Below are 72,089 nucleotides of genomic sequence, written 5' to 3'. Positions count from 1 at the left end.
AATGGTGTTCACACAGATGTATTGAATCAGATACTAAACAAAGAGAAACATAAAGAACAATTATCAGCCACCTTGCTTTCAGCTTACTGATTATGACATTACTGTGAAGACAAGGTCTATATGGCTTAAAAAAAGAAGGGGGTATAGGTCAAGAAAAAAGAATATATACAGATAAGTTGCCTTCTGTGTAGTTATGTGTTCTTTACAACATATTTTGAGAAGGTACTTTTACCCTGCTCCATAGCTAAATAAGAGGCCATTTTCACTTCTGCAGTTTACTGATAGGCATTCAAGTGTGATCTAATTAACTACTTTTATTATGCTACCGAGAAAATAGCACAATGGTAGAGATGAGCCAGTAATGCACATGGTTTTCTATATGTATAGTGGTTAAAAATTCTTCAAAAGGAAGGGCTTATTGTCTTTTATGTTTGCTTTGGCAGCCCCAAACATGGTGAATGAAGGCTCTTTAACATTCTGTGATGAAAAATTCACACTAATGGTCTATCAATGTGCATTAAATATAACAGTGATATGATAAAATAACAACAACAATAATAATAGTCCCCCAAAAGTCCAATCCATCAAATATGTCAATGGGGGAGGAATAAGTTGGGGAGAGTTTATGACAAAATTAGGGAATATCAGCCAGGATGATGTTGAGTGGGACTGGAATTCAGAGACTACTATAGTTATCTGTGAAGTCCTGGTAGTAACTCTGAAAATCTAGGTAACTGGGATCTGATTTGAGTAGATTAAAATCTTAGCCAGCATAATTTAAATGCACCTATGATTCTGAAAAATAAATGGGTCTTTATGGGATTACAAGCTGGCCCTAACTGTAACCATTGTAATGATTAGGTTGACATGGAGGACAGTGGAGTGAGTGGCACTCCTTTGTGTTCTACTGTGTTTCCCCGATAATAAGACCTATCCTGAAAATAAGCCCTCCCCTTACTGTGTAAGATTCCTCTAAAATAAGCCCTCCCCCGAAAATAAGCCCTATTAAGATTGCTACTGTAGTGAAGGTGATCCCCTGCGCTACACGCTACATTACGGTACCCTCTGTATGCACTGTCCCCCCCCCTCCCCAAAACGGACGCCGAGCTCCGAGCTGCATCCATTCAGAGCTGCAGCAGTGAGCGCGTCATCCTGTTCTTCCCCAGTGATTTGCTTGCTGGCGCCATTGAGAGCAGTGCCGCGGAGGAGAGCTGAGGCAGGACAACATAAGCCCTCCCCTGAAAATAAGCCCTCTGGTGTTTTCCTTTCCAAAAAAAAATTAATAAGATAGTGTCTTATTATCGGGGAAACACGGTACTTATACGAGAGAGCTGGATACATAGAATTCCTCTTCTCCTCTAAAGACACAGCTTAACTGCCACCTGTACATGATGTTTCTTCTCCTGATATTGGTAGTTTTCTATTTCACAAACTACAGTGTGCTAATTTTGTATTATTATTCAAATTCTTATATATGTAAATATTGTCTCCCCACATAGAATTTAATATCTTTTAAGAGTAGGGATTATTTTCTTTTCTTTTTCTTTGTATATCCAGTGCTTAGAAAAATGCAGGCATCTGATAAATGCTTTTTCATTGACTGATACATCAAATCAAGTCAGAAATATCAATGTCTCACCTGTTGGAAATGCTATAGGACAGATAGGGCTGACCACTAAGCTATGTAAACCACCAGTGCACATGAAATGGATTGATTATGTAAATGATTTATTATATCCTAGTGTTATATAATAGCAAAACTGAAAAATAGATCTTACCAGTTACATATAACAACTTCATACTACTTTTTGTCATTGATGTTCTCAAGTCCAGGTTACCTAGCAATATATTGCAGACAAATGCAAGGCCACTGGAAGAAATTGGTTCATTCTTAATTCCTGGCTTGATGAAGTAAGGGATAAAATTGGAGAATTACTTAAATATCCAGAGAGACGCTGGAAAATTTTAAGGTGTTAAAAATATTTTCTTAACATAAAGTTCAGAAGTACTACCTAATAAAGAAATAGAAACCAAAAAGCATGTCAATGTCTCCAATGACTGAAAAAGAGCTTAGTATACTTAGGATGGAATCTCAGAGGGCTCAATTTTGAAATTGAGGACTGGAATTCAACTAACAGACGAATTACACTGATAGAGTAATTCAAAACATTCCATTTGGTCAAACAACTACTCTATGAGGTACATATTATTATTGTCATTCTAAGATGAAAAAACTGAGAAATTCAGAGATTAAATGACTTGCCTAAAGTCAATATATGCCAAAAACTATATCAGAATTACTATCATGAGGTTAAATAAAGTTATTTTTTCCTACTATCCTCTGAATGTGCTAATTACAAAAAGAAAACCAATGGTGAAAAATCTTACATTTTAATTTAAATGATCACTATATACCCATCATTTTGAAATATAAGGAAAACCAGAATAAAACAAGCTTTGTTTAAAGGATATTGGTAACAAAAGCAATTACTTCTGTCTAATTACTTCAGGGAAGGCCTTCTAAAAGTCATGGGATTGACATGGGTTTTAATATATTGATAGGATTTGAATTAGTGAATTTTAAAAGGGATCAAGAATTCTAATTAGTAGAGAGAATGTAAGGAAAAGCATTGAGGCATTAAAAGATACTTTGAAGGGATAATTGGCAACCAAAGTACTTTGAAGGAGAAGAGTGGGAGGAAAGATTGGAATGATATGCTGGAATCATACCGTGGACAGCCCATGAATACAAATCTACTATAAAAGCTAGTGGCATGGTGGCACAATGAATAGAGCTGGCACTGGAGTCAGAAGGATATGAGTTCAAATTTGGCCTCAGACATTTTTTTTTCTTTTCCTTTTTAAAATTTACTTTTAGTTTACAATATTTAGTTCTACAGTCCCTTGAGTTTCAAATTTTCTCCACTTCCCTCTCTTCCCCCCATTCCCCTGCCATGGCGGCATACAATCAAATATAGGATCTACAAATACCTTCACATTAAACATTAGTCAGATTGAAAAGAAGGATTATAACCAATGGAGTGAACAACGAGAAAGATGAAACAAAACAGACAGAGAGAGAGAGAGAGAGAGAGAGAGAGAGAGAGAGAGAGAGAGAGAGCAAGTAGTTTGCTTCAATCTGCTTTTAGACTCTGTAGTTCTTATTCTAAGTATGGATATCTCTTTCCATCATGAGTCTTTTGGAGTTGTCTTATAACCTTGCATTGCTGAGAGGTGCCCAGTCTATCAAAGTTAGTTGTCACATATACAATGTGTTTGTAATTGTGTACAAAGTTCTCCTGGTTCTGCTCTCCTCACTCAGCATCAGTTTATGTAATACTCTCCAGGTTGTTATGAAGTCCGTCTGTTCCTCATTTCTTATAGCACAATAGTATTCCATTACATTCATATATCATAACTTGTTTAGCCATTCCCCAATTGATGGGCATCCCCTTGATTTCCAATTCTTCGCACCACAAAAAGAGCTGCTATAAATATTTTTGTACATACAGATCCTTTTCCCACTTCTCTGATCTCTTTGGAATACAGCCCTAGAAGTGGTATTGCTGGGTCAAAGGGTATGCATTTATTTATAGCTCTTTGGGCATAGTTCCAGATTGCTCTCCAGACTGACTGAATCAGTTCACAACTCTACCAACAATGCATTAGTGTTCCATTTTTTCCACGTTCTCTCCTGCATTTATGATTTTCCTCTTTTGTCATCTCAGCCAATCTGATCAGTGAGATATGATATCTCAGAGTTATTTTGATTTGCATTTCTCTAACCAATAGTGATTTAGAGCATTTTTTCATATGCTTATAGATATCTTTAATTTCTCCCTCTGAAAACTGCCTGTTCATATCCTTTGACCATTTATCAATTGAGGAATGACTTGTATTCTTATAGATTTGACTCAATTCTCTCTATATTTTAGAAATGATGGCCTCAGACACTTGATACACTTACTAGCTGTATGATCTTGGGCAAGTCACTTAACTCTGATTGCCTTGACTCCCCCCTCCAAAAAAACCCCAACAACCTAATGGCAGTCATACTATTATGCTCAATCATTGTTTAGAGTTCCTTCTTTCCATTTTTCCTCATGCCTTCTATTTTTTTTTTTCCTTTTTGGAGGGCAATTGGGGTTAAGTGACTTGCCCAAGGTCACACGGCTAGTTTTTTGTGTTAAGTGTCTGAGGCCGAATTTGAACTCAGGTCCTCCTGACTCCAGGGCTGGTGCTCTATTCACTGCAACACCTAGCTGTCCCTTATGCCTTTTATTAAGAGAAACATTTCTAACTTCTTTATACCAAAGGAGCAGTGATAGTGACAAATTAGATAGTCATGACAAGGCTTGTAACATACTTGATACATATATTCTGAGGACATATGAAATGAAATAAATTCTTAGAAAAATGTGGTATTTATATATACATAATACATACATACATACATTTACATGGGGAATGAGTCAGAACTTAGATTGAAGACAATGAGATCAGATAAATGCACATTGCAGTGGTCTACTTGTCTTTTTAAAAAATGATACAGGATCCAGTTGCTTCACGTACTCTAATTTGCCAATGTCCTTCAACAGATGTGGCACTCAGAATTGAATGATATATTTCAGAGGCAGTTTGAACAGATAAGAGTGCAGTGATACTGTTATCTCCTTTATTTCAGACATTACACTTCTACACATTACTCAGTTTAACATTCCAGGAAGATCCTAGCCATTGCAACAAAGAGTTCCTCTTCAACTTAGTTCTCCAATAGATATTAAGCTGATACATCCTTTGAAAGAAGATTTGTCCTAGTTTCAAAGACTGTGCAAAGGGTGTTGACCAGGGAAGACATCCAATGATTTCCCCCAGTAAACTTGATGAGATTATAGGGCACTGAATACTGTCAGAAGGGTACCTCCTATAAATATTAACTTTCAGCTCCAAAACTTTGTTTTAAATAAATAAGACCAGATTTAAGGCCCCGACTCCATGGCATAGAAAAACTAGTGGCTAAAAGGGTCGTGTGTGTGTGTGTGTGTGTGTGTGTGTGTGTGTGTGTGTGTGCGCATGTGTTTTTCTTTTTCACTATCTAGGACTCCCTCTTTCCATTTTTTCTTGTGCCTTCATTCAGGTATACCAAGGAAATGAAGAAGAGATTTTCCCCTTTCTCATACATAGGAATAACAATGTTGACAAATCAGAAGGATATTGAAGTGGTAGACATATACTAGCTCATGGCTTACCATTTAGGGAAGGTAGTATTTTTAAATTCGCAGGTAGTATGATCCTAGAATCTAGCCTTCTAACTAAGAAGGAAGATTTTCTGGGAATCTCTAGTTTTGGTTTGTGTTACTTCACGAATAATCACAAGTTCAAGAGTTGTAGAGTTTAAGCATTAAGACCACCAGCTTCCTAGAGGGAGGAGACTTCCTCAAACAGCATACTTCTTAGAGAAGTTAGAAGGTACTCAAAAAAGGATCAACATCTTATAAACTGAAGGACAAAAGTCATGTCATGATGGGACAAAAGAACTGGACTTTGTCAGTTTTGCTAGTGTGAATTAGTTGTTCAGATGCTGCACTTATGAGATGAACGGCTTATTTAACAGCTTTAACGGATTATTTAACAGCTCCCCAAAGTGTCTTTATTATCCATGGAGAGTCCAAAACAGTCTATTCAAGTGGTGCCTTATATTTCTATATTTATTCATAGTGTCCCATGTTTCTTTTTCATCTTGTGCATTTTATGTGATGGGCTAAATGTTGACTGGCCCATACCAAATAGCCTCACTGTATAGTGGATACCCACATTAAAATTGTAGCCCTTAAAACTCACATTTGTAGAAATCTAGACATGAACCCTACCTAAGCTTTATTAAGAGGTTTTCCTTTGAATATGTTTGGGGAGACAAAAGATTAAAAGGAGGAATTAATATCTCATTCTAATCATTTAAGATTGATCTTAGGCTGTGTGAGTCAATGGTTAAGGAAATAGGGGAGTAGCCATATAAAATACTATGAGTGAAAAAAATGGGAATATTTATTTTATTATTCTTAAATAAGTCCTTTCCTAAGTCTTGGTATGAAGCATAAGATTTTGCTTTCTGCTAAGTAAAGTAAAATCTTCAAATTTATATATATAAAGTTGGCTCTAGTATCCATCACAACATCCCACTGATGATCATTCTTATCAGTAGCTGACTTTCAAAATCTCTTAAATTTCTCAGCTCCAAAGACTACTTCTGCTCTACTTTGGCCACCTAACAGTACAGTCACATGTTTGACATGCTTTTCCTTTAACGTCTCAAAATCAAAGCTTCCCCTCTTAGATCACAATTGTTTTATCTTCCATCCCTTCATTCCTATTGAGTTTCATCATTATCATCATCATCATCATCATCATCATCATCATCGAGTTAGAGTAGAAGGGACCTGAGAGGTCACCTGGTCCTTCTAATTTTACAAATGGGAAAACAAACGTTTGATAGGTAATTTCTCAACAAATAGAATGTAACCTCCTCAAAGAGAACTTGCTTAATTTATATCTCTTTTTTTTATTCACAGTACCAAAGTATAGTAAGTTCTTCCCCCTGAAAACTGATTTAGCAACATCCCAGAAATTTTGGTATGTTTTCACCATTTTAGTTTTCTCTTCTTTTTTTGCTTTTTGGATGGGGAAGGTAGGGCAGTTGGGGTTAAGTGACTTGCCCAAGGTCACATGGCTAGTTTTGTGTTAAGTGTCTAAGGCTGATTTGAACTCAGGTCCTGCTGACTCCAGGGGCAGTGCTCTATTCACTGTGCCACCTAGATTCCTCCATTATCATTTTTTTACATAGTTATTGTTTCTATGATTTGTTCTTTAGCCCAGTCATTAAGATTTCATTGTTAAGTCTTTATTTGTGTCTGTGTCTTTCATTTGAAGTCCCCAAACCAATCTTTATTCTTATTACATTATGGTCTATAAAGGATGTGTTGACTATTTCTGCCTTTTTACACTTGCTTACAATATCTCTGTGCCCTAAAACTAGGTCAATTTTTGCAAAAGTTCCATATGATGCAGAGAAATATGTATATTCTTTGGCTTTCCTATTTAGAAGATGCCATCTAGAGAAATGCCAGTTTCTCTAGAAATTTGTTGAGTAATATATTTTCCTTTTTGTTTATCTTTCTGTTAGACTTATCCAAAATTGACAGAGGGAGCACTGTCTATGTCTTGAAGCTCAGATTATGTTTCCTTTGTGAATTTGGATGCTAAGGCATTTGGAGCATATAAGTTTATTACTGATATTGTTTTGTTGTCTATGGTTACTTCCAGCATAATATAGTCTCCTTTCTTTTACCCTTTTTCATGTTTTAAATCTATGTCTTCACTTTGTTGGAGAGCATTATAAAAAGTCCTGGTTTTTTATTCACTTGACACATGAGAGTTTTTTCTTCATATCTCCTTAGTTTTATCATTTTTGTTTATGTTTTTTTAAGTGTCTTTTTTGTAAGCAACAGATTCTCAGCCTTTGTTTTCTTTGCCAATCTAAGGGCTCACCTACATGGATTCCCCTTTTCCATTGTGCCTTATTCTCAGAACAATGACACATATTGCAAGTGTCAGAGGGGACACTGCTCCACTATAAACCCTTTCCCACCCTCTACTGATCTATACCCTTTCTTGTGGACTCCCTGCAACCTCTCTGATATTTGTTTGGAAATATTCTCCCTGAAGAATGCTTTTCTACTCCTCCAGGTACCACTACTTCCTCCCACCCCCAAGTACAAGTAGACTTTTCAGGCACAAAATCCCTAGGCCTCATCCAGTATAAAGTCCTCATCTCCCTTCACCTATAGAAGCATTCATTGATGGAATTCCCTTCCACCTCTATAGGAAGGCCTACTTTATCCTCTTATCTTTTCAATATTTCTTCCCCCCTCCTCATTTCTCTTCTGTAGGCTCTTATTTCCTGAAATAACAAAGATCACTTTATCCTCATTCCTTTCATTTATCTCCCATGCATCACTCACTCATCTTTATCTCCCTGTTTCATTTCACCCTTTTCATGTACCCTCCCTTATTAGAATGTGTCCCACAAAAGCAGCACTCACTTGTCGTCAGGATGTTGCCAGATTTTGCCCATAATGACCTTTCACCAATGACTCTTCCAAATTTCTACCTTCACTCCTGTCTTTTGATATCCATTTTGAAAGAAGTCTCTTACTGATCTTTGCATTTTGCTGTTGTTATCTGCATATTTTTTGTTCTTCTTGCATTTCTGTGATTTGATGTTTTTGAAATGCAAAAATTCTCTTCAGTTATACATACATATATATATATACACATACATACACACACAAACACACACATATATACATATGTATATATATACATGTGTATATATATATATATATATATATATATATATTTATATATATATATATATTTAAAGTATTTCAAACTGGGGTGGAGCCAAGATGGCAGTGTAGAAGCTGGAAAACTCCCTGTGCTCCCCCCATAACCACCTCAAATACCTATGAAATATGACTCCAAACAAACTTTAGAGCTACAGAACCTACAAAGTGACAGAGAGAAACAAATCTCCTGCTGAAGGCAGTCTGGAAGGCCAACAGGAAGGGTCCATCACAGCATACTTGGTGCAGAGCCCAGCCCCATGTGAGCTCATGGTTTTAGCCTCAGAGCAGCCCTGACCAACCCAGGTTGGAGGGACTTCAGAAGAGTAGATCACCAGCAGCTGTGGTGGTTTCCAGAATTATCAACCCATAAATACCAAAGGCAAAGTAAAATGTTAGTGAGGACTTTGGGAATAGGGGGACCAAGAGTACAGTCCGGCCTCTGCCCCAGAGGGAGAAGTGGTTGAGGCAGAGTTCAGAGCTCCTGGCCTGCAGATTGTAGGGGGACCAAGTGACCATTCTGAGGGGTAATCACTATTGCTTTAACCTGCTTAGATATGGATTCCTGTATTGGGGTGGTGTGTAGGGGAAAGAGGGGGAGAAAATTTATAATTCAAAATCTGGTGGAAATGAATGATGTAAACTAAAAATAAAAATAAAATTTAACTTAAAAAAGTCAAGAAAATGGCTACTGGTTTTAGGTTGTTCTTTAAATGAGAAATAAGCCAATAATATTAAGGTATTAAAATATTTGCAATCAACATAAATGATAAATCTGCTAATATTATTATATACAGAATTATATTAGTAAACAAATGTTAATGGTAAATGTAAAAACAAGTATTTCAAACTCTTCTTTATTATTGAATGTCTGGGCTTTTTTTTTTCCCTCTATGGTAGGCTCAGATTTGCAGGATAGGTCACCTAGGACTGCATCCTGAGCTTCAGTGCTCTTTGGATCACATTATTCCATTCACTCCTCCTTTTTCTAGTGTGTGCGGAATAGTCTTGCACTATTCCCGTGTCTTTTCCTTTGCAGTTGAAAGTCTTTCTCCAGATAGTTTGCAGAAGTTGTTTCTGGAATGAAATGTTAAATTTAACCATTATGTTAATGACTATGTGTCAGAGTTTTCAATCTTGAGGTGTTTTGTTTTGTTTTGTTTTTCCTGGAGATCTGTGACTAATTTCAATTGTGATTTCATTTTCTATGTTAAAAAGTTAATTGCAGTTCTCTGCTATTATTTTCTGCATTATAATGTTAATTTTTTTTTTTTTTGTCTTGTCTTGTTCTTCTGGGAGACCAAAGATCCTTAGGTTGACTCTACCCATCCTATCTTTGAAATCTGTATGCTTTGCGTGCATGGTGAGCATATTTTCTTTTAATATTTTTGGTTTTGGGGGGGCAGCTAGGGGGTGCAGTAAATAGAGCACTGGCTCTGGAGTCAGGAGGACCTGAGCTCAAATCTGGCCTCAGACACTTAACACTTACTAGCCCTGTGACGCTGGGCAAGTTGCTTAACCCCAAGTGCCCTATTAAAAAAAAAAAAAAGCAAAATATATATATTTGATTTTTGCTTCTCTTTTTCTAGTTGTCTTTAACTTCTATATATTTGCATTTCCAATCCATTGTTCTCCCTTTTATTTCTTTGGTGAAGCTTGTCGTTATAGTTTCCAGTTTTGCTCTCCAGTTTTTTCATGGATGCCTCAACTTGTTTACTAAATTTAGAGGCCATTTTTCCTTCTGTTGTTATTGTTTTGCTTGTTTTATCTGTTTATGTTCAAGGTTTTTGACGTTTCTTTTTCCTGGAATCTTCCTTTTCTTGGAATCCTGGTACTTTCACCCCCTCCATCCTCTGCCTTATTTTTTTTACTATTCGCTTCTGACTCCCGGACTCCATCACCTCTAATTGTTGTTTCCTTGGGTACTGGATCTCAAACCATTTCAGCCTCTTCTAAAACTTGTTGATTCCCAGTTCTCCAGCCTAGCTCTCTTCCTCAAGTGTCTTTGTGTGACAAGAACTGGTCCCACTTGGATGCTTTGTTCTTTTTGTTAGAGTACTACACCCCAGCCCCACTCCCCACAACTCCTCCCCGCCCCCACATGCATGATTTCCTGTCCCATTCCCTCTGTTTGTCAGGTTTTTGTTTTTGGCCAACACCAGCAATTCAGAACCTGCTGGCACTTGCCATTCAGAGAACATTTTCCTTGGCATTGGAAGTTCAAAGCTACCAGCAGCTCAAAGTTTTCCAGCATTGGTGCTTTCAGGTTGCAAACCCTGCAGGCTTTTGCTCCTAAAGGGCTATGATCAATCAGATTAGCTATGGAGCTGTGGTGTCTACAGCACTGGAAAGGAGAGCAGATCAAGATCAAGGAATGATCTTTGATGTAAACTTGTGTTATGTCTTTGGGTTTAATGTGGCCTTGCAATCATTAGCACTGGAGGTGGGGGAGGTATGCTGAGTGAGCTTAGAGTCGGTGAGCATCAGTTGCTGGGATTTTTTTTAACCTTGTTTTGGATTCTTGGTGCTCTAGATAATGAAAACAGTTGAAGTTTCTTTATCTTTGGCATGTAGTTTCTGTTTTGGTAAATTTTGAGAAGTAATGGGGAAAGAGAAAATGTCTAGTCTGCCATCTTATTGTTAACATGACCTAGAAGCCAAATGTTAAGTTCTTAATAGATGCTTTTTGACTGATTACTGTGTGGAAGGCACTGTGATGCTTCTAAAGTGATATGCATAGTTTAGATAAGTGCCTTGCATACAATGTATGCTAAGTTAATGTTTATTTATGTTTTGAATTTAGAGAAAATGAATTTTATTGATGCCTTACATCTTTATATTACTTTTATTTTTATATTACAATCATTATAATTCACCCCAATCCCAATACCAAGATGTAATTTAACCTCTTTGACAAAAATAAACAATAAATCAAAAATATTAATTGCATATCAGAAGTTTGATCAAATATAAAACAATGGCAATTACATACAGTAGCTAGTGTTTGATAAACCCAAAGACTACAATTATTAAGAGAAGAATTTACTATTTGATGAAAACTTCTGAGAATATTAGACAACCTTCTGGCAAACAGTTTTAGGTTAACACCAGATACCATATACAAAGATATGCTCCAAATAAATACATGACTTAGATGAGAAAAAAAGTTATATCATCAAAAAAAAATTAGAGGAACAAGAAAAAATACCTTTTAGATTGTGGATAAAGGAAAAATTTAAGTCTAAAAAAGTAACAGATAAGCTCACATATGATAATCAGCCCATCAGTCAATAAACATTTAAATGCCTACTCTGTGCTGGGCAGTATGATAAATGTTGGAGTCACAAAAAAGAGACAAAAATCAGCTCCTGCTTTCAAGGATACTACAATATAATGGGAAAGACAACAAGAAAACTAATATGCACAAACTATATAGAGGTTAAGTGGGAAATAATTAACATAGGAAAGGCACTAGAATTAAAAGGTATTGGGAAAGGTTTTCTGTAGAAGAAGGATATTAGTTGAGACTTAAAGAAAGCCAGGGAAGTGAGGAAGCAGAGTTAAAGAGGAAGAACATTTGTAAGGGGAATGTAAATTTGTAAGATCTTCCCTGCCCCTAGGCTAAAGTGCACCTGGAGCCTGGGGTGGGAGGCTTGTTTTTCAGTAGATACTTCTTGATTGGCCAGTGAGTCAATAAGGTTGTTACATTCTCTGAGCCAGGAGAAGGCTATATAAGCCCTGATGTGTAGCTTTGTTTTTGGGGCTCACTTTAAGAAGTGTTCTGTGATTTGATCTGGATTCTGGGAAGCCATTGTCCAGCGCCCCCGGCTTTGAAACCCAGATGTTGATTGGGTATGGATGTAATGGTTGGACAGTTGGAAATCTGTCTACTTGATCTGTTTCTGTCTTGATGATTCTGTCTGTATACTTTGAAGTTTGGGGTGCTGACCTCTTTCCCCTGAACTAGGTAAATGATACATCTATGACTGATTAAAATAAGCTTATTAACCCATTTTGAGTTGCTTTCCTTTATCAAAGCAGATCCAAGAACCTGTGTGAGCAGCCACCCTAGGGACGCTGGGGTGCTTGCTGCTACAGCATTCCAGGCATAGGAATAGAATAAACCATTTTTATTATAAGAAAAGTTTTATACAGACAAATCCAACATAGCTAAAATTAGTAATAAAATAGCAGGGAAAAAACAACTATTTGCAGGCAAATGTTTTGTATATTGGGGCGGCTAGGTGGCACAGTGAATAGAACACTGGCCCTGGAGTCAGGGGAACCTGAGTTCAAATTTTACTTCAGATACTTAATATTTATTAGCTGGGTGACCTTGGGCAAGTCACTTAACCCCAATTGCCCCTCCAAAAAAAAGCAAAAAAAATGTTTTGTATATTAGAGATAAAAGGAATTAATACAAATTTATACGTATGAGCCATCCTCAATAGATAAGTGGTCAAAAAATGGGAACAGCCAGTGTTCAAAGGAAGAAATCCAAGTTATTAACAACAATTTTTTAAATGCTCAAAATCACTAATAATCAGAGAAATGAAAATTAAAACAGGTTTGAGTTTCCATCTTGTGCCTATCAGAATGAAAAAGAAGAAAGTGACAAATGTTGGTGGAGCTATGGGAAAACAGATTCACAAGTGCACTATTAGTGGAGATCAAATTAGCTGAGTCATTTTGAAAAGTACTTTGGAATTATGCCCCAAATGTTACTAAATTGTGCATACCTTTTGACCTTGCTTTATCACTACTAGGTCTATATCTCAAAGATTTTTTTTAAAAAGCAAAAGAACCTCTATGTGCATTTTTTTTTAATCTCAGCTCATTTCTTCATAGCCAAAAATTCAGAAATTAAGGGGGTGTGCTTCTATTGGGGAATGACTAAATAAACTGTGCTATATGAATGTAATCGAATAGTATTGTGCCATAAGATATGACAAAATGCATAGTTTCAGAAGAGACTATAAGGATTACTACCTAGTAAGCAGAACTAAAAGAACAGCTTGCACAATGAAAACAACAACAGAGCAAAGACAACTTTGAAAAACTTCAGAAGCATGATTAAAGCAACAATATATCATGAGTCCAAAAGACTACAGATGGCACGTGACATTTACCTCTGGTCAGAGAAGCGATTAGCTTAAAAACATATATTTTTAAAATGGTCAATGTAGGAATTTATTTTGCAAAACTACATTTTGTATTGAAAACTCAAGCTTCTTAAAAAAAATACTCATTTGGGGAGAGGGACAGTAAGTGAAAGAGACAGATTAAGAAAGAAAAATGTAAAACATCTGCAATTTCCCAGAGCATAACAAAAATTTAAAACTCAGTTTTAGTCAGTCAATAAATATGTATTTATTAAGAACAATATGCCATGTATGGGGGATGCAAAGAAAGGGAAAAATAAAGTCCATGTTCTAAAGGAGAGCACAGTCTAATGAGAAAGAGAATGTGCAAAAAAATTATATATACAAAAATAGAGTGAAAAGAGAAGACAAACTCAAGAAAGAGTCATTCAGGTTTGGATAGGTGTAATGTAATATCAAGCAAAGGCAACTTCCCAGGTTCAAAATACCAGCATAGGTGCTCTCTATTTTATTCAGTAACAAACCCAGAACAGAGAAGATCAAAACATGACATCATTCAAAATACAGCATTTACTAAGTGTGATTAAATAATCTCCAAGGCCTACCCCACCCCAGGACTTTCCAATCATTCAATCAATTACAAAGTCTCTGTTCCAAATACTTCTCCACCCCTAGGCTATACCTTAATTAAGTCCACCACAAAGCCCCTCTTCTCAAATGGAGATTAGTTTCCAAACATAAGTAAAATACATTCATTTGCTCAACCATAGAACACAAAAAGGTCAAAAGTTCCCCACCCCTGGATCACAATTGAATCTACCCCAGAGTTACATCAAGTTTAAACACAGCACTCAATACCCAAATGGAGGTCTTTTCTTCATCTTGACACGAGGCAAGTTCTCAGCAATCTTAGTTCCTGGAGAGACAAGGCTTAGCAAGGCCATAAGATACATTGTCAGTCCCTTCATGAATTTATCCTCTGTCTGTAGAACAGCCCTAGAACCCCTGAACACATTAGCAAAGCCCTCTCCCAGGATTTCTGTAAACATACAACAAGAAAATCCTTCTTCAGGGCTTCTGAACCAACAGAAAGGCTCCCAGACCCCTGCAACAACAGTACTGTCCCTCACCAGTGGACAGTATTCATTCTGTCTGCCGGACAGTCTCCAGACCCCTGCAACAACAGCACTGTCCCTCACCAGTGGACAGCATTCACTCTCTGTCTGCAGGACAGTCTCAGGCCTTCTTAACCAAATGCCAGGTTCCAGGACTTCCTCAACAGGACAGTCTTTCACCAGTGGACAAATCTGGCAAAACAACATCAAAACAGACAGACAAAGTACCAGCAAAACAGCCATGTCTCCTCAGTCCTTGGCAGCTCAGGGGGCAGGTCTCAAAAGTCCAGGGCAATTCAAAGCGGCCACCAGCAATTCTCTTAGTCTCTCTCCACGAGGTGCTGCTTCCAAAAAAAGATCTTCCGCCTCTCTCTTGTGTCTCCAAATCTACGTCACCAGCTCCTCCCAGTTCAGGACTTTCTTTTCACATCAACAAGCCCATCCCACAGGTGGGATTAACAAACTCTGGGTTTTAATACAATCAATTTGAAAACCAAGCCAATACAGGGGAATCTTTAATTGCCATTACTATCACAATAGGGAGGAACAGGAAAAATCTCTTGAAGAGGCTAAGATTTGAAATGAGTCTTGAAGGAAGTCAGGAAGGCAGAGGTGAGGAGGGAAAACATTCAGGTATGGGAGAGAGCCAGAGAAAAGCCACAGATACTAGGAGAACAATGTATATATAGCAACAATATTAAGTGATGATCAACTATCAGCGACTCAACTATTCTTAGCAACACCATGATCCAAGACAATTCCAGAGGACTTTATTGTGAAAAGTGCCATCTACCTCCAGAGAAAATAACTGATGGAGCCTAAATGCTGATTGAAGCATAATTTTTTAAACTTTCTTTATTTTTCTTGTTTTTTTTTTGTCTGTGTTTTTCTTTGTAACATGGTTAATAAGGAAATATGTTTTGCATGACTACATATATAAAATCTATATTAAATTGCTCATCTTCTCAAGGAGGGGGGAGGAAATGAGAGAATATGGAATTCAACATTAAAAAATAATAAATTTTAATAAATTGTTTTTACCTGTAATTGAGAAAAAATTGAGGAAAAGTCATAGAATTGGGAGGTGAACTATAGTTTTGGAGAACAGTGAGAAGACCAATGTATTTGGACCATAGGGGAGTTAAGTATAAGAGGTGGGAAATGGCAAGGCCATTTATATTTGATTCTGGAGGTAACAGGGATACATCAGAGTTCTCTGAGTAGGTGGGGGCAGTGACACAATCAGACTTGTACTTTAGGAAAATCAGTTTCACTTAATTTTTGTTTCTCTATTTCTCTAATTTTTAAGATTTTTTCTTTCATATTTGTTTTAGGTTTGCTAATTTCCTACTCTTTTAAAATTGCGTGTTCAGTTTGCCAATCTCTTTTGCTATTTTGTTCTAAATTTTAAGATATAAATTTTAATCTTAGTTATGATTAAGCTATTTCATTTAAATATATATCAATAAATATCAATAGATATTTGTATATTTGCATATATACCTACTTATAATAAAGCTTCCTACAATGCATTTTCATCTGTGTGTATATTGTGTATATGTTATATACATATCTATATAACTACATACCCATATATCTATATAAAGATATAAATATAGATCTTATATTAGATAGATCTTAGCAGCCACACCTGGTTAGCCATTTTGGCAGATGGGTTAAACTGGGCTGAGGGTAACTGAGCGGTCTCAAACCCTTTTTTTTTGGTGAGTTAGAGGGCTGTCTACCCCAAGCATGTGAGGACCTCCCCTGGTGGAATAGGAGGATGAGAACAATTTGTTTCACCAGCTGTGGAAGCAGCTGAAGCAGATGCTGTGGAGCACATAGGGCTTGGTTAGACATAGAAGATGCCAAGGCCATCCACTATATCTTGAGCCATCACCAGTCATCTTGATTCTGTCCTGCCGCTGGACTATGATGACACTGGAGGAGAGAGTGAGGCCAACGACTTTGTGCAACTCTGCCTCATTTAAATCCAATTTATGCATGAATCAAAAGACATCACCCATATCAGCCACACCACTTAACTATCTGGTCTTGCTTTAATAGCCCCCATACACCCATACATGCTCTTCTCATCCCTGACTTTTATAATTCTTTTCTTCTGTTAGGGATAAGCTTTTGTGCCACATCTTCCATGAAGCTTTCCTTAATTTATTCAATTATTAGACTTTCTCATTCATTGCATTACTTTGTGTGATGTGAAACTAGCCAATAGAGCCCCAATTCTTCAAGTATGCTCTATTTTCTTCCTCCTTTTTTTTGTCTTCCCTCCTATTCCCCCACCCTGCCTTAGAGATGGTTAGCATGAGACATACATGTGTAAATATGTATATATATATATGTATATACACGCATATGTATGTATACATACATATACACCGGTAAAATCATTCTATCCATAATTCTATTTATCAGTTCTTTCTTTGGATGCAGATAGCATCTTCCTTCATGGGTCCTTTGTAGTTAATTTGGGTACTTATAATAGTCATAATTACTTTGTTCAAAGTTTTTCTTAAAATAATATTGCTGTTAATGTATACCAAAAAAAGAAAAATTACATGATAACTTTATTATATATTTAAAAGGAATAGCAAGTTGTATATAATAGATTTGCAGTCTCATATGTAATTATCTTTTTAATTCTACTGTTATTGGAATGTTTTTCATAAATTAAAAATAAAATAATTTTTTTTAAAGAAGTCAAGAAGTCCAGTGGCTGAACCATTTCTGAGAAGCAACCTGCCAGATATAGACCAGTAGCATATTGCAGACTGACCGAGTGACTGAGATGCTGTGTACTCACAGGTCTGTATATTTGTGGAAGGGTACCACTGAAGGTCAGAGAACCATCTTTGAACCTTACGACAACAGGAAGAAAAGAAAGACTAGTTTCTTTCTTGGAGTCTTTTGTATATACATTCAGTTCCAGCTCTGCATACAATCAAAAGAATTTTCATCATCACACAATAAGCAGACTGGAAACAGTCACAGAATACTTGTGCATTCTTTGAAATGGAGGGCAGGGACATACAATACACATGTCTGGAAGCAGGCTCACGAAGCATCCACATGGGTTGGTAGTAGACAGAGCAGATTGAGCATACACAGAGAGCCCCATTTTCTAGCCCACTCTTCTCCCATTATATTTGCAGTTATTTGCATTATTTGTTTACATATTCAATCACCCTCTCCTTCCCCTTCCCAGTAAGATGTAAATTCTAAAAATTCAGAGGACTGTTTCATTTCCTAGGTGCACATGTTCCCAGTACTTAGTAGAGTAGCTTGTACATAATAGATAATTAACATCTATTGAATTAAATTTAATGCAATGGTAGCGAACATTGTTATCTTCCTCCAATATAATATTAGTAGTCAGTCATAGCCTGCAAATATCATACCATCAATGGAGGCTTTGCCACATATCCTCAGGGTGGTTTCTATATAGCCTATTTTCTTTTGCACATTCCAATCAAATGAATATATGCTCTTATGCATGCAGTGGAATACATATCAAAGAATATAAACTCCTTCAGGGCAGAGACTATTTTCTTCTTATCCTTGTTTTCCCCAATGTCTTACCCAGTGTCTTGCACATAGTAAGTAAGTGCTTTAAAATGTTCGTTGAATGCACATAGTTGATCTATCTCAAGTTGTCTGGAATTACAGGGAATTAAACTATATGGATTTATTTTCTTCATATCAGCCATTATACATATTGGTTACAGAAGAGACACAGATAAATACTTCGAGAGGTTAGTCTTTCTGATTTTTCAAGTTGGAGTGAAAATGATAAATACAAGGTTACTTGAAAAGGGAGGTAGGTATATGAAATTTGAGGTCTACTTTTGACAATCTACATAGATGGAATATGTTGTACAATACTATTATAAGAATTTTAGGGAATCCAAACTTCCTCACTTTGTGAAGTTCAATAATGAATACCATATTAGTATATAGGTCATTATGTCTGCTGTCTATGGCCCTGGATAGAAGCTATTTTGGAAAAATGGGAAAAGCTTTTTAAAAGAGTAAATAAAACCTCAGAATAGGTTTTCTCTCCAAGATGTGTTTTTGTTTTTTATCACAATGACCTTTCTAAGAAAAAGATGAAGCCAGCCTCAGGTAAAAAGAAATGGCCACATTTCATCTACAGTTAGCCTTTATGACCCCCTGAACTCTGTTTTTCTATCTGAACCTCTTTTCATGCACCATTTCTTCTTGCCTCTGATAAGGGACATACCAGTGCCTCAGCAAGGCCACATTGGGACTTTGACTTTCATATCAGAACGAGTAAACAAATTCTGCCACCAGTTAATTGGCTATATCCTTTCTCTTTATTTTTTCCAACAACACGGAAGATTGATAAATTGTGTAGTACATATCAGTAAAAGAGTCCACTAAATCCTCTTGCATTTTTATATAATATATCATGGATATTACATACGTGTTTATATATCTATTATACACATACTCACACATCTACGAGTACACACATATATGATTATCGTATCATCTTTTTTCTTCTATCTCTAACACAAAAGTCAAGGGGTTTGAGAGCACATACAAAAAAAGAGATTTCTAAGGGAGCAGAAGATTGGGCCAGGGTCATTCGAAAGGGTAATTATTGTTAAATGTCAGGTTAACTCTGAAGGCCTCGGCTCATCCAACTGAGAGCAGATTAGCCCAGATGGAGACATTTTCAACACGGTTCTGTCTGGCCAATCAGAGACAGCTGGGATTAGCCAAATACCTTCTCTCATCTGCTTGCTCACAGAAAGGTCAGTTTCTGCTCATTGCTTCTCTTTTAAGATGTGCTTTTTTTTATTTATGGCAGCCGTGTGCAGGAAATCAGGTCCCTTTTATCAGTGAATTAAATATTCAACATCTAAAACCCACTTTTTGAGAGTCAACTTCATTCACTTTCAAGATCTCTTTTATCTTTTTTTTAGTGCTGAAGATATATTGTGTGCATGTACACAGTGCATATTTTACTTGCAGCCCTCCTGCTAAGTTATGTCTTTTTTCCCCCTATTTTGCGAATTTTTAAAGTCTATTTGTTTCAATTCATACATTCAATTCTTTAAGGGCCGTGGTTTATGTTCCCCATCATTTTCGTCATAAAAAAGGAGGGAGGAAGCAAACCAGCTCTCCAGTGCTTTAAAAAAATACCATATGTTTGTGTGTGTGTATAATACATACACACATACACTGTTATTTTCTCAAGCACCTAAAATAAGTTCATATATAAAATCTGATGATAAAAGGAGTAAGAAATCCCACAATGAACAATGATTCCATCATTTTCTGTATATTAATTTTGACATTTTAGAAACTGTATATGTGTGTAGGTATATACACATGTATACACACATATCCATGTAAATGTGCATGTGTACATATATATTATCTCCTGCCATTAAAATTTAAGCTTCTTGAGGGCAGGGATTTGTATCTCTAGCACTTAGTTAATGCTTGTTGATCAATTGCCTTGTTCATATATGCATTGTGCACATTCATATATGTATATATATAAGCACATGCACACTGCATTTATGCACATTGTATAGTGCTTTGTACCTGGGTGCATTTATTAACATGTTTGAGTGAATATGTGAATGAACACACACACACACAAATACACATATTATAGCTACAAGTGGCACCTTGGGTTCAGACTCATGATTACTTGGAGTTTTTAGATAGTAATTACTGGGATCATAGAGAATTTGAAGGGCTTTCTAAAGGATAGAGTCTTTGGGGTTAGCTTCTTTAGCACACTTTCTGAGGACTCACAGTTTTATTTAGGAGAGTGAAGTTTGTTTAACATGGCAGTGTTCTTGAAGGGAAGTCTCTCCACCATGTTTTGGGGCCTACCACAACACAAAGTAAAGAGGTAAGAGAGAGATGGAAGCAGAAGAGGGTGCTTCTTCAGAAGAATTAATTAAAGAGCTATATCAATGCTATTTGCTGTTGTTGCTGCCATTGCTGTCATTGTTATAACAGTTGGTGGCCAAGCAAAATCCCATCAGTCACATTTCTGTCTCCTATTTTCCTAGACCACAGAGGTGACTCTGGCTATAAGCCTCTTTACCTTTTTTAATTGTGTATCTAAAGTTCCTTATTACTTGATGCAACTAATAAATTACATGGCCATTAGCAGCAATTTTGTTCTAAGCTTATCATGTATGATGTGTGGTCTGAGATTGTGAGAGAGGAAACTGGTTTGTCGGAGAAGGGATTTTACTCTGCAGTGGAGGTGGGGGGTTGGACTAGAGAGAGAATTTGCTTTTATTTTTGTTTTGTTTTGTACTTTGGTAATTTCTGAGATAATTCTATAGAACACTCACTAGACTACCTTCGTACCTGGTGTCAATCTGAAGGGGGCAGGAGAGGAAAGATGATGTGGTGTTTGTCCCTGAGTGTATCTTGAGAGGCATTGTCAAAGTCAAGTATCATAATATCATATGGGGGGTGGGTGAATATGATGGGGGAAAAGGGTAGGGTGGGGTGTGGGAGGTTAAGGGTATAACACCTCCCTGCCTGCATCTAGAAAGTCCCTGTAAAATTTTTTGACTCTCCTTTCATACCAGAGAAGAAGTCTGAGTTATTATGGTATTAAAAGATAAAATATGTTGATGTTATACAGTTTTTTTGTGTGTATATCACATATATATACACATGTACACATACATAAAATACATTTCTGAGTTAGCTAAACTTTTTATGTGTTGTCTGATGGCCTTCACATATAATCTGTGACCTCCACAAAACTCCCCCCATATTCCCATTTAAATTCTTATGACAACCCGCCATATATCGAAACTGTGATGGAGAAAGTTGCGATGGGGAAGGAATAATTCCACAATTATACTAATGTGTGCACACTAGAGGGAGATATCCTTTTATATCATTTGCAGCAGCATTCTTAATTTGCATCTTAAAATGTAGTTATGTCCAAAATTTAGAGTTATAGAAAAATCATCTTTAAAAGAGTCCAAAAATAAGGTCAAATTATGAAATATGACGTTTACCATTTTCATGTTAAAAAAAAACAAACAACTTTTAAAACTTGTCTTCATTCTCTATCTCTGTATATACATATATGTATGTATATACATATATATAAAACACCATTTAAACATATTATTTGGTGGAAAGTGATTCTTTTTACTTTCCTAGCTTACAAACTACTACCTGTTCATATTTGCATGGAGTCATAGATGACGTTAAAGATAAGACAAGAAAGAGCAACTAATCAAGAGACTTCTGGGGGCAATTTCTCTATGATTTTTTAAAGGAAATAATTTAAAACAAATGCTATACTTTATTGTGCAGTTAGGCCTGGGTAGCTCAGGAAGTACTGCTACACTAGGGCAGGGGTGGGAAATCTGCTGCCTTGAGGCCACATGTGTCCTTCTATGTCCTTTTGACTGTCTTCATTTTACAGAACAAATCCTTTTATTAAGGGGATTTGTTCCTTGAAGTTTGGATTTAATCAAAGGGCCACACTTGAGGACCTAGAGGGCCACAAGTGACCTTCAGGCTACAGGTTCCACACCCCTGCCCTAGGGCAATGATTAATTTATTCCCAAAATGTGTTACCTGTCCCTACATTTAGTTCATATTAATGATATCGTCTATAAGTACAAACAAGTTTAAATAATAGCCACACAGATTTTAATACTTCTTATAAAGGACACTAAAATATTTTCGACTCTTGGAAGTCTCCAGATAGTCTTTCCATAAACTCAAAAGATCTTAGATTTCACTAAGATGCAACAGTATACTGGGGACTATAAAAGGAAAGTAGAGCTTGAATAATTGTCTTAGGGATTTTCAGCAATGTGATTCAAGATAATTAAGCCAAAAAAAAAAAAAAAACCAAACCCTTTTGAGAACCTGAAATGCTTATAACCTACCTAAATGTTTCCAATTCACCAAAATTAAAACAAGTATTTATCTTCACAAATTTAGCATTCTAACTGGTGCACATGCTTTCTCTTCTCACTTCTAAGTGAGCTTTCCAGTTGATGCTAAAGCCCAGGTCAAGACCTAGAGACTAACATGTATTTTCAATAATCACTCATTCCATAGAATATATAGAAAGGGTTTTATTTTTAAAATACTACATGTATTTAATATACATGTAGTAATTAGCTCTTGAATATAACTAATTAGTTCTTCACACTTTTACAAAAGAGGAATGGGAAAATTGATGCAATTATCCAGATAATTCAAATGAAAGACAAAACCCTTTTACCTTCATTATCAGTTATCTCAGACAAATGTTTGGAGTCTGAAACTATCTGGATAGTTACTGCAACTCATTTGTTTATTTTGCACATGGAGGCAGACCATTAGTGTCAAATTTTAATCAACCATTTATGATTTCATTAATAATTTTCAGACATCCCATTGTTTTGCATAATTATTTATTTACATGTTTTCAGATGAATGGACGTGTACTTTTCCAAATATGTTGAGAATGCTTTTGTTGAATGCAAGTAGAATCAGATTAAAATATATTTAAAAAGTATACTCACACACATATATATATATATATACTCATGTATACATACATATACAAATATATAATTTTTTCTCTATATATATTATGCATATACATAATATATATGAAAAATCTCCTTTGATGAAAGGTTTTGAAAGTCCTACTAGGTAATGTGGTGAAGTGAATTGAGCATCGACTTAGAGCTAGATTCTGTGGGTTTTGCAAATCACTTCAACTTTCTAAACCAATTTCTTCTCCTATAAACTAGAGATAATGTGTTTTGCTATCTTAGTCACAGAGTTGTTGAACTGAAAGGGCTTTATATATTACAAACTATTATATGGTGAAGAGAAGAAGGGCCCAGGACTTCCTTTACCATGATGCTCACACTCATTGATAGAATATTCCAGGACTCCATTTTCAATAGGATAAGTCTGAAATCTGGTGCGTTGGCAGGACAGGGGTAATTATGTCAGGAGGGTGACAGAGACAGCTGGGCTGAAGGAATAAGGGAGCTGCAATGAAAAAGCAACAGTGGCAGTACCTTGCTCATGAATAGGGGCAGTAATGGCATACCTTGTTTGCCAATTGCCTGGAATCAGTTGAGGCAAGCTGGTGGAAAAGTAAATTATGCTTTTCCTTTTGAGATGCTGGAAAGCAGAGAAAGCTATAATTGGAGATTTAAATACTGCAGGAGAGAATCTTCTCCCCTATGCTTAAGATTAGCTTCATAGATGGCACTTTGCCATATCATCTACTTATACCAGGGAATCAATCCCAACAATATTTATTTTCTTTTGGGTTTAGGAATAAAGGAAACTTCTATTCATTGAATTTTTCCTGTTATTTATTAGGCAACTTTGTCTTGATCTAATGCTTTTTTATTTGATTTATAGTATCTGAATTCTAGACCTAAGCTGATTTTAGAAATCAAATTTGTGTTTAGATGTTCCCACTCTTTTCAGGGATGAGAACTTGAGCCAAGTAAGATATACTTATCATCCATTATACCCACACTGAACTCAGTAGTACATTTAAAAACAAAGCTGAATAGAACGCAGAGTACAGCATTATTTATATCTATATCTATATGAGCTATTATTATAAATGTTATAATTTCTTGAATTTTCTGGCTTATGCACACACACACAAACACATATGTACATGCTCTCTCAGATAGAACTTAAGATCCTTGATAGTAGACTTTGCTTCATTCTTTGAATTTGTATGCCCAGCACCTAGAAAAATGTCTGGCACATAATAGATCCTTAATAAATATTTGTTGACTCATTGATTACTTAATAAATGTCTGCTAACTCATTATTTAATATTCCTCTCTGTTTCCAGTAAAGTATCTTTTAAGTGGTAAATTCTCAAGAAATATTTGTTGAATTAATGAAGAAAGTTAAGAAGGTGATTCATCCTCAAGATATTTCCTTGAGTGGTGTTCGAATATTTTTGGAAAAAAAATCTTTACTCTGAAAAAAATATATATCCCAGGAAAAGATTTTCTCATAGAACATTTGTCCTAATATTATATTTTGAGAGATATAGCTAGTTCATATTTCTTATACTTCATATCTCTTATACCTCATGATTTACTTTTTTTGAGTACATCTATCACCAACCCTGAACCCATCCATTTCATGTTGAAAAGTAAAAATGCTTTGCAATGCCTGTCCCACAAACTCTTTCCCCAATCCTTTAAAATAGTATAATCCAAATGCAATCCAGAAAATGTCTCATTTGGTTTAGTCATATTTCAATTGTTATTGCTTTCTCCATTAAATTCCTATTTTGATTCTCCAGCACAGGATAGAAGTAAAAGTGACCCTATGTTCTCAACTGCCAGCTCTGACAGGCTTTATTGGATTTTAAAGTCTTCCAGCATGGGTCAAATAGTGACCATGTATCCAAGGATCAGTTTGCATTTGAAGAAGTTCATACCATATTATCCACAGTTATGAATTTTGACCACAGAAATTCTAGAAGATTATCTACTAATAGGTTGCAATCTGAATTGGGAGAGGGAAGGAGAGTACTCATACTGATGAAATCATAGGTACTGAAATATTTACATAATTATTTTTATTTCCTTCAGAATTTGACTGTGGTAATATCTAATAAAGGAAAATATTTAACATTTTTATTTATGCATTCATATAAACTTTTACTTTTATGCATATTTCGAAGAATCGAATGAATGCCATTTGAGTCAATAATAATAATAAGTTAAAAATAAGTTTCTTCACTTGAAGTATATATTGACTCTGTATTTTGTAGGACAATGTCCAGTCTTTCACACAGCTCATATGTGCACCCATAACACACACACACACACACACACAGTGCTTATTTACATAGGAGATAGAAATGTAAAGATTCTATGAGGTTAAGAAAATAGAATTCTAAAGGAAGCAATTTGAACCCAGTTTTGTTTTTAAAACCTCCCAAGATGTAAAGTTGTTTAATAGAATTTATACTAATTTAGTTCATATTTAATTAAATAAATGAAAGTATTTCAGCAAGTGACCTTTTTGTTCAAATATAAATCACAGAGGGTTGAATTCATATTATACTGTGATTCATAAATTCACATAAAATGAGTTTCCTCAGAACTGTCCCAGGAACACATGCTATGATTCTTGGAATTAAGAAATGTATTACAAAATTACATTAAAAATGGATTACCTCTCCACTCTGCTCCTTCCCTCCTACCCCACCTCCATCAAATACACATACAACATGACAAATAAACAAGGGATTCCGACATAACTAGTCCGTTGTTTTGGTCTCCAACATATATTCGAGACCATTTTGGCATAACTATATGGTCTTATATGATAGTCTACTTTCCTGAGCTATTAATAGATATCATACTAATTTCATTTAAGTATCCATATGAAAACTCTAAGTGGTTGATGGATTAGTGAATAGATTATTTAATTTTTACCAGATTAAGGACTTTTTTGTGGATAAATGTTTATAATTGATACAACTAAAAACAAAATCCACTCAATTCTCCTACTGTTGTTTAACTCTGAAAAAATTATTTATTGATGATGCCTCAGCCTGCCTACCCAGAAAATGGACATTTCCTCACTAGGAGTTAGGGGAAAATGTAGCAATTAAAGACTTATAAAGTCCCATATAATTCTTGGATAAAAGTTGTTTTTAACATTCAAAATATTCATCAGACCATATCTTCTACCAATAAATTGAATGACTCGAAGGAGGGGTGCAAAGTAAATGACCAGCATACATTTTCATAGATATAGGGAAGTGAGAAGTGTGCTGAAGAGCTATTCAGAATGACCAGTGTATGCATGTTTTTTTTTTTTTTTATAGAACACTTTTCACAGAGTATTCACATAAAATGAGAATGACCTACTGTTGGACCACACATTCACCAAGGCATCTGGGTTTCTTCAACTAACTCATAATACCCTTCTATTCTCCAGCAAAAGGGTACATGAAGTAACTATGGTACCTTTCTAATGACTGACTCATTTTGCCCTGTACCCAAGAGAAGATAAGAGAATTTCATTGGGTGCTGGGAGGGAATCAAGAGTTATACCACACAAATTAAAATTAAAATGTGCCTCAGATACCTCTTGGTGATTCTGTTTCAGTCAATGGTTTCACAGTTGCCAGCAAAGCAAAACCCCCCTAGCATTAAACAGTTAATATTTATAGGTAACTTCGTAATCATTGCTATCAACAGACAAAAAGCCACAATAATCCGATTGCCATCACTTTAACCAAAGCCCGTGTCGTAAACCTTGTAATTTTCTGCTGTCATGCTCAGCCACTTTCAACACATTTAAATTAGAAAGGACTATGCTAATTTTGCTTCATAGCCAGGGTAATTGTTGTAAGACATAATTATCTTTTTTTTTTTTAAAGAATCGTTTTATTCTCTGGAGTTGTTTAAATTCAGTCTCAGTTACCCCATGTCCTTTCATCCCTGAGCTATTCTCTGGCCTCCAACCCACGTTGGAAATGTTACTTTCTTGTGGGATATCTAGAGACACTTTAGACCTCTTTTCCCAATGACCGCTGTATTCCTCTCTGACCTCCTTTAGGAATGTGGTCTGTGTCAAAGTCATTAAATTATCTCTATATTGATTTAAGAATGCTGCCTAGCATCTTTTATACCCTAATGTACTGAATAAGAATGTTTCCACAGTCCTTCCTCCTACATGATGAATTCCAAGGCTAGGGTGAATGAAGAACTGAGATATTCAATTGAAGGAGAATTGGAGAAGACTTATGGGGACTATGATATATGCCTTCAAATACAAACAAGGTTGTCTTATAAAAGAAGTAAACATTTTCATACATTTCATAGGAAACAGCTAAGGGTAGAAATTGAAAAATTAAAAGATTGATTCACCCTGTGTTTAACATATTAGAAAATATTAGGACAGGATTTAGATCTCACAGATTGAGCAAGCATGGTCAGAATATGATCAGCATCGTTAGAATGATTGCCCACATCAGTGAAATCACAATCCATCAGAGCGTTGATTATTAGAATACTGAAGTATTAGAGCAAAGCGAAACTTTCCAATAATCATCTCTGTACATTAATTAAATGGGCGCTACAACACATAGTAAGTTCTCCAGACCTAGAAGTGTTCCAGCAGAGTCTAGATGACCCTCTAATTGAGATATTGCAGAAAGAACTCATTCAATGAATAGGACTTTGAAATAGATTACCTCTAATGTCTCTTTTAAATTTTGAGAATCTTAAATTTTACCATATATTCTTTTCCCAATAGACTGCATTTTAGGATTAAAAGAACAGTTAATACTAAGTGCCTGGTGTTACCACTGTGGCCAAATTTGCCAAAGGAGAGGGGGTTAAGAAAATAATTAAGGGTGATGAAAGGAACTGAAAATTATACAATATCCCTACTAAATTATAATAGCTAGCATTTATATAGTGCTGTAAAGTTTGCAGAGCATGTTCTATATATTCACTCATTTTATCCTCGAAACAACCCTGTAAGGTTGTTTTAAGGATCAACATAATTTCAACTCTCTTGGCTTCAGTTTCCTCATCTAGAAACTGAAGGAATTGATTACATGACTTGTAAGTTCCTTTCTAGTTTTTTTCTTTTTAAAGCAATCGGGGTTAAGTAACTTGCTCAAGGTTACACGGCCAGTTATTTCTGGGTGTGGTGCTAAGTATCTGAGCCCAGATTTGAACCCCAGGTCATCCTGACACTGGAGCCAGTGCTCTTACTCGATGAGCCACCTGGCCACCTCTAAGCAATTGGGGTTAAGTAACTTGCTCAAGGTTACATGGCTAGGTGTTTCTGGGTGGGTGCTAAGTGTCTGAGCCCGGATTCGATCCACAAGTCATCCCGACAGTGGAGCCAGTGTTCTTACTCTCTGTGTTACCTGGCCGCCCCTCCTTTCTAGTTTTAAAACTGTCATTCCATATTGACATTTTCCAATTCCTCTCTTTCTCTCAGATGTTTCCATTTCACTAGATTCAGACAGACAGAAGTCCTATACCTGAAGTATTACCTAAAATGCAGAAATTCTAATAGAAACTTAGGAAAGAGGTGGAGTTTCCTAAAATTCTTGTAGGTTCTGGACCTGTAGGCTCATTATAACTTTCATGGTTGTCTGGGTTTCATAGATAACCAATTATATTACTGTTTCTGATGCATACTATGAATTGAGTCTAATCATTAGAAAGATAATTCTGATAGCTAAGGTTGTATAGCTTTAAATAAACACTGATTACAAGACACATAAAAGAGGAATAGTGCCAAACATTAGTCTATATGTCTCATTTTGCTAATGTCACTAATAAGTATATCTTGGTAGCAGTTGTGTTATTAGTGCACAACTTATGCACAGGGGCTGTGAGAAGAGTTACAGTTGAGAAGAATGGTATTAAAATTAAATACCTGTGATACATATGCAATGGATAGAGTGTTGGAAGTAGAGTAATGAAGACTCATCTTCCTGAGTTCAAATCTAGTCTCAGACACTTACTAGCTATGTGACCCTGGGCAAGTCACTTAACATTGTTCGCCTCAGTTTCCTTATCTGTAAAATGAGATGGAGAAGTAAATGGCAAACTCCTCCAGTATCTTTGCCAAGAAAAACCCAAATGGAGTCACCCATAGTGGGGCATGGATGACAATGACTGAACACAAAAAAATTATTGGGGTCTATCAACATAAACCAAAACAGGCAGAATATTATATAATGATATAAAATGAAAGACCTAAATACATTGAAAATCAACTTTTAGGTCTGGTGCCAACAGATTCCAGCAAGCATTTTCTTAGATGATCAGAAAGTCATAAGCATATTTAAAAAAATTTCACAACTTCTGTGAATCCAGTTCCTCAAAATTACATTGGCTCTTTTGTATTGTGGGACATAATATGTATATTGTCATAGTACAATGGATAAAGCACTAGAATTGTGGAGAGAAAGATCTGGGTTCAAAACCTTTCTTAAAAACTTGCTAGTTGTATGAACCTCAACAAATCACTTAACTTCTCTGATCCTCCATTTCCTTATCTATAAAATAAGGATAATAAAAGTTATCTAACTTATAGAGTTGTTACAAAGATGAAGCAATAATATATGAAAAGTGATTTGTGAATTTTGAAGTTTATAGAAATATATTTCTCTTCCTCCTCTTCCTTCTCTTATTCCTTTATTTTCTCGTCTTCCTCTTACTACCACTACCACCACACTGGGTGGAAGAAAACCGAAAGAGAATGATACCTAGTGTTAGCTGCCAACATTACCACCACCATGGCCACCACCACAACCACCACCACCACCACTACTAAAACTACTACTTCTACTACTACTACTACTACTACTACTACTACTACTACTACTACCAAGTCGATGATCTTTAATGAGTTGTTCCAATCGGAAATTTATATTCTAGGGTCTAGAAAATGTTCTGGTGATCAGACCCTGTGACCTTACCTAATTAGATCTTGAAATGACAGACATTTCATCATTGGGTACATACTTACATCTTTTCCCACTGTGGTATTATTTGCTTTCTTGTGTTTGAGCTCTCTTGTCACTGTCTTCAAGAATCTAGGTTACGATCACCTGCAAGCCAGAATTAGGACTTAGAATGGAACTTAAGTATATAGTAACTGTGAACTTCAAAAATATAACCAGTTTTGTACTTATCATGCATACTGTGCACTGAATTTAATCATCAGACAGATAATTCTGATAGCTTCTTACAACATTAAACGAAAACTATGTAGAAAACATAGATCAAAGAGTGATGATACTTCGTGTTAGTCGGTATGCCTTGTGCTGCTAATGTTAACAATAATGAATTCTATTGAAATTAACTAGAATCTGAGCCAACTACTTAGATTTTCTAAAAATGATTTGCATATGCATAAAAATACAAATATAAGATAAAATGTTATGAGGTTATGAAAACAGGACTACAGAAAATAGTTGGGTGCCATTCTATACCGTGATTTCAATAAAACAGACATCTCCTTCCCCAATATAACCTGCAAGTCCCTTATAATTTAGTAGAGTAGGAGGTTCTTAAAAGATTAACTATGGCTAAAATGTTCATCACCTAGTGATTAGTCTGGTGAAGACTTAGTTCTCCAAACTTAATTAGTCTGGTGCTGAGACAAAAGTCATATAATTAAAGGCCTTGTACCTCTATTTGTAAAAAGTTGGTAGGTAGTACCAGGATTTATATTTCACTGGCATATTCTTCAAGAAAACAGTCACTGGTACACCAAAATTAGGCATCAATCCAGGGACACATAGGTACAATTATATCTATGTGGTGGCCCAAAGACAAATGAGCACCACCTACCATGTTTCCCCGAAAATAAGACCTATCCCAAAAATAAGCCCTCCCCTTACTGTGTAAGATTCCTCTAAAATAAGCCCTCCCCCGAAAATAAGCCCTACGGAGATTGCTACTGTAGTGAAGGTGATCCCCTGTGCTACACGCTACATTACGGTACCCTCTGTATGCACCATCTCCCCCCCCCCGCCGGGGTGAAACGCAAGCCGCACTCCGAGCTGCATCCAATCAGAGCTGCAGCAGTGGGCGCATCATCCTGTTCTTCCCCAGTGATTTGCTTATTGAATAAAGGTACATTTTTTGGTTCACATTTACCTGTTTATTGAAATTGCTGTCAATGTTCATTAAAATAAGCCCTCCCCTGAAAATAAGCCCTCTGGTGTTTTTCTGTCCAAAAAAATAATAAGACAGTGTCTCATTATCAGGGAAACACGGTATTACTACAAAGACAAGCCATGGCTCTTTCCTGTCCACAACCCAATCCTTATTACCCCAATGCCAACTTCCCAAGAACTGAAGCATATCTCCTATCAGCTGGTTGGGGAAAAAAGATGTTCAGTTACATCTAGCTCTTCATGGATGATAGCAGATCAAGGCATTCTATCCTCTACTATCTTTCAAAGTTTGTCCAAATTTGTTTATTGTTTCCATGACACTTTCTATCCATCTCATCCTGTCATTCCCTTTTCCTTTTGCTTTCAATCTTTCCCAAAATCATGGTCTTTTACGAGTCCTGTCTTCATATTATGTGGCCAAAGTATTTCAGTTTCAGCTTCAGTATTTGACCTTCCAGGGAATAGTATGAATTAGTTGTTTCTTTAAGTATTGACTGATTTGATCTTGATGTCCAAATGATTCTTAAAAGTCTTCTCCAATACCACAATTTGAAAGGATCAGTTCTGTAGTGTTCACCTTTCCTTTTCTCAACTTTCAACTCTTGCAACCATATGTTTACTACTGGAAAAGCTATAACTCTGACTCTATGGACCTTTTTCAGCAAGGTAAACTCTGCTTTTTACTATGCTGTTCAGATTTGCCACAGCTTTCCTTCCAAGGAGCAAATGTCTTTTAATTTCATGGCTGCAATTGCCATCTGCAGTAATATTTGAGCCCAAGAATGTAAATCTTATACTGTTTCCATTTCTTCTCCTATTTGCCAGGAAATGATGGGAGTAGTTGCCAAGATCTCAGGTTTTATTTATATATTTATTTTTGGTGTTAACCTTCAAACCAGGTTTTACACTCTCCTCTTTCACCCTTTGACCCCCTAGCCTTATCTCTATTTGAGATATACAAGGGTCCTTCTCCTTTAACCTCTGGATTCACTATCATTTTGGCTGCAAAACATCTGTCCTTCCATTGTTGAAGGTCCTCAGGTCTTTGCCATCTGCCCAAATATAATGGTAATGTAATTTGAATTTGAAGACCCCTTTTTGTATTGGCAAGTAAGCAGGTACTTAGCACCTTGTTTCAAGTTAAGCAAAGGTAGCAGGTACTTAGCACTTCTTAATTGATCAAGCCTCTGTTGGGGAAACAGAAGGTATGAACTCCTGTCTCCTGTTCAGCAACAGAAAGGGGTTGGCTGAAACAGGAAGCTAATGCTGTGTGTATATAAGGAAAAGACCCAGGAAGGGACAGTCAGAATTTCTTGGGACCAGCATCTGGAGGCAGAGCAGCTACAGAAGTGAAATGAGAATCAAGAACTGAGTCAGAATTTCCTGAGAAATTGTGGTGGTGGAGCTTCTTCTGAAGAGGAGCCCAGGAGGCTGAGGAGGAGTTCAGGAGCCCCTTCTTCCCTCCCCGTCCAGGCTACATAAGGTGACTTTGATTTTTTGAACGAGTTGCAGAAGACTGAGGAAGCATGGCCAGGATGCTAACACTTTGTCAGTTTGTGGCTTGGTGGAGCCTTGAATTCCTGGGAACAGAAATTGTGAAGGATTTTAGATGGACTGGACCCTGTGAACTTCAGTGTGGAGCAGGACCTACCCAGGGAGCTGGACAAGGAACTGGGAGCTGTCTGCCTTGGAATCCAGGTGACTGGTGGATTCAGGTAGGTGTTGCCTACCCACAGAGAGGTCTTTTCATCCTGCTTTTTGTCCCATATTGATATACCCATCCTAATGCTCTATCCTGAGTACCAATCTCATATCACCAAAGGTCTATTGAATATTTCAAATTGGATAGCAGATGGGCATCTCAAACTCAACATTTCTAAAACAGAACTCATTATCATGCCTCGCAAATACATTTCTTTTCTGAAATTCCACATTATTATTATTGGCACCATCATGGGGCAAGAAAGTCAACCTAGCTAAAGCAGCAAATTACCCCGAGGGAGAGACAAGAAGAGGCATTGATAGACAAATCAACTATGACCATCTTATCCTTTCAGATCCCAATGGAGATAAGCTAGGAATGTGAATCCAAGAGCTTAGAGAATTGCAATGGCTCTCAGACTTCAGGACCAGCTTCCAATGACTGTTTTTCAGTCATGTCAGACTCTTTGTGACCCTATTTGGGTTTTCTTGCAAAGTTATTGGAGTGGTTTGCCATTTCTTACTCCAGCTCATTTTACAGATGAGGAAACTGAGGCAGAGTTAAGTGACTTGCCCAGGGTCACACAGTTCATAAGTGTGTGCGGTCATATTAGAACCCACAAAGATGAGTCTTTCTGACTCCAAGCCTAGCACTCTATCCACTGTGCCACATAGCTTCCCTGCTTCTAGATCAGCCCTCAAAGTCATTGCTAAGTAGAAAAGAGGCCCATCTTCCTTACCACCACCAATACAAACTGCTGACCAATGAGAATTGACAAGCAGATAAACCCAAGAGCCCTGGGAGTGGCACCACATACTAGAACACCACAACTGCTGCTTTCGACCCAACCTCTGTAGTCATCATTACAGAAATCAACTTCCATAGAGATGTGACTGGGTGGCTGCTTCTGTGGGAGTTACAGATACAGCTAATGATGACTCAGAAAACAAAGTCCTTGCCACCATAGTTCTTGGCACTATTAAATGATTCAAAGTCAGAAAGGGATATTATTTTAGCAATAGGAATGACATTAAAAAAAGATGAATTACCTTCTACTTTGCCACTGACCCTAAGGACCATGGTACTTTTGCATCGGACTTAGACCTGTTCTATAGGTGCCATTTCCTCCATTATAATATGATCTTCACGAGAACAGGAACTGTCTTACTTTTCTATTTATATACTTAGTACTAAGCATAGAGCTTTGCACACAATAAGCATTTCATGAATACTTTTTTATTCATTCACTAAATTATCCATTCATATATAATCTCAGTGTTATCCTTTATGTTCACTCCTACCTACCTAATATGGAAAATCAGTTACCAAATCTTAATTTATCTCTGTTACATCTTGCCTATATCTCCTTCTCTCCATGTATACAGCCTCACCTGAACTGATGTTCTTTTTTTGCCTATCCTTAAGCCACTACATATTTTAATCCATCCTCCAAGTAGCAACCAGAGTGATTTTCCTAAAGCAGAGATCTGACCATATTACCTATCTCTCTCACTAAATTCCAAAGACCCCATTATCTGTAGGATCAAATAGAAATCTTCTCTTTGACATTTAAAATTCCTTACAATCTGGACCCTTCTTAATAGTCTTTGTACATAGCACTCTCCTCCATCCATTCTTCTAACTAGACATACTGTACTCACTATGCTCCAGTCTATATCACTGTGCTGGTTGTTTCTGTTTCTAGAATATACTTTCTCCTCACCTTCTTACTTCTTGGACTCTCTCTTTTTTCAAGACTTAGTTCAAGTGTCACCTTCTACATGAAGCCTTTCCTAATTCCTCCCATTCTCAGTGTATTACCTTAAAAATATAATTATACATATAATACACATGCAAGTATATATGCAGACCTATGTGCATATGTACACATGCACATGTACGTATATACATGTTTTTCCTATTAGAATAAGCTCCTTGAAGGCTGGGATTGTTTCATTTTTGTCTTTGTATTCTTCATGCTTAACATAGTACCCATGACATAGGAAGGGCTTAATCAACGCTCGAGTGATTAAACATATATACTGGATATATGTGTACATATTTATGTATTTAACTAGGCATATATATATATGTATATATATACACCTATATAAACACAGAGATATAGGCAGATTCTCCTATCCATATTGTACATATACATACATGCACAGATGTTTAAATATGTACTTTCATCTTAAGAAAATCTTAGTACATGGGCAAATGTTTAGTTAATTTGTTTGAGGTTAGCATGCTGTATTAAATACAAAAACAGGTGGGCAAATAGTCTGGCAGCTGTGGAAATCGGCACCTTACAGCTGTGGTAATTAGTAATTGGCATATATGAACACTGATATGTATGAAACATAAACTGGTTAGGCAGAAGACCTATCTAGGATTAATGGAATATTGCTATAGCTATCTCCTGAGCTAATCTCCAAAACAGAAAAAAAAATATCACTTTCCTCTTACTCTTTTTCAGTTTCTTTATCTGTAAAATGGGGACAATAATATTGTTTTCTATCTCTCAGGGGTGTTTTGAAGATTTATGAGATTGGTTCTAAAAAGCATTGTGAACTTTTAGAGAAAAGGTACTATGAAAAATAAAGTATCATTATTCATTTTGTTCTAGGACAGAACCCTTGAGGGTCCCTGACGATGAACAAATGAAGTCATTTTCACTTGAGACAAGAGAAAAATGTTTTCATCTGAAATTTTAAATTCAGCAGAACACAAGGTTGCAGAATTATCTAGGCACAGTCTATATGAAAAATATGCTTTTCTTTCATGTCTTTCAGGTCCTCTTCATATCAACTATACTTAAATTCTAGACTGTCTGACAATTAAGTCATCATACAGTCATAGTGAGATAGAAAATGGAGATTGTTAGCAAACACTTTCAGAATAACTGATTCCTTTTCTCAGAGGCACTGTTGAGAATCTCTTTATATAAATACATCAGCAATCAAGTCTATTTTTTTTGCCTATGTGAAATTCACAAAAATTTAAATTCCTAAACATATTGCTTTCTGCCCTTCCTTCCCTCTTTTTCTCTATTTTGGTGTCTTTCTTGCTCACTCTACTACATCCACCCTTTCCCCCTAAACCTTTCACAACTCCAGGAAAAGCCCCATTTAATATCAGCCAATTTTTTATTGTTAAATACATTTCCATTCTTGGTAATGAACTACAATTGTGTAGAAACAAACATTTATTGTCTATTTAATTATAAGATGATTTTGGCACCAGTGAGTACTTTGTAGAGGAAATACTGCTTGGCAGAGGAATAACCTTGCCATTATTTTAACTCAAAGTGTTATTTCCCCACTCAGCACCTACCCCCACAGAAACTTCTAAGTGCTGATTGAGAAGATTTTCTGCATATTTTCTTTGTTCCTGAGATCTTCTGTGCATTGTAGATACATTTTTAAACTTCTATGTTCCTTTTACCTGCTTAATTCATAAGCCTCGATTTTAGCTCACTTTTGACCTGAAATGAAGGAAACATTAAATGTTCTCTTTATTTGACTTTACAAGTATTACATTGCCCTTTTGTAATTATCAAATGGTATCATATCAACATTTGATTTTCATTTTTAATTTAAAAGAACTTAACACTGGACAATTTAAAAGTCCTGGACTCTGGAGTCTTACATTTAGTTACAGGGAAGATGTTTTTTAGGCTAGGGGTGTATCCAGCTTCTCCTCTGGATAGAAACAACAGTAGACACTTTTATAGAGTACGAACACTAATTTGGTAGTTACGTGATATTGAAAGTCTTGCACACAATCCATCTTCCTTCTTTACCTGAAGCAGAAGAGCCAGGCTAAATAAACCATGGAAAGCTACCAAACACAAGGTTACTATTGAAACATTTTAACATTAAAAAAAGTTCCTTTTTCTGCCTTTTGTAAGTTCACATTCAGACATCACAGAATCTCAAATTTGGAAGGAACTTCAAAAACCATCTAGACCAGTCTATACCTGATTGAGAGCCTATTCTCCAACATTTTCAAAAAATAATCAACCAGCTTTAACTAGAAGACCTTTGTCGAAGGGAAACATCCTGAGGCTGCCCATTTCTTTTCTGGGGAGTTCTAATTTTTAGAAGTCTTTACCACTGAAAATTGTCTTTCTGCATTGCTTCTAATTCTGACTTCTGGGTCCAAGAGAAATTAATCTAATCCATCTTCTATGGAGCTGTCTTCAAATAGTTGAAGACAGCTATAATGACTCTTCTAAGTCTTCTCTTTTCCAAAATAAACATCCCCAGTTTATTCAACTAATCCTTATATGGCACAAATTAAAGGTTCTTCATCCTTCTGGTAGCCTTCCTTCTGAATGCTCTCCAGATTAGTAATATTTTTCCTAAAATGGAGTACATAGAGTTGAACACAATATTCACGATGTTGTCTCATTGGGTAAGAATATAACAGAGCATCATCTTCCTCATTCTGAACATCATGTGTTTATGGTTCTCTCTCTCTCCTCCCCCACCCCCCTTAAAGATACATTGATGCTATCTGGAAAGGGGAGAGGAAAATGCCTTCTTGGCACAAGGGTCACATTCCAAGAAGCCTTTTCCTTCTTAGATTTTACTATGTACAAGACTGCCAAGTTTAGCTTTTAAAAGCAACCAGGTTTGTGGCCAAAGTTAAGCCGGTCATTGGCAACTTTCCAGTTCCATCAGGGAAACTTCCTAAAGGGATAAGAGGGCAAAAAGTCTTTGCACTTCATCTAAAACATTAACACCTTATTACCTCTGTCATTTGCCCCTTACTTTCTATAATAAGATCAATTGGCCTTTGGTGGGGGGAGGGGCAACTCCTCTCCTTCAACTAAATATGAGTATGCTTGAACAGCATAGCAATTAAATTCTATAGAGAAATCTTAACTGATTACAAAATTACTATCAATATTATAAAAGGATCTAGAAAGAAAAATATTAATGGTGGAATATTTCTTTTTTTTTTAACCAATTGGGGTTAAGTAACTTGTCCAAGGTTACATGGCCAGTTATTCTCTGTGGGTGCCAAGTATCAGAGGCCAGAACTGATCCCAGGTGTCCCAACGCCAGGGCTGGTGCTCTTACTCACTGTGCCACCTTGCTGCCCCTGGTGGAATATTTCAACACTCCACTTTTAGAATACAAATCCAAAATTAATATAAATAAGATGTTACATAATTGAACAAAATGCTAGAAAATTATATGATAGGTATATAGAAAGCATCAAATGATTTTATTAGACAATTTGCTTTTTATTCAAATGTGTAAAAGACTTACAAAAATCAATTATAGTCTATGGCCCAAAGACTTTATATTCAGAAAAACAAAATTTTAAATTCTACTTTAACAGACCATAATGCAATTTGAATGGACTCAATAAAGGAAATAGGGTAAAAAAGATGCAGACCTAAGTGGAGACTAATAAATGATTCACTTAAGATTGAGTGGGTCAAAGTCCAAATTATAGAAACAATAAAAAATTATATTAATGATAATGGCAATAATAAAGGAACGTTTCAAAATTTATGGTATGCATGTAAACTGGATCTTAGAGGCAAATGCATTTCCTTGAATGCTTAGATTAGTAATGGTTGTTGTCTTTTGTGCTTGCAGAGGACCAAATTGACATCACTATGTCAGGGTCAAGGTACAATATGTATGACCATGACTGATTAGACCAATAGGAACTCAGAAGGCTCTACCATAGATCAGGCACCAATAGTCTGAGTGAACATTTGGACTGGAGATATCTCTAAATATGCACATCTCATGTTTCTTTTGAGCTACTGCAGTTCTGCTTTGCTAATAGTGCATAGTGCCTTCTTTGATGCAGACACACTATGCTGAGTGGTCCTATGTCAGTGTCTCCCATGTCTCGTAAATGATTCCAAAATTTTCCAGAGATCTCCAAGGGAGTTCTCTATAAAGTCTTTCAGGCAAACATATTTGGCATTAGAAAAATGTGGCCAGACCATTGGAGTCTCATTCTCTGCAGTAGAGTCTGCTCAGTTCAGCTCAAGAAAAGATCTCAGTGTCTAGTACCTTGTCTTGTCAGGTGATCTTCAGATTCTCCCTAGGAAAATTCAAATAGAAGAGATTCAGTTTCCTGGCATGATGCTGGTAGACTGTCCAGGTTTCATAAGCATACAACAATGAAGTCAGCACAATGGATCTATAACACTTTCAGTCTGGTAAGCAGCCTCTTTTCTCCCACACTTTCTTTCGGAGCCTCCCAAGCACTGAGCTAGCTCTGGCAATGTGTGCATCAACTTCATCATCTATGTATACATCCCTGGAAAGTACACTGCCAAGGTAAGTGAACATATCAACAACATTCAAAATCTCTCCATTTGCTATAACCGATGGTTCCACACCTGGAAGATATGGTGCTGACGGGTGGAGAACCTGTTTTCTTGGTGTTAAATGATAGGTCAAAATTAGCACAAGTAATGCCAAAAGTACTCTATTTCATCTAAGCCTCAGTTCACAATCACCTATGAACAAATAAGTTATGCACCAACTCTCTTTCCATTTTAGTCTTGGTTTGTAGCCTTTTCAAGTTAAATAATTTCTCATTAGTGTGGTACCTGACCTTGATGCCATTTTCATCCTTGTTGAAGACATTCAAAAGCATAATTGTAAATATCATGCTAAAAAGCATGGGGGCAAGCACATACCTCTGCTTTACTCCATTGGTGACTGGGAAAGTACAAATTTTGCCATGATCTTCCAAAGAAGATGTATTTCAAGAAAATGAATTTCCTGGAATGGTTATATTTACAATAGTGAAATAGAGAATATAAATGAGCTGTTTGTGGTAAAAAATATTAGAAAACAATAACTAAAATAAGAACAAAAGATGAGATCACTAAGTTCAAAGAAGAAATCAAGAGTACTAAAGTAAAAACAATGAATTAGTAAACAAAATGAAGAGAAATTTTTAAAAGATCAATACATTTATAAAACATTGGCAAAATTAACTTCAAAAAAAGAGAGAGAACCAAATTGTTCAAACCTAAAACAAGAGTAGAATCACCACGAATAGAAGAAAAATTAAAAAAAAAATGTTATTGCATTCTACTATACGACTGAAAGGCAGTACCTTACATTGCATAGACCTTGGTATTATGGAGAAATTTTTTTTCAAGTTCTGATTTGTACTGGTTTTATGATCTGGGGTAAATCATTTAATTTCTAAGTATTGTGGCCTTTTCTCTAAGAACAGAAAGTGTAGAAAAATGCAGGTCTACCATTATAGAAAGTATTTCCTCATAGAAAACTGCTTTCACTGGTGACATCATAGGTCCAGACAAAATACACTCCCCTATTATTATTATAAAATTATACTATTAAGTTATTATATGCCAACACACAAAATGTAAAAAAGTGAATATTAGAATTTAAAATAACTATTATAAGAAAAAGAGTATTAGATTTGGAGTCATTTGGCTTTGGATTTGAATTTCAACTCTGTAACTTGCTATCTATGTGATCTTTTTTTTCTTTTAAAGCAATTGGGGTTAAATAACTTGCTCAAGGTTACATGGCCAGTTATTTCTGGGTGTGGTGGTAAGTATCTGAGCCCGGATTCGATCCCAGGTCATCCCGACTCTGGAGCCAGTGCTCTTACTCACTAATCCACCTGGCCGCCCCTAAGCAATTGGGGTTAATAACTTGCTCAAGGTTATATGGCTAGGTAATTCTGGGTGGGTGCTAAGTGTCTGAGCCTGGATTCGATCCCAGGTCATCCCGACTCTGGGGCCAGTGTACTTACTCACTGTGCTGCTACCTGGCCACCCCACTACCTATGTGATCTTAGACAAAAGACAGCCTTTTTTGGCCCCAATTTTCTCATCTGTGTTAAAAATGGAAATTGATTAGATAATTTCTTTGGTTCCTTTCAGTTAAATGGATGATTTCAGTAAAGTAGTATCAGAAAAATAAATTGAGCTATCCACCAATGATCTTCCATGTTTTTGTTTTTTTAAAAAATATCTAGCCTTCAAGATTACTTGCATTTGTGGCTGAATCCTGGATTTAGAATGAAGAGCCCTGGGTTTGAATCCTAATTTGGTATATGCATGGCACTGAGTAAAATAACTTCACTTAACCCCAGTTTTCTCAACAGCACAATAAAAGAATTGAAGTAGATCAACTTTAAGTTGTCCTGTAGATCTAAATCTATGACCCTATAATATTTAAAGTTATTGATAATTTTAAAATGATATACACAGCACTCTACCAGCTTTTCCTATGAGGGGAAAAATGTTTTTTCTAAATCCAAACCAGTGAAGAAAAAGAAAAGAAAGACCTATTTAACAAAGTCTTTGGGGAATTATCCATATATTTATATAAGTCCATATATAAAATACAGATAAGTGAATAAAGAATTATAACAAAAATACTTATTATGATGAAAAGGCATTTATATCAGTATTATTAGCATAGTTAATAGATACAATCAAATTATGTAATAAAACATATTAATAGTAAAATTATGAGGATCTTTGATTGTATGATTAGAGAAAGAACTTTTAAGATAAATAAAATATATTTGTGATTTAAATATATATGGAACCATTTTTCCTTAATATAATGGAAGACCTATATTTAAAGCCAAGAAGTAATATTTTGTGTAATGGAGAAATCTTATAACTTTTCTCATATAGAATAAGAATTAAGAAAATGTCCCTGATTTCATGATTTGAAATAACAATGGAAATTTTATGCCAGTTTGAGGTGAGAAAATGTTTTCCCTTTATCATACATTTTATTACCATACCAGCTTTTGAAGTACTATAGGTATCTTTATCTTCAGAGGAAGAAATTGAGCATTAGAGCGGTTATACAATTTGCCTAATTTCATAGAGTTTGTGTCAGGGCAGGACTGAAACTTGAGTCTCTCTTTATTCCAAATCCAACATCTTTTCTATTATGACATGCTGTCTGACATGGCCCCATGGATACTGGCTATATCTATATGATAAGAAAAATGAAATATTTATAACGTTTTAAAAATTAAAAATAAAAGAGAGAACAAATAAAACATTGGTAAAAATTTTCATCTTTCATAATAATATGATGGTTTATTTAGAAAACTGAAGAAAATCAATAAAGATATTAGGTAAAAAAATAGAAAAGTTCAGAAAATTAGTGTATATAAGACACAATAAAAAAACTAACAGGTTTTCTATATATCACCCAAAAAATCAGGAAATATGAGAACATAAATATAGATATCATTTTAAAAGTGAAGAGGCTAGGAATCAATTTATCAGTATATGTATAAGGCTTACATAAAGTCAACTATACAGCAATTTTTACTGAAATAAAAAATAATTAAAATGTTATTGATATTTTTATATTATCTTCTTTTACAAATATATTTCATTCCCTTACCCAGTGAGCCATCTTGCAACAAAGTATAAAAAAGAAAAAAAAAAACAGCAGAAGTTCAGCAAAACTGTCCCCCAAAATCTAGTCCAATAGTATATGCTTTGTCCCATACCCATAGTGCTCTACATTTAGATCTCCTTGTCTTTTCTGGGTGTCATTCTTAAACATGAAAATTTCAAATTATTCAGTTTTTTTCTGTTATTATTCTTTTCATATACATTATTTTAGTAATTGTAGAATTTTCCTGGACAGAAATTCAAAATTTTGGAAAGGTTCACAGAAGAACAACTTCCCCTGTAAGAATGAGAAAAGAGTGCTAGGTACAGCAATGATTAGGCATTTCAAAGATAAGATATAGTACATTTTCTAGCTCATATCTATATAAAATGAGAGTCAGAACTTCATGGGCTCTTAGAGAACTGATCCCAGCAGAAAATAGAGGAGCCTTAGGAATTTAGTACAGTGAAGCCTCCTTGTAAGGCTGAGCAAGACATTCCTGGAGGTCACAGCTTTGTAACCCAGGTACAAGGGAGGGGTGTCAAATATAATCAAAAACCAAAACTGCAGTATATGGAAGCATTATCTCAAACTAGACATGAAGCAGGGAAATATAGTAATTGTAGTTGTGTTCCTCAGTCACAAGAGAAAGGGTCAAACCAAAAATGCTTGTCCTGAAAGGCTTGTATATGGAAGTATTGTAGTATGTAGACCAACATGAGCTAGCAAAACATGATTCTACAGCTTTATAACTCATTCCAGAATATGAACAGAAAAGTGAGGGTCATTTAGATTGTGCAGTTGTGATACTGTGACTCCAGAGTGAGATTAGGAATTTTCCAAATTCTGGCCAGGAGGGCAGTGGTAAAACCATACCCTAAATCAGAATAAGTTCTAAATTTGATCACACCCTGAGTTTCTGAAAGTCTGCTGCTCAATGGCTGGAGCTACTCAGAGGTCTTTGGAAAAACAAAACAAAACATAGTGCTCACTACTCAAGGGAAAGAGTGAAAGGACCATGCAGATGCAGGCCAAGTAAGGGCCCAGCTTTTCTTAATTTAAAAGTTCACAAAGCCTGGCACTGATGCAAAGTCCCAATCTGGGAAGTGAGGACAGATAAATGAGTAAACAAAAAAAAAACTGATGTTAAAGAAATACCTTGGATCTAAGGCCACCCAAGACAGAAATCCTAAAAGGAATAATTCCATAATATCTACAAAGAAAGATTCATACAAAAACATACACGACCATCAGAACTATAAAACTTCCTGGGAGAAATAATGCAAGAATTTAAAAAGAGATTAAAATTATGTATGAAATCAGAACTCTAGAAGAAAAGCAGTTTAATATGAGATATGCAATATTATCTAAGTGACAGTGAAAATTAGAACATACCAAATAGAAATTAATGATCCTATGAGACAACAAGGAAACCAAAAGACTGGAAAAGGAAAAAAGTAAATCATCTATAAAAAAAAAATTTGAACAGAAAAATCAAGTAAGAAAAGATAACTTAGAAATAATTGGAATACCTGAAAACCATGATTTAAAAGCTTAATTATTGTCAAAAAATTGTGGGTGAAATGTGTCTTTGCATATTAGAAGCGGAAGGCAAAATAAGAATACAAAGAATACAACAGTCATTTACACAAAGAAATCCCAAAGTAAAAATTCTTAGGTCCATATTAACTAAAATTCAGAGCTTCCAGATCAAAGAAAAAAATACTACAGACAACCAGAAATAAATAATTAAAATGCTCAGGAGACAGAGGTAGGCCCATAAGTCTTGGCAGCTACAATAAAAAAAGAGCTTGAAATTGGATATTCCTAAATATAAAACGTATAGGCTCACAATCAAAATAACCTACCTGGTAAAACCAAATCTAGTCCTTTGGTGAAAAAATGGAATTTTAATTAAATAGAGGAGTTCTAAGAATTCCTTATGGAAAGAAAAAAAAGAATTAGTAGAAACTTTGATAAACCAAGTGAGGTCTCTTAGTATTTTTGTTAAATATTTGTTCTCTTATGGTGATTTTCTTTTTTTTTTTGTTTTGTTTTGTAAGGGGGAGGGCAGGGCAATTGGGATTAAATGACTTGCCCAAGGTCACACAGCTAGTGTTAAGTGTGTGACTGGATTTGAACTTAGGTCCTTCTGACTCCAGGGCCAGTGTGGTATTCACTGAGCCACCTAGCTTCCCCCATCCTCAGTGTTTTTTGGGTCTCCTTTAGCAGGCTGTTGACTCAATTTTCATGATTTTCTTGCATCATTCTCATTTCTCTTCCCAATTTTTCTCCACTTCTCTTACTTGATTTTCAAAATGTTTCTCAAGCTCCTCCATGGCCTGTAACTAACTAGTTCATAATTTTCTTGGAAGCTTTTGATGCAGGAGTTTTGTCTTTGTTGACTTCTTTTGGTTCCATGTTTTGATCCTTTTTGTCCCCAACAAAAGATTCTATGGTCTGCTTGTTCATCTTGCCAGCCAACTTGACTTTTGAGCTCTTTGCCACAGTAGAACTCTGCTTCCAGAGTGGAGAGCTTTGTCCCAAATAGCTGGGGTTTTCACAAGTGCTGTCAGAGGTCTGTCTGAGAAGCTACTGAAAGTTCTGGCACACTGGCGTTTCTCACCCGAAGACCATTGCCAAGGACCACGATCCTGATCCAAGCAGATCAAAGCCAGAGTTATTTCCCTCTGAATGGTCACTTGGTCCCCCTATGATCTGCAGGCCAGGAACTATGGAGGCAGCCATGTGGCAGCAACTGCAGCTGCTATGCCTCTCCACCTCTCACCCCGGGGACAGGGGGCAGACCATGCTCTTCTGTCACCCAATTCCAACAGATTTCCTCACTGACCTTTTACTTTCTCTTGGGCGTTTATGGATTGAGAAGTCTGGAAACTGCCACAGCTCCTGGTGTTTCACTCTGCTGAAATCTGCTCCTGATGGTCTGGCCCACTGGTCAGGGCCACCCTGGGCTTGGCACAGCAAACATGGGACTGTGCTTGACTCCCAGCTTGGTGTGATAGACCCTTCATATCAGCCTGCCAGGCTGGCTGCAGTAGGAGATTTGTTTTTCTCTGTCACTTTGAGGGTTCTGCAGCTCTAAAAATATTTTATAGTCATATTTTACAGGTATTGGAAGTGGCTGTGGCTGGAGGTCACAAAACTCCCTGCTTCTACTACACCATCTTGGCTCTGCCCCTGACACAAAGAGGTTAAAGCACAAACTTGTTCAGGAAAAAGTGAACTAGCTATTGGGGAATCATGAATTGGTCCTTGAACCTTATACATTAATCTAGTAATCAGTAAATGTTTGGACCTACTAAGGATCTACTATGTGCCAGACATTATGCTAAGCACTGAGGATACAAAAAGAGGCAAAAGATCATTCCATGCCCTCAAGGATCTTACGATTGAATGAGGGGTGCAACATGTACACAAGTATACACAAAATGAGCTATATACAGAATAAAAAGGAAATAATTAACAGATGTAAGGTGCTGGAATGAAGAGGGGTTGTGAATATTTCCTATAAAACGTGAGATTTTTGGTACTTAAAGAAGGATAGTAGTTGGAGTGGAAAAGAGAGAGCATTCCAGTTGTGAGGAACAGCCTGAGAAAAAGCTGGTAGCTGAGAGTTGGAGTTTCTTGCTCATGGAACTGCCAGGAAGCCAGTGTCACTGGATCAAAGAATACGTGTTCAGAGAATAAGGTGTAAGAAGACTAGAAAGGTAGGAGAGGGTTACATTATGAAGGGTTTTGAATGTCAAATAGAGAATTTTACATTTGCTCCTGGAAGCAATATGAAAGCACTGGAGTTTATTGATTAGGGCAGGTGACATGATCAGATCTGAGCTTTAGGGAAATCACATTAGTGGCTGAAAAGAGGATGAATTAGAGTGGGGAGAAACTTGAGGCAGGTAGACTTAACAGCAGGTTATTGCAATAATACAAACATGAGGTGATGAGGGCTTGTACCATGGTCAATGACTTTCACTGTCAAAGAAAAGAAGGGAAGGGGGGCTAGGTGGTGCAGTGAATAGAGCACCAGCCCTGAAGTCAGGAGGACCTGAGTTCAAATCCGGTGTCAGACACTTAACACTTACTAGCCGTGTAGTAAGGGCAAGTCGCTTAACCCCAACTGCCCTCCAAAAAGCAAAAAAAAAAAAAAAGAAAAGAAGGGGAGGAATACAGGAGAAGTTGCAAAAGTGAAATTGGATGACCTTGACAACATATTGGATATGTGGCATGAAAAATAGCAAGTGAGTAATCCAGGGTGACTCCTAGATTACAAATCTGAGGGACTGAGCTAATGATGTTCCTCTCTACAGTAAAAGGGAAGGTACAAGTAGAGGAAGATTTAGGAGAAAAAGTAATGAGTTCTCTTTTGGATATATTGAGTTTAAGATGTCTCTGGTCGCATACATAATTTTCATTTGGCCCCTAAAGCACTTATATATAAATTGGAAATCCTTGTTATGCATATTTTGAGAAATCTAGACAGCGGATATCTGATGAATATATAAGGACAATATCTGGAGCATGTCTAGATGAGGGAAATGAGCCAAAGAAAGAAAACCATTCTGTGATCTTCTTTTTCCTCTTACTCCCCTCCTCACATTGGACCCAAACATCTGGGAAGTCCAGGGCATGGTTTATGCTTTAAAAAATCTATTCATCCAAAGTTAAGTGCTTAGACCTTCCTTTTCACATTAAGGAAAATGAACATAAAAAATAAACTTTGAATTGAGATCTGTATTAGGAAAAAAATACTCAATGAAAGAAGGCAGTTAATACTGCTTACAGAGCTGAGAGGAGCTCTCTAAGGCTTGCCAATAGTTTTCATGGAAAACTTTCATTCATGCTTACTCAGGAATAAGTATCAACAATCAATTTTTAGAGCAGTCTTTAAATATTGTACAAACATCATAGATATTCTCTATATATTGCCTACCTCTCACTACTCAGACATGTAGTCAGTCATAGTGAAAGACCTCTGCTACAAGGCTCATATACGTTGTGCTGAAAATGCAGCGGGGCATAAGTGTTACATTCATTGCTTCCTACATATCTAAATCTAAAATAAAAACTTGTAAAAGTAGAAGCAGGTCCTGCTTCTCATGGTTTACCTTCCTCTGGGATATTTCTTATGACTTCCTTTCACTACTAGAAAGAGTGATCTACATTTGTTGCCTCAATTCCCTCATCTTTCATCATCTTTGACTCCCTACAATATGGCTTCTCTCCCTACCATCCTGTTGAAGCTGCCTCTTTAAGGCCAACAAAAGTATAACTCCAAAATATAATGGCCTTTTTTTAAAGTTCTAGTCTTCCTTTACTTTACACTGTTGCCTATTCCCTTGTTGATCATGATACAAACCCATTTAAGAACCTCTTTGTCTCTTGTCTAACCTCTTGCAATGGCAATCTAATGAAAACCCTATCTCTCATCTATCCCCTTTAAAACCCATCCTTATGACTGCAGCCCAAAGAATCTTCCTAATGTATCTTCTTTAATGTTATTTTCATTCATTTCTGAAGTTGAATCATTTAATAGCATCAAATACTTCTGTGGTAAGAGCTTTATTTATTGAGTCATTTGTGGCTCCCCAAAAGGTAGAGGCCATAGCACATTCAATGGAAGTTACCAGGTCATATCTCCACAAGGGTTGTATCCTGGAATTCTGGATATTGTGTCAGCTTGAAAGTAGGGACAGTAGTCTGGGTGATGCATATCCAAAGCTATGGAGTTACTTATCCTTAAATTCAGTTGACCAGAAGTGATCTGCATTGTCAGGGATAACAAACCCCTTTTACACAAAGGTTGCTTCCCTCTGTAATAGCCTTGTAGTTGGTCTATAAAATAAGCAGCCTTGGGATCTGCAAAGATGCCATAGATGTAACATCAATTGTGAGGATATTATGAGTGAGATACAGAGAAGAAACAAAAGTATTCAAAGGATCACAAGTCAGGCAGTTTATTACTCACAGATATGAAAGTCTACAGTTCCCAAGTGTTTTGTCCTATAAGCAAGCGTGAGTGATGGTACAGATGTACAATGAGATGCATAAGCTGATAGAGAGCACAGAGCTCTGTGTCTTGACCCTCATAGATCTCTGACTTGTTCCTGTGCAGATTCACATGGATCGAGTGAGAGAGGGACTTATGGAACAGTAAATCAATATATAGTCAAGACTGCAACCCACCCCCTACCCAGCAACCATTGATCAAAAAGGTCTTATGATTAGGAAAATTTATTAATCTTATATACTTGGATTAGGAGAAGAACTGATTATGATTCAAAGAGTCTTGTATTCCTTTCCTAAAGGAAACTGACTAAACCAGGTATTGAATACACTTGAACTTCCCAATACTACATAGGCAAGTTAATAAGTGGTCAAACATTAGATACTTCTATCAGTTAGGGCCTAGCAGTAAGCCAATCCTCATAAGTTCAGGATCTCATGCTATTTTAACTGGCATCTAAGAGGAAATAGTTGATGTGGTGGTGGCAGTAGTTTGACCTTCCTGGAATTTGCTGTCTTCCTGTCTCATTCTGTGATTGTCTTGATGCTTCAGTCATGAAAGGAAACTTCTAAAGAATAATACCATCCACCCAGTCATATCTTGCTAGAAATTTATTAGGCGCTTAATTATTATAAACTTCGATGACAACAGTAACAACTCACTATCTACCTTTTCCTTGAAGAATCTACATTGATCACTAAATTTGTAGTCCCTAACTTAACTCTTCTGTAATTCTTGGTGGCAATGACCTGGTTTTGAATTACAATCATGATCATTTTTATTTCCCCAGAGAATTCCACAACTCAGCTGCTTGTTTAGTACTTGTCAATTATATCATTGACTGAATTAACATGATTTCTTTCACTCACAGAGAATTTTTTATTCCATCCTTGAAACTTAGTCATTTCATAGATTCCAATTAGAAGAATAAATAATTATAGATAACACCCATCCTTGTTGCTTTCCAATCTGGTAGAGAAGGTAAATTTCAGTCATTTTCTTTGATGTAACTGTTCTGTCATTCATTACATTAATTATCGTTAATGCATTCTCTTTGTTTTTTATTTGTTTTGCATTTTTTTCTATGTGCTCAACTTCTTGTAACCATATGTTTTGGAGGTTATCTCTCTCCTTTAAATTCCTTATTTCTCAATCCTCTGTAGTAAAGGTTTTTTTTTTTTAATTTATATTGAATTATTTATTTTGTTCTTTACACTGCTTTATCCTCGTATCATCTTAACCTTTCCCCTCCCTTCAATGGTTGATTGGTAGGCTTTCTGATATTATTGCTTTCCAGATTCTTTTTCACAAGTTTCTTTTTTGTTGCTTTTATTTGGACAACATGACAATCAGTTTCTATCTAAATACGAGTGTAATATTCTTCAATATTACATCAGTAACTATTGTCAAGTTATTTCCACCATGAAGGTGTTTGATACTTGTCCGTAGGAGTAATTCTTGATTGATTCAGTTTTCCTCTTATGGTTCTGACAATTATAGCAGTAATAAATATGCTATTTCTAGCAGATACTGAATTATTTTTCTTTCAAATACTGTGGGGAAATGTGTTCATTCATGATTGTTATAGTAGACAACAGCTGTTTTGAATCATTCATTTTTTGTAATCAGTTTGTAATCAGTTTGCTATTTGAATTCATGATGCCAAATTCAATGAGGGCTTTTGGAATTGAAGTCTAAGTATGACTATCTCCTTTCTAAAATTATTTGAGACATAATTGTTCTTTTTTTGTTACCCACTTCATTAATAGAAACTTCTCAAGTTTGCGTTGAAGCTTTTAAATGAGCTTTGATGTCTTTAATGTTTTCCCCAAAAGATTTTTAGTCTTTTGAAATTTTTAATACTTTCTTGATTTCATTTCTTATAGGCTTAAAGATGAAGTTATATTTTATCAATGCATTTTGCTGGTATAGCAATATGTGAGTGTCTAACTTGGAATTGGCGGAATTGTTGACAAAAGGCAAAGCCTTAATAACTCGTGAGATATATTTCCAACTGACACATAATTAAAGTATTCATGTTGTAAGTACATTTCAAATACACTCATGATTTGTCCACTTTAGTGTTCATTGTCATCTGCACAGAAGCGTTCTTGCAGGTGTGGAAATGATATTTTTTTTTCCTGACATCTTGTCTTCCTGTTGTACTACAACATTCAACGGTTTATCCTCCATGTCAAGCTATTCAATACAACTATACCAGCTGGCAGAGCCATCCTGCCCTTTTTACTTCTTAGTTTCATGGAGTAGTTTTATCATACTAATGGAGTGAGGGAGAATATACTCAGTAATATCACCAGAGCCCAACTGACCATTGTTTCACAGTTTCTGCCAAGCTTTCACTGCTACTGTAGTAATCTCAGGGCATAGAAAACTGATTGTACATAACCTTGGCTGGAATTCTTTCACCTTATTGTTGTCCTCCCCCAGGATATAGATGATATGAAAGATTTTTAGAAGGGCTCATCATCATCACTGTCATCATCAAATGTGCCAGTTGGGTTAATTGATAGATATATGATTATGCTACATTATAAGTCCCTTGAACATAGGGGCTGCTTTTTTCAATGGCATTGTGGGATTTGGGACTGTTTTTTAAATATTTTATCTCCATTATATAGCATAATATCATGTATATGCCTTGTTTAATAATCCTTTGAACTGAACTGAATTGAGCTAAATAGTACTTAGGCATAATATCAAGGAATAATCTATGTAAATATATATGAACAACATTCTTGAATGCAAATGTCAGAAAGGCAAATCTACATGTAATTTAATAACTAATTTGAATTTTTATTTAAAATGATGTATTAGTGTTTTAAAAGTGACTCTAAAATTTTAACAAATAAAAAATATGGTTTGATGGGGCTTTCTTCATAAAAAATTACTCAAAATTACCTATAATAAGAAAAGAAAAAATAAAAGCATTTATAGAGTTTCAAGACACATGATAAATTGACAAAGATGAGAACTGATAGAGATAGTACTGGAAAGGCTGTGAAAAAAGAAACATTCTAATATACTATTAGTGGAGCTATGAATTAATCTGACCATTCTGGAAAGCAATTTGGAATTATACTAAGTAACTAAAATATACATGCTCTTTGACTGAGAGTTCCCACCTTAAGGTGAACATCTCAAGAAAGTCAAAGATGGAAAGATTTTCTACATGCCAAAATACTTGTATCAATATTTCTTCTGATAGCAAAGGACTGGAAACAAAGTTGGTGCCCTTAAATTGCAGATTGTATAAAACCAAAGCACGTGAATATAATGGAATATTATTACTATGCCAGTTGAAAACAAGAATAAGAATTCAGAGAAGCATGGTAAGATATGAACTGATGCAGAATAAAGTAGAATCAGAAAAAAACAACATACACAAGGATTTAAACAATGAAAATGGAAAGAATTTTTTAAAAATTAACTGAATATGGCCATCAGAGCAGCAGCCCCTGTCTAGATGTCTAACCATTTCTGCCAACTAACTACCATTGACTGAGAAGGTAAGCTCATGAGTTCCAGGAATACTAGTTACTCCACTGCACACACAGTACTTTGTTCCTGCTTTTTCACCTGTGTAGTCATCATCCTGAATAACAAGTTTTAAAGAGACATTAACTTTCCAACTCTACCTGAAACTGACACCTCTTGCTAGCTACAGATATTGAAGACCCAGAAAAGAAAGTTCTCACTATCCAAGTCCTTGGCACCATCGATGGCTTAACACTAGAACTGGATATGATTTTATTAATGGAAATAAAAGTACAGATGATGCATTGCCATTTGCTTTCCATTGCAGCATAAAAAACAAAAACACTGGGTCATAGATTTTGATTTATATCTGTAATGTCCTATAATAGATGTATTGTCTCTCTTTCCCTTAAGAGAAAGGACTGCCTTATGTTTCCTTTTGCATGTCAATGCTTTGTACATAGGAACCACTTAATAAATACTTATTCATCCATTCATTCATTTGAAGCTGAGTGTATAAGATGACTAAATATAATGCCAAAAAGAGAAAAAAATGCATCTCTCTCCCTTTGCAAATGTAGCCATGTAAAAACATATATATACTTCCACATTTGGTGGATATATTGGTTAGTTTTCTAAACTACTTTTTTTCTTTACAGTCTTTGCTATAAAGGGTGACTTGCTGGAAATAGAGGGGTAAAAATGTTCAGAAATTAAGGTGATATAAAAAATAAAACATATTAATAAATTAAAAAAAACAACAAGGCTCTCATCTTATTTTTTCTCCCCATGTAATTTCTTTTAGCTGTGTAAGGTTAACATAAAGACTAAACTACCTCATTTTAGTTCAATACCTCATCTAGGTAAGAACACACCTCAATCAATCAAAAGATTTTAGATTATCTACAAAAAGCCTTTGAAAGTCATTGGATGAAGTGAAATGATGCCACATCAGAAATCTTTTCCAATTCATTGAGGAAACTTGGTCATGCCCTTGGATAATTTCTAAATTATCCAGCAAATGATGAAACATGATTTCCTAGAAATTGGAAGTTGTGGCTTTTTAGAACACCATTGAAGCATACTTGCCTGGTGGGAGGATCTTCTTAGTCCTCAAAAGTTCAGTCTTCTCCCCTGTCCACCGATGACCAGAACAGAATGTTCCAGCTTCAGAGTCTGGAGGATGTTGGACTTACTACAAGTGTTCTAAATTGTATTGGATCAGGTGGTAGTGATATCTACATCACCAAAGAACTAGAACAGACTAGACTTAAGGTTCTACAAGGAGTCCAGCAAGGAGACTATGCCATACTAAGAGGAACTTCTTGAGTAACTCCATAAATGGGAGAATACTGCTCACAACCAGCAACTGTTATTTATTTTTTTGTTATTTGTTATTTTATTTAATAATAATTTATTATTATTAAACTTTGCCATACGCATTCTCTATGCTTGAACCTACTCTCCTTTGAATTTTTTGTACATAGCTGTAGGAGATTATATCAAAGACTTTTGAAGGGGTGGGGAGGTGTTGTTTTTTTAATCAACAGTTAGAATTGTGCCACATGAGTAGCTATCTCTTTCTAAAAGCTACTTTCATTTGGCTGGCTAAATTATGTGAGAGGGAGAGAAAATAGTAGGGGGTTGAGCTAATGACTTTAGAAGCCATATTATTGCACCCCAGTACCCATAGACCCTTGGGGGTAGAGGTAGCTAGCTGGGTTGTGGGAAACTGACTCATCAGAGGGACTAGAATTTAGGATCAAAATCCTCAGAATTTAGATGGGTTTTCCCCCAATTTTCAATTCCCTTTTTTCTTTGTTTATGTCCCTCTTTTATTATACTATTCTTCATCATTTCACCCATTACCTTTTCATATATTCTCTTTAGTTTTAGTGTACCCCTTTCCTCTAAAAATCACTATCTGAAATGAAAGATAAAGAATCAGAGAATTTTAGAACTGTAAGGAATCTCAGGGAGCATCTAGTTCAGTTCAATAACTTTAAAGACATTTTATAGTAGTATATGGATAAGAACCCAAGACTTCTGGCTAAAAGTTTATTATTCTTTTGAAAAAAAAATGCTAAATTGGAAAGACCTGTGTTCAAATCCTGTATTAGGCATTCACTAGCTATATTAGTCTGGGCAAATCCCATAAATAGTTTCCTCATCTGTGAGGAAAGAAAGTTGTACTCTAGTTTCTAAGGTCTCTTCCACTTTGCTAATTCTATGCAAAGTGGTAATGTTACAAAGCCAAAGCCAAATAACAAACAAAATAAAAGAAATTAAATGAAACAAAAAAACACTCAAGCCCTCAATTCTATTTACATTTCTAATGGCTAGAGAAGGAAGACAGTGGTAATGAACTAATTGCTGCTACTTGAATATGACATGCCATCTCCTGTCTGCCTGTATCTGCACAGACCACTCCATGTCTGGAAGGCTGTCCTTCCCAAAGGCTGTCTCTTAGAGACCTTTGGTTTTCTTCAAGCATCAGTTCGAATGGCTTTTCTGTAGGAGGTCTTTCCTAGTTCCTAGCTCCATCTACTCTGTATGTAACTGGAATGAACTCTTTTATTTACACAGAGTCTTTCCCACTAGAATGTAAGCTCTGAGATAGCAGGGGCTATCTTTGCCTTCCTTTCTATCCTAATTGGTTAGCACATTGCCACACATACTGGAAGAACTCTAAGATCTTTTTTGATTGATTGCTCATGAGAAAACCAAGATTAACATTGATTAAGTAAATCATCTATAGAAACACTATAATGAACAAATTTTAAGGCTGAGATTGGAACCCTAGTAACATGACTACATGACTGGTACTATTTCCATTGCCTAATCAGATTTGAAAGTTCATTGGGGAGTGTCAAGAAGTAAGAATAGGTAGTTATAGTGGGGTAGTTATAAAGTAGGGCTTGAAATTATTTTGGTTATTTTACTTTCTATCTGCATGCAGATATTTTGTATGTACTGACTTATTTATGTGTTGTCTTCTCCATTAGGAAAAAAAAACAAAACAACAACCTCCCTGAGGTCATAGATGGTCTTTGCCTCTTTGCACACAGTGCATAGCACAGTGCCTGGCACATAGGAAGTATTTAACAAATGCTTATTGGTTGATTAATCCTAAGGCCTCTAGGAGGCCTTAATTAATCATTCATTATTTACTTACTGTTAAGTTCCTTCTAAGTAAGCTACTAATGACTGTTAATTCTTTAATCTTTTTTAAATATGGTTAGTCTGATCCTGACATATATCTTCTCTTCTCTTTATGAGGTAGCAATAGGGCCTGCCTAATTGAGGGAAGAAGGAGAGGATAGTGTAGATGGCCAATACATAGTTATTCCTTTGACTCAAAATGTCGTCCATGTTAGAAAGCAAATATCTCTAGGAAGGATCATTTAAGCCTTATTCAAACATTTTCAAATTACTACATAGGTTTTTGGGAATTTTCTCTACAAGTTTGGTTTTCATAGCAGGTTAGGCAGTAGACCATGGATATGCTACACCTGGGGGGAGGTCAGTTGGAAAGTGGGATCAAGAGCAAAAGGTAAAAGGTCACAACAAGTGAGGGAAAGAGAAGGCAAGGAGAACCAAAACCAAATTTTAACTCACATTTTTCACTAGTCCTCCCTCATATGGCAAGGTAAATGTTAGTATTCTCTTACATATTAGCTATTGCTATTGCTACCCTTTCATAAATCATGCATCCCTAATGAAAAGCTCACATGATTTTCCTCTGAAATGACAAGAAACACTTCTTAATCAAATTCTGAACTTTGAAAAAAAAGGGATTGATAAGAACCACTATTTCCTGATTTCATTACTTGAAATCACGAGTGATTTTATATGGGTACTCTTTTGATCATTTGTATATCACGGCCCATCCATACCTTCTAATCCCATTCCTAGTGATCTTTCAAAGAGATGCCTCAGGTACTCAAGGACTTCTCAAGGGGGTTACTTAATATTTTGAGTATATCAGTGTAGCACTGGGTAGTCTATCTCTTTTCTCTTATTCCTACTATATGAATAGTGCAAAATATTATTGGATATATGTTGTAGGCTATTTATAACTTCCATCTGTCTCACCATTGCCCTGAAATTTTGATTCTTTAGACATTGTGTGGGCTATAATTAGTAGCCTTATGGATTCACTGGGAGTTTTTTTTTTTCAGTGATACACTTGGTGGGATGTATGGTGCTTATATGCTAACTCACACACACACACACACACACACACACACACACATACCATATGATGTCCTTGATGAGATTTATAATTACTAAGTATTTTGACCTCAGTGGAGCCAAAATTACAGAGTAAAGGCAAAAAGTTGCCTGAGATTGCCCAAATTCCCTGCAAACAACTTTAAAATAATGCCTCAAAACAAATTCCAGTGCATCAAAACAAACAAAAGATGTGGTGAATCAATTTCCCAGCCTAAGACAGGCTAGGTCAGCAGGAAAGGTCTATCCCATTGGGGTGGAAATAGAGCAGAGTTCAGGATAGGCCATGCCCCAACAAGTCAGCAACAGGCCTTCATGGGACTGAACTGGCAGCGGCAGCTTTCAGAGTTCTCTGCCCACAGATGACGAAGGGATTAGATAACTGGTCAGAAGGTAATTACATGGGACCCTTTGCTGGCATTGGGTGCAGGGATCTGTTGCATTGTCCTATGTGATTTGGGTGAAAGTCCCGAATCAAAAAGGGGAAGTAGCAGAAGTACAGACCCTGGTCACAATTCCTGGATAGAAAAAGTGCTTTTGTTCACTTATACACCAAAGCATAGGCCACACACCTCTTCTTAGATCATACCATCATGCAATATTTGATAACTTACAGACCTCCAGAACTCACTCTGAAAATAGCAGCATGAAAAACCTGAGGCTTGGGATAGTGTCCCCTCTACTCTGGGAGCACAGCCTAACTTTACATAAAATTAAAAGTCAAGAAATAAGCAAGAAAAATGAACAAACAACAATAAGGAAACAATCTGATCATAAAACATTATCTTGGTAACAAAACACCAGCTCAGAAGAATACAACAAAGTCAAAACAGTTAGAAGCAGAGACTCAAAGAAAAATGTGAATTGACCTCAAGTTGTGTTTCCTAGCACTCCCCCTCTCCCCTCCCCGCAAAAAATAAAAATTCCTGGAAGAGCTCAAAAAGATTTTTAAAATCAAATAAGAGAGGTAGAGAAAAAATTGGAAAATAAATTAAAATGATGCAAGTCATAAAAAAGGAGTCAACACTTTGGTAAAGGAGAAACCACAAAAAAATACTAAAAAAATACCTTAAAACTGAATAGGTCAAACAGCAAAAGAAGCATAAAAACACACTGAAAAGAAGACCTCCTTAAAAAGCATAATTGGCCAAATAGAAAAACTTATACAAAAAATTCACTGAAGAAAGGGATTTCTTAAAAAGAATAATTGACCAAATGGAAAAGGAAGTACAAAAATTCAATGAAGAAAACAATTCCTTAAAAATTAGAATTGGCAAGTGGAAGCTAATGATGCCTAGAGATTTCAAAAAACAATAAAACAAAATCAAAAGAACTAAAAAACAGAAGAAAATGTGAAATAGCTTTAAAAAAATTTTAAGGTGAAATATCTTATTGGAAAAACAATTGACCTGGAAAATAGATTGAGGGAAAATAAATTAAGAATTAATTGGATTACATGAAAACCATGATATTTTAAAAAGTGTAGATACCACATTTCAAGAAATTATGAAGGAAAACTGACCTGATATCCTAGGACTAGAAGGGTAAAATAGAAACTGAAAGAACCCACTGATCACCTCCTGGAAGAGATTCCAAAATGAAAAACTTGCAAGAATATTACAGTGAAATTCCAGAGCTCCTAGGTAAAGGAGAAAATATTGAAAGAAACAATCCAAGTATCATGTAACCGCAGTCAGGATAACCCAAGATTTAGCAACTTCTACATGAAAATATTGAAGGACTTAGAATATGATATTTCAGAGGGAAAAAAGCACTAAGATTTCATTCAAGAATCACCTACCCAACAAAACTGACTATAATCCTTCTGGGGGAAAATGGATATTCACTTAAATGGAGGACTTCTAAGTATTCCTGATGAAAAGACCAGAGCTGAATAGAAAAATTGACTTTCAAATATAAGACTCCAGAGGAACATAAAAGCGTAAACAGGAAAGTGAAACTATAAGGGATACAGTAAGATTAAACTGTTTATATTCCTGCATGGGAAGAGGATACTTACAACTCTTATATAAAGTAGTTCTGACTATTAAGTGGTGAGAAAAAGGGATGGATTGGAAGAAAGGGGAAGGAAAATGTACAAAAGAGGTATGAAAGAGTTTATATTGTTTAGGGGGACATAGGGGAGATAATGGCCAATGTGTGAACCTCACTCTCATTGGAATTAACTCAAAGAGGGAAAAACAAACACTCATTTGAGTATAGAAATTTGTCTCATCCTGGAACTAGGTGGGGGAAAATAACAAAAGGGGAGTGTCAATCAGAAGTAAAAATTTTTGAGGAGGGACAGTGTGAAATGAGAGAAGGATAAACAGGAAGAAAAATTAGGGTAGGGGAAATTCACAATAATAATAACTGTGAAAATACATTTATTTCATGTTCCCTGATAAAGACCTCTTTTCTCAAGTATATAGAGAACTGAGTCAAATTTTTAAGAATATGTGACATTCCCCAATTGATAAATGATCAAAAGATAAGAACAAGTAGTTTTCAGATGGAGAACCCAAAGCTATCTATATTCATACAGGAAAAATGCTCTAAATCACTGCTGGATAAAGAAATGCAAAGTTAAGCAACTTTGAGGTACCATCTCATACCTATCAGATTGGCTAATATGAAAGAAAAGGAAAATGAAAAATGCTAAAGGAGAAGTAGGAAGAATGGGATACTAATGAATTGTTGGTGGAGTTATTAATTATTTTAACTTTTAGAGAGAAATTTGGAACTATGACCAAAGGGTTACAAAACAATACATATCTTTTTGCCTCAGCAATACCACTCCTATATCTATGTCCCAAAGAGATATTTTTTAAGGCAAAGGACCTGTAGGTACACAAATATTTATAGCACTGTTTCAGTAGTAGCAAAGAATTGGAAATTGGGGGGATATCCATCATCTGGGAATGAATGAACAAGTTGTGGCATATGTTTGTAATGGAATTCTATTATGCTATAAGAAATGATGAGCAAGATGCTTTTAGAAAGACTTAGAAGGACTTACATGAACTGATACAAAGTGAAATGAGCAGAATCCAGAGAACAATATACCCAGTAACAGCAATATTGCATAATGATTAACTGTAAATGACTTGACTATTCTCAGCAATATAATGATCCAAGACAATTTTGAAGGACTTAGTGAAAAATGCTAAATACCTTCATAGAAAGAATTGATGGGGTCTGGATGCAGATTGATGCATACTTTTTAAATTTTATTTTTTCTTGGGTTTTTTGGCTGTGATTTTTTTTAAGCAATTGGGGTTAAGTAACTTGCTCAAGGTTACACGGCCAGGTGTTTCTGGGTGGGTGCTAAGTGTCTGAGCCCGGATTCAATCCCCAGGTCATCTCGACACTGAAGCCGGTGCTCTTCCTCACTGTGCTACCTGGTCACCCCATGCTGTGTTTTCTTTCACAACCTAATATTGAGCTATGTTTTACCTAACTACACCTGTACAATACATACATACATATACATAGGCATACATGTGTGTGTGTGTATATATATATATATATATATATATAAAATTGTTTTCTCTCTCAATGAGATGAGGGGAGAGGCAGGGAATTTGAAACTCAGATTTTAGAAAATGAATATTAAAATTATTTTACATGTTTTTGTATGTAATTGGGAAAATATTTTTTATATTATATTGACCTGCTTATTCCAAAAAGAAAAAAAATAAATGAGTGAAAAATGCAAGTTGAATTGGTAGCAAATTGCTTTAGTCCATCAATACACATATCTTGAACAGGTGCTGCAGATTTGAACCAAGAAGTACCTATGTAGTAGAACTAATCCAGAAAGTAGCTGGAGTGTCATTTGGAAAACCAAACAAAGATTCCAGTGAATGATTTCTAATACAAAAATCCATTATTTAAAATACCATTACTTTATAGGTGATATTATATGGCTATGAATCTCTTCCAGTATCTTGACCCAAATCTACTTTTATTTATTTGGTGTCTGTGTATATATGTTCATGCATGCATGCATACATGCATACATACATATACAAAACCATTAGTGACAATAATGTTTGGAGAGAGAGGTATTTGGCAGTACATAGAATCATAGAAACAGCAGAGAATCTTCGAAGTCCTGAGATAGGACAAGCTTGCTGTGTGAATATTAGACCACAAACAATAATAGGGAGACAACTACATAAAATCATTAGTGAAGCAATAGTTGATGACAGATTTTGGAACAATTCAGTGGCACCACATAGAATCTAATCATTAGAATAGGTTATCTTCTCCAACTCATATCTTAGTAGGAATGGCTAAGAATGTATCCCAAAGCATCCCATTCTATTTTCAGATAGTATTGTTAAGAAATTGTTGGATTTCGCCTTCTAATTTCAACAAAAATATTGCTCTCCATAGTGTTTATCAAGTGGCTTTAGTTCTTACCTATAAGGTAAAGTAAAACAAAACTAATCCAATTTCCACCTCACAGCCTTTCAAGTACTTGAAGAGAGCTGTCATATTCCTGTTGTATTTTTTTCCTCCAGGTTAAACACCCCCAATGCCCTAAACTGATGTTTTGATTCCCATCACCACCCTGGTTACTTAATTGTTTTAATTAGTAATTTAATTAAATTATTTTTATTTCTAAATTTTTCCTAAATTATAGTCCCCCATATTGAATATGATATTGCTCTCCTTCTCTTTTTTCTCTTCCTTTCCATTTCTCTCTTTTTACATATCTAACCTATTTGTTTACATGTGTTTTAAAAATACCTCCATTTCCAAATATACCTTTCTTCTCTTCTTCTCAGTCATCCTTTATAGCAAAGAATAAAAAATGAAAAAAAAAGCATAGCAAAACTAAACACATTAACTGAATTTAAGTCTGAAAGTGTATCTGTGGTTTAACACACATGGTTTCCCATCAGTACAAAGAAGAAAGGAAGATACATATTCTCATACCTTCTTTGAGATCAAACTTAGATATTTATATAGCATTTGGTTTCATTTTTAATATTGCTAAAGTCAACATGTGTACTATGTTCCTGGTTCTGCTTATTTATACATCTTCCCATGCTTCTCTGCATTCCTTATGTTCATACCGTGTTTCCCCGATAATAAGACACTGTCTTATTATTTTTTTTTGGACAGAAAAACACCAGAGGGCTTATTTTCAGGGGAGGGCTTATTTTAATGAACATTGACAGCAATTTTAATAAACAGGTTAATGTGAACAAAAAAATGTACCTTTATTCAATAAGCAAATCACTAGGGAAAAACAGGATGACGCGCTCACTGCTGCAGCTCTGATTGGATGCAATTCACGGGGGGGCAGGAGGGGGGGAAGGTGCATACAGAGGGTACCATAATGTAGCGTGTAACGCAGGGGATCACCTTCACTACAGTAGCAATCTCAATAGGGCTTATTTTTGGGGGAGGGCTTATTTTAGAGGAATCTTACACAGTAAGGGGAGGGCTTATTTTCGGGATAGGTCTTATTATCGGGGAAACACGGTAATTTCCTGAGGTATAACAACATATCATTATGTTCATTTGTTGCTCAATCAATGAGTACCTAATCTATTTTTAGCTTTTTTTCCCTGACTAAAATGCAGCTTTAAATTTTTAGGTGTATATAAATATTTTGTTATAACTTTAACCTCCTAGCTATAACATCTCAGGGAAGGAGGTTAGATATTTTAGTCACTTTCAAAGAACAATTAGAAATTGCTTTCCAGAATGGCTGGATAATTTCATAGCTCTACCAATAGAATATTAACATGTCTATCTTTCCACAACACCCTCTTCCTACATGAAATATTTTGTCATCTTTTCCAAGTTCATATTTGCCAGTTTTGGGGTAACATTGGGGTAAGAGGAACCTTCAAAGTAGTTTTGATATAAAATTATTTTTTTCATGGTTTAGAGAACTATTTCATATAGTTCTTAATAATTTTACATTCTTTTTTGAAAATCTGTTTGTTTATATCCTTTGATGACTTATCTACTGGGAATGGCTATTCATCTTTTATATTTTTGAGTTCCCTGTACATCTTGGACATCAAATCCTTATCAGAGATATCTGATGTAAAGATTCTCTCTGCCCTTCACTCCAACTGAAAGCTTCCCTTATTCTATTTGCTTTGACTTTATTCATTCAAAAGCTTTCCAAATTACTGAAATGCAAGTTATTTCTTTAATTTTTGTAATTATTTGCTTAAAAACTTTCCCCTAGATATATCTCTGAAAGTTATCTGATCATTGTTAATTCCTGTTTGTTTTTTTAAGTGCAACCTTTATTATTCAGGTCACATTTTGAGCTTATCATGGAATCTGGTATAAGATGTTGGTCCAAAACTAAACTCTGCCAAATTGCTTCCTTGTCAAAATGAGGATTTGTTATCCAGGTAATTTGTCTACTTAGATTTATTGTGTAGTCCTTTCTATTGATCTCCTTTTCTGTTTTTTACTCTGTAACAACTTGTTTTGGTTATTATTTCTTTATAGTATAATTTGAGGTCTGAAAGTGCTATTCCTAAAGGAATAATGCCCCTTTACTTTCCCACAGTATGCTATCTTTGAGGGTAATATGGGTCTGCCCTTTTAAAATGAGCTGGGAACGAAATTCTAGAATATCTTAATGAGGGAGACAGAATAGTAGCCAACAGAGGAAAGGAAACCAGGGTCTATGAGGAAACCAGACCCTGAGAGAAAACACAGCTGGAGATCATTGTGGGGGAACTAGATTCAGCTTCACTGAATCAATGGATCAGTATACTGTACACCTGCTTAGAGCCCTCTCCTCCCATAGGAGACATTGAGGAATGATGGGATAGACTATAAATGAGGAATCTTTTTTTAATTTTAGATTTTAATATGGGTTTAAAATAAATATGATGGATGTAAAACAGTGAATACATTTTGTTTAGATGTAAATATAATTGCTTAAGTCATTATGATTTGATACTGGTAGATCTTTGAGATTCCTAGAATAAGGAAAAGAGGACTAAATTCCGAACTCCAAGAGAATGTGCCACAGCGAAGGTTGGTTGTGGCTCACAAAAAGGAAACTGGGGCAAGTTACAAAGAATGAATTGGTTTGGGTTCCTTGGGTGATCAGGGACACCTCATTAGCACCAAGAGGAAGTGGGATATTGCTCGAATTCAAAGTGGAAAAAGAGCTCTGCCTCTGACTGCCACTGCCACCATCCCTGAGAAATGTTTGAAAGGGCCATGGGAGATGCTGACCCTGTCCCTGGTCAAGGATGATATGCCATCATGATTACTCTCATTAGCTTGAGTTTCCTGTTCACTAAATGAAGCTGCAGATAGATTACCACACACCCACACACACATGGCTGCCAGGAACTAAACCCCTCTTTCCCGGCAGCATTGGGACAATTGAGCTAAGAGTTTCTGGTGTTTGTGTGTTAACTGTACTGGATAGGAAGCAAGCAGTAGGTAAAGAGCTGTTTTGTTGTTTTATTTTTTTCCTTCCCCAGGACTAAGCTCAGATTCCTAGGGGTAATTAGTGGACCAAATAGCCCATGAAATGGGAATAAATGTAGTCTGAAGATTTTGTTTTTCCTCACCAGAATGGAAACAGGTGGTAGTTTTCCCATATTGGGTGCAACCTGCTCTGACTGTGAGTTAACAATGCTCAACTGCTTGGCAGTTTGGAAGATTTGGATTAATGCACAACCTACTGAGGGCTCTGACTGTGGGCCCTGAGCAGGCTGTGCTTGTCACCAACTGCACATTGAGCCATACAGTCTCCGAGGGAATTAAAAAAAGACAACAAAAAACCAAAACACAAGCTGATGCCCGGATAAGCTCTTAACAAGCGATTCTGAAAGCAGGATAAATGAGATGATTGAGTTGCATATAGGTGACATACCATCTTAACTACTCTAGTATTTACTCAAAAAGTATTTTTTTCTGTGCAGGAGTACATCAAGAAGACCACCTATGGATCTACTTTCCTTTCTTAAGATACTTGTTTTCCATCAAGCATGGAGAAAGGGACAGGAAAAGAGAGAGAGTCTACCTTGTGACACAGACAGAGAGCTTTCATTGCTCAGAAAAAAAAAGAAAGGGAGGCAATTATCTTTATTGTTAACTACTACAACGATGAAGACTACTGCTACTACTACTACTACTACTACTACTATTACTACAACTACTACTACTACTACCATCACCACCATTATTATTACTTTACCTGTCTTGTTGAGAGTTGCTTCCTTGTGTTTGGTCAAGGGAACTGAATAAATTCTCTCCTCTTGATGGAGCTTTCCAAAGGGCACTCCCCTAGCTGTAGCCTCTTGCTTGGTTTTCACCTTAATGGGTTAACTTCATAAAACTGAAGCTCTTTATTCCAGCCTGTGATTTCCCATCATACTTTAGGACCAGCGAACCGTCCCTTCATTGATGGCACCTTTTGGCTCCACAATAGAAGCCAATTTGTTAGAATTCTTCACAGGTCAGGGGCTGCGTGAAGATGTGGAGGGCGCTGCAGTGGGCACTGGAAAATGAAGTTGTATTCGCTTGGCAAATTATACGTCTGCTGCACTTTATGGGCCTTGATTTCCTTCCCTCTCCCTTTTCCTTTCATTCTCTCTTCCCTCCTCCCCATTCTCTTTTCCTTTCCTTTAAACCAGAGAAGCGTGTATGTGAGATATCGTCACATATCCAGTTAATGTAGGTTAATAGATTGATTCCAGTGACACAGATCATAATGAACAGTAAATTGTTTTATCTCTTAAGTCTTATTTGGTCAGCCAGGAAAACATATGAGGTAATATGGCTTGGACTAAATGGACCGTATAATAGATCTCCCTCTAAAGAATAAGGACAGGGGTGACAGCGCCTCTTATGATTAATGAAAATAATAATGGTCCTGAAATTGAAATTTTTCTAATTTTTTTTCCTTCTCCTCTCTTGGCTGCCACCAAAAACTTCAGCCAGGAGATGATTTGTGTACAATAACTGGCTCTGACTTCTTCCTTGGCTCCTAATACAAATTTAAGGGAATGGGGGATGGGGAGAAAAAAAGCAAAAATGAATTGGTTTATAAAATTCAAAGTGTACAACTTGGTAGGAGAAGAGCACATAAATGTAAATTGTTTTTTCTTTAAAGTCTTAATTTAATAGGATACAAGAGGAAAATGGGAATTCTACTAAATGCCTTTGACTTCATGGTATGCACTATGAGCAAACTGCATACTCATACAAATACAAGCATCTTCTCGTATAATGATTCTACATTTGTTCTGAAATCAGATTTTCCCCCACTTTGTACAAAAAAGCATAGTGTTGGCTGCTAACTTTTTCTGATGTGAGATCCATGTTTATGATTAATTACAATAAAACTATATGTCTCTTCATCCTTCTGAAATCAGCACACACATTGAATCCTTTAGGGAAGAATGGAGAGGGTTGGGAAGAATGGAGAGGGTTGGGATTTTTTTATTTAACTGGTACCAGCAGGTATTAACATCTTCAAGTTTTTTGGGGGGGAAAATTATAGCAAGTAACAATTTAATATCTTCTCTGAAGTTCTGGTTCAATGAAGTTCCTAGAGCAGAAATACTTCAGGTCTTGAGATAAGGGTACAGTTAGGGAAGGTTTATGTCTCATTAGGATGTGGCAAGGAAAAGAAATAAGGAGTCTGAGACCAAAGGGGGAGGTCAATTCAGCTTCCACTGGAGCAAGAACCATGACATTTCAGAGTCTTTTTTCCTCATAGTGCATATCATAGATCATTTGAGCAGCAGTGAGAAAGTTTCCCAGTCCTGCTTCCGGGGAAAATTAGTCATGACACAGAGGCCCACCATCATCCCCCTCCCTTCTATCTCTCCACCCCCTCCCCATTCTCTCTCTCTTTCCATTCCCTGTTAAATCCAAATAGTTCACATGCCAAGGAATGAGAGGTATACCTTCACAGTGGACATTGGGATATAAATCCAATCTCCCTATATTTGTTATTGTTGTTGTAACTATCCTTGCCAATTTACATAATGTGACTTTAGGACTCGGAATGAATTGCTCACAACAAAGGTAAAAATGATACTTAATCAAAAAGGCCTTTTTGTAATTTAATTTCATTTTCTTGGTGTGAGTGAAAAAGTACAAGTTAATTCCATTCCAGACTAACTTCTCTAGAACTTGTAGCATTCTCATTTGGCTAAGCTCTGATTAGAAACAGATCTGTAGACTTGTGATTTATCTTCTAACAATTTCTTTTGGTTAGGTCTACACAATCAAAACAAAGTAGAGAGGAATATAATTATTTTCAATAAAATGCTATTAATTTAGTGGATAGATAATTCTTTATTTTCCTAGTTATACCTATCTTTGGGCAGTATATTATGTACCAACAAAACTACCACTGCTGTGTTATGTAGAAAAAGAAATGAAAGCTAAAAATCATGATTAATTTAAGTTTTAAATTTTTTTCAAGAAGTTTTTTGACATCATGCAAACACTGGCAAAATGCCCATTTTACTAGTTATAAGGTATAGGTCATCATAAGTGAATTTTGCCTATATCATGATGTATAAAAATTTAATATAATTACTTATGTAACACATACAGACTATGCAATCCTTAATCCAACTTTCACATGAACTGATGAGCTTGGTCCCCAGAGAGTAGTAATATAATCTCTATGGGTTCTTGGAATAGATCTGAAAGGCTTATAAGAAGTATCTTTCTAAGTTTATAGCTGCAAAGCCCTCATTGTTACATTTTCTGCCATGATTTTCATGATTATCCATCAGTCAGCCAAAGATATGGATTAAAGAAAGGGATATTTTGCTACAGTTGTATAGTTGTACATTAGGTACAAAATATGTCCCTAAAAGTTTATGATATATTCTTAAGTAATACATACAGAGACCAGGGCAAGGTATGCCCAAGGATAATGGAAAAGAGGTAATTCACAGATCTTGGAAGTCATTTTCCTGGAGATCTCAAAATACCATCCTTCCCTACTCGGGAGAAACTCCCTTTGGGTAGCTAGGTTCTTTGTAGAGTCTTAAATCTACAACTAGACTCTGATACTTCTGTCAGCTGCCATTCCAGGTATGCTGAGCTGATGGGAAGTTAGGAAGTCCCACATCCTCTAGAACTTTTGAGGGTCAAAAACATACTCTTTTGGCCAAGAGCTTTGGGAAGAAAACCCAAACTTGCTTGTCTTTTCCTTCAGAAGTTATCCTTTCCCAGGGGCTTATCTAGAATGGCTACCACCACTAAGTTGCTGGATGTTTCATTCAACTTTTTTTCTGAACTGATATGATATTTTATAGAAGATTCATGAGGTATGACCAAGTCCCTTGGAAGGTCTTTTCTGAAATTTCTTTTCATCCAATGACTTTCAAAGACATCTTAAATAATCAAAACCTTTTCACATGCAGCCTAAAGTCATTGTTTGCCTGAGACATGTTATCACCCGTTAATATATCAAGGCTAAAAATCTTATAATTTACTTGAATTGGGGTGAAGAAAATGATTGACCAATTTAATTATGACTCCCCTTACAAGTCAATTCATTTTTGACTGGTACAATTTACCTTTACAAATGCATCAGAATGTTTTAATTTTTTTTTATTTTCATCCATTCTGACTTACTGTTTTAGGTCACAAGGCCAAATTTATGTGTAAATTAGCATTGTAGATTGTTCTGGATTTGTCAGAAAGACCTAAATTCAAATTCTGCCTCAAATATTTACTAGATATGTCACCCTGGGCAAACATTTTAACCTGTCTCAGCCTCAGTTTTGCCATCTGTAAAATGGGGATAATACTAGCACCTATATCTGGGGTTGATGTGGTGATTAAATGAGATGACGTATGTAAAGTACTTTACAAACAGTGCTTTATAAATACTAGTTATTTTTTCATTATTTAAAATTATATTAACATTGTCAAGAAAAATAACTTTGAAAGACTTAAGAACCCTGAGCAATGCAATGACCAGTCAATATTCCAGATGACCAATGATGACATGCCTCCTGACAAAGAAGCGTTAACCTCTGTGCAAAATAATACACATTTCTGGATATGACCAATGTGGGTTTGTTTTGTTTGATGATACATATTTAAAACACCTTTTTTTAATGCAGAGTAATGTAAGAGGATAAATGATTATTAATTGGAAAAAGTAAATTTAAGTAAAAAAAATTAGTGGTGAGTTATTGTTATATGATTTTATATTTCAAAATTCTGAAAATAATAATGGAATCTAGTAGATAAATGTAATCATATGTTCCATTACATGTGTTCCACTATGTTACTTTTTATTGCTATTATATATACACATATATAACATATATGTATATATATATATTTACTTTGTCCCATTAAAAGCCCTTTGAAAGTTTTCATGTTTTGCTCTTCCTTTTAATTTTTAGTTTTTATTGATCTTCGGTTTTATTAATCCATAAACTTTTTTTCATATAAAGTTTGGAATATGTACCATGCATTTGAAAAATGAAAACATATGCTATACATTTTCCCTTTGGCAGCCACCTTGCATAAATGGAAGAGTTCTGCTTCCATCTGCCCACCTGTCTATACCTACTCTGCACAGTTTGTCCTTTGAGTTTTACATGAATTGCCACTGGCCTATCAGTCTCCTTCTATCCATATACACACCTATCCAGTCCACATACAGTAATTAAGAATGTTGGGAGCTTCTTGGAAAGTAGGGAGAGAAAAAATGAAAAGGTCTTTATTTAAAGGGCTTGGAAAACTCAACTGAGATTAAACTTCATAAGTATTCCTAATCTCAGGTGGAAATGATGGAATTGTTTATGATTCATGATATTTGATGACATTTAACAGCATGGAACCCATTATAGCCCTTAAGTCATTATACAACACAGCAGAAAATGTCACTAAGTGCCATAACAACAAGGCAGGTTATTGTAGGGGCAGGTTCAGTTCATAGGAGTTCAGATTTCTAAGTGGTATTAATATAGCTGCGAAATGAAGCCAAATCCTGCTTATGCATACTCATTCAATTCAGATGTCCTCCTGACATCCTCCCCCAAACACCGTTAGCAATATAAAAGCATCCACCCACTTTAAAATTAAACTCAGGTTCAGTAATGTGTCCAGAGTTTTCTTCACTCAGGGAGTCTACTAACTTATCTTGAATGAATTTTACAACTCTGAAGTTTGATTGGGCATAGAGGCAAAGGACTGGAATTGGGTATATAGGCGGGGGATATTGAATGATGTTCATAGGAAAATATTAAATGAAATTTTTTGAATTTCTAAGAGTTAGGGGGAAATTTCTTTGAGCATTCAATTTCAGTCTTGCTGATTCTTAGAAGAATTGAAAATTTTAAGGAATAGTTTAGTTCCCATATACTTTCCTGGTACCATGCTTCTTATCATACAATAAATAACAGGGAGACATCATGTCAAATTATATCTTTTTTCTAGTTGAAAATTACTTTATACTTATTGACATTAATTATTTCAAAGGGATAAAAGTAGCTATGCAAAGGTTGACCAAAGTTCAAATCATCTAAATAACTTTTAAGAATTAATTGAAGGGGGCGGCTAGGTGGCACAGTGAAGAGAGCACCGGCCCTGGAGTCAGGAGGACCTGAGTTCAAATCCGGCCTCAGACACTTAACAAAAAAACTAGCCGTTTGACCTTGGGCAAGTCACTTAACCCCAATTTCCCTCCAAAAAGCAAAAAAAAAAAAAGAATTAATTGAAGAAAAATATAAACTAACACCAAACTCAAGCAGAATTTGTGTCCATTTTAGCAATTGATCACTCTTTTGATTAATCTGGTGGAGAGACATTCAATGTACTGAACTGAAACTCCAAAGTAGACTTATTTCAGTTCTTTAATTTGGTCAAATTACTATCAAACCTATATTGCAATTTAAAATAGGTGACAACATAAGAAGCAGTATCTTTATAATGATAAGAACAATGGTTTTACTATCAAGCAACTGAGGTTAAAATATTTTCTCTATTATTATAGCGTGATCTTGGAATATCATTTTACCCTATTGAGACTTAACTTCCTCACCCGTGAAACTGAGTTAACAGAGGGTAGGAGGTTGGACTGAATCTATAAGTTCTCTTTCAAGTCCATGCCCTAATTACCCTAGTTTTCGGCATTTGAAACTTTACTTTTTCTGATCCTTGTGTCCAATCAGTTGCCAAGTCTTATGTATTCTACCTCCCAATTATCTCTGATGTCTATACCCTCTTTTATGTTTTCAGGGCCTCACCTTTCTTTTTAGGATTTTTTCTGGTAACCTACTTTCATTGGCAATGGGTTTAAGAAGGAACAATACGTATATGTTTAAAAGAGTATAAAAGTCTTCTAAATTGAGAAGAAATAAAATAGAAGGAGCATAGGGAGAGGGAAGAGGACAAGGGAGGGACCTTTAGAGGGGAAGGTGAGGGAATAGGTAAATAGGTGTATAGAAGGGTTTTTAGATTTATGAGAATGGGAGGATAGGGGAAGGATCCGTGGGGGGGGGGTAAGCAAGTCATAGGAGGGAAAGGCAGTGGGTAAAAGTAAAGAAGAGGAGGCAGAAGGTATAGGAAACAAGAGATATAAATATACATAAAAATGGGCAGCTAGGTGGTGCAGTGAATAGAACACTGCACCTGGAGACAGGAGGACAGGAGTTCAAATCCAGGCTCAGACACAACACACTTACTAGCTATGTGACCTTGGGCAAGTCACTTAACCCCAATTGACTTACCTTCCCCACTCCCCCCAAAAAATAATTTATTCTCCCTCTCTAAGAATATTTCAATATATTCCTAATCGTTCCCTATTTCCTCCCTCCTTGTTCCCCAGACTCTATCTCTAATATTTCCTTGTTATCTAAGGCAGATTTAATTCCATAATACAAAAATATGATATAACTTACTATTCAAAACCCTTTGATGACTATTGCCTACCAAATAAAGGCCAGATTATTTAGCTTTGATTCAAGGTCCTACACCATTTTTCACTAGTCGACTTTTGCATCCTTCCACCTCACTATACTAAGTAATATACTCTGCTTGACAAGCTGAAATATTTATCATTTTTCACTTCCCACTTCCTTTCTTCATGCTGTTCTCTGGGCCAGGAGCACAATTCTTCTCTAACTCTACTTGTTGAGGCACAACAAACCCTTAAGAAGTCAGTTGCCATATTTACACGAAAACTTCCCCTATCACTTCACCTAGAAATGCTTCTCCTTCCTCTGAACATTCTTATTTCACTTAAACCTCTCTTGCACAGTTATAAAATTCCTTTTGGCATTATGTAAATCTCTGTAAATATCATTGTGACTTACAGTGTCTAGATTAGCACTGATAAATTCATTTCCTTTTGGAAGAAATAAATATGTCTATATAGATGTACACATACACAAATGTGAATGTGTATGTTTATTACTCAAATATATATGTATGTGTGTGTACATACACACAGACACACACACACACACAGACACATACCTAAGGTTACATTTCCCTTCAGAGAAAGGTGTGCACTGTGCTCCCCCATTTCCTTTGGTCATTTTGTCTCTCACTGATTACAGCTCAGTTAATTACTAGTTAGTTAAACAGTGTAATGGGCGGAGGGGAAGTGGATTGGTGGCACAGTGAATAGAGCACCTGCTCTAGAGTCAGGAGGACCTGAGTTCATAATCTGGTCTCAGACACTTAGAACTTACTAGCCTTGTGACCTTGCGCAAGTCACTTAACCCCAATTGCCCTGCCTTCCCCCCTCCAAAAACAAAACAAACAACAACCCCCCCCAAAAAAAACCCAAAACAGTCTAATCAAGAGATTATCAGATCACAAGGTTTGGAGCTGGACCAGGACCTCAGAGACTATCTCTTTCAACCCCTATGCATTAACTTATCCAAGGTTAAAGAAGCAAAA

Source organism: Petaurus breviceps, unplaced genomic scaffold (genome assembly GCF_028583685.1).
Source record: "Petaurus breviceps papuanus isolate PSGF00001 unplaced genomic scaffold, PetGlider_PUasm1.0 37, whole genome shotgun sequence".
In the NCBI taxonomy this organism is placed as follows: domain Eukaryota; kingdom Metazoa; phylum Chordata; class Mammalia; order Diprotodontia; family Petauridae; genus Petaurus; species Petaurus breviceps.
The sequence above is the reverse complement of the archived record's forward strand: the minus strand, read 5'-3'. Positions refer to the sequence as shown.